The sequence below is a fragment of the Lygodium microphyllum genome, chromosome 24 (genome assembly GCF_053477565.2).
Source record: "Lygodium microphyllum isolate KBCC chromosome 24, Lygodium_microphyllum_v1.1.10, whole genome shotgun sequence".
NCBI classification, from domain to species: Eukaryota; Viridiplantae; Streptophyta; class Polypodiopsida; order Schizaeales; family Lygodiaceae; genus Lygodium; species Lygodium microphyllum.
In genome coordinates this window covers 118,745,672-118,817,760 of record NC_141158.1, presented here as the reverse complement: position 1 = coordinate 118,817,760, position 72,089 = coordinate 118,745,672, and the positions used below count along the sequence as shown (strand labels likewise).

The 72,089-nt window shown below is 41.7% G+C and overlaps 1 protein-coding gene across 1 annotated transcript; it reads right to left on the bottom strand.

Annotated features, from left to right (window-relative positions):
- Positions 1 to 30,563: 30,563 nt before the first annotated feature.
- LOC148015568 (uncharacterized) lies at positions 30,564 to 32,883 on the bottom strand. The gene is made up of 2 exons (XM_087665370.1): positions 32,318 to 32,883; positions 30,564 to 31,883 (listed from the first exon to the last, which is right to left on the bottom strand). Exons 1-2 carry the CDS (start codon positions 32,547 to 32,549, stop codon positions 30,862 to 30,864), a joined length of 1,254 nt encoding a protein of 417 aa, XP_087521496.1. The 5' UTR covers positions 32,550 to 32,883; the 3' UTR covers positions 30,564 to 30,861.
- Between the last annotated feature and the right edge of the window lie 39,206 nt (positions 32,884 to 72,089).

Sequence of the window (72,089 nt, the reverse complement as noted above, 5' to 3'; positions counted from 1 at the left end):
TTTTTAAAATACCATTTTTACACATTCTTTTACATATAGAATGGTCCCATATAAAGGGGTTACTTACACATTGAATAGAAAAAAGTTATGTTTTATTAAGCAAAAATTCATAGATAAGGATATTTATAAATATACCTTGAATGACATGATATGGAGGGTATACATATAGTGAATTACATAGGGAAAATGTTATATTTGTAGTGTCTTTCAGGTACCTCATGATACCCTTCATCGATGTCCTAATGTCGTTGGCTAGGTGTATCTGTATAGCATGCCACAACTCCCATTGCATATGCTATGTTTGGATGAGTGGCTATCATGGCATACATCAAACTACCCAGTACGAGTGCATAAGGAATATTAGCCATCTCAACCTTTTGCTCATCTAACTAGGAACAATCTTCCTAAGTGACCTTCACATGGGAAGTGCTCAAGGACCATTTGTAGATAGTCCTTTTGTGATAAGAAAAGGAGCCCCTTAAAGAGATTGTACATGATATGCATACCAAGAATATGTGACACCTATCCCATATCCTTCATCACAATGTTGTTCTTGAGCTAACATTTTAAGGTATCTAGCTCATTATGAGCTCTCCCAACAATCAATTATCATCCACGTAAAGTACCAAGATAATAAGGTTGCAATCATGAGCCTTCTTCCTATAGAGACAGGGATCCATGTCACTACATGTATATCCTTGTGAATGCATGAAAGCATCAAATTTTTGGTGCCATTCCCTAGGTACCTACATAAGGCCATAAAGGCTCTTTCTTAACTTGTATATTAGGTGTTCCTTTCCTTTTTTCTTAAAGCCCTTAGGTTGCTATATATAAATCTCATAATGTAGGTGAGGGAGTTTTCACTCAACCGCCAAGACCCACGGACCGCTTATTGTTTCAAACGTTCCAAGCCGAGCACTCTACGGGTGTAGTGAGCTTACCTCCGTGCCGTTCGAGTTACCTCCTCTCCCGCATACTCCGGTAGCTCCACGATCCAAGTGCAAGCTTCAAGCAAGCTCGATCCCCCCGCTCCAAGCTCCAAGCTCCATTACTGCGAGCAAGAGAAGAGAAGAGAAGAGAAGAGAAGAGAAGAGAAGAGAAGAGAAGAGAAGAAGAGAGGAGAAGATGGAGAGCTTCTCCTCCTCGGTCCCTCATCCTCACACACTCACTCCCTCACACTCTCACACTCCCTCTCTCAAGCACAAGCTCAAGCAAGCAAGAACAAGAAGAAGAAGAAGAAGAGGAGAGCTACTTTTGGCCACACACAAGAATGAGCTTCTCATTCACTTTTCAACTTTATATACAAAACCCTAAATCCCTTTTGGGCGGTCATTCCCTTTTCCCCTTTTTACATGGCCGGCTGTAGCCCATGCCCTTTTTTCCATTGTCCTTCTATCTTCCTAGCTTCCTTTCCACCGCCCATCTACATTTACAAATTGCACGGGTGAAAGCCCGGCACTCTTTTACAAGATTTCAGGGTGCGCCTTTTTATTTTAAAATGCGCCTTTCCCCTTTTGCCTTTGCCTTGGACTTTTAAGGTTGCCCTTGCTCTTTTGGCCTTTTCTCCTTTTCTTTCTTCAGTCGGGCTACCTTTTTTCCGCCTTTGCCCTGCGTCTTTTCCACTTCCTTTTGCTTTCTTCATGTTGGGGTTAACATTACCCCCCTCCTAGACGAGTGCCAGTCCCATGGCACTCACCGTCGTAGGTAGCAGGCTGTAGCATTCACCGAAGACGTGGGTAACAAGGACACCTGTGGTTTCCATGGAGGAGTGTTGGTGGTGGTTGGCAAAAGGTCCTGGGGGCCTTTTGGTGGCCAAGGTGGCTGGTGGAAGATTGTTGGAGTTGGTGGTAGGGTTATGCTGTGTTGGGGCTTGCATTGATGGCCGGCACAAGTGTTGGTTTGTTGGGGATTCTGCATATGACGATTCCTTGTGGGCTTGTCGGATGGTAAGGGACAAGCATTCAAAGTTGAGTGTTGATAAGGAGCGATTGGAATTTCGTTGGAGGTTTCTTTACCTGCAATTTGAAAACCTCTCGTGTGATCTCTCCCTAAGGGCTAGTGCTAGTCTTCTTATCGTGCACAAGACATATTTGATTAGTTTGGGAGATAGGTCGAACTCTAAGCAAGCTGAGAGTATTGTCCTGCACTTGAGGACCCAAACTGTGGATATACTTCGGTGCAAATATTATGTGAGTGCTCGTGCTTAGATATTACATAGTTAGAAGACCGTGGGCTAGTTTCTCATAACAATTCGTGGATGAAGCAAAGTTGTCCATGTGGAGAAGGAGTACACGTGAAGGCATATGAGACATCCTTTGCATTGTGACCGCACGATGTATCATAATGGAATACAAGGACACCGCACTTGCAGTAACTGGAAACGATTGGACTTGCTTGATGAGTACGGTGTACTTTTCATGGCCAATCGTGCGGTGCTTATCACCACTGATTGCAATGGTACGAAGGTAGAGTGCAAAAGAAAATTGTGCAAGTGGGTCAGGATGACAGGTCTAACCCTAGGCGAGACAAGCTCCCCAGGTATGTCCTGCCCTTGATGTGCCCTGAAAAATTGTGGGTGAGTGTAAGGGGCTAGGGGACTAGGGATGAAGCCGGTCGACCAAGGTCACCAGATGCACCTAATTTGAGGACCCCTAGGTGCTGTGCTGTGATCGTGGGTGCTTCTTATTTTTCCATTCACTTATTTTGCTTTTCTTTTTCTTTCTTTTCGTTTCTTTTTCTTTTTCTTTTTCTTTTTCTTTCTCTCTTCTTCTTCTTCTTCTTCTTTGCCTGAGTACAACCATTACAATATATTGAGGCTATCAGCCTTTCAATGGGTTGGAAAATGTCAAGCTTCGAAGGCTCCGAAAATGAATAGTACAATGATGATGGTGCCCTAGCCTCGTTGTTAGAGAAGCAGTTGGCGAAAGGGGGAGATACACTTGAGCTATTGCAACCCTCCTTGCGGCACATGCGATGTGGGTACAATTGAGGTAACGGCTGCCATGAGCCAACTATAGAGCTTGACCCAGAAAGGGGGCGTGGCCCAGGAATGTTTTGTGGGCCATGCAATGTGGGCGGTTGGCAAGGGTGCTTTCGGCAGCGTGGCTTGCCGCGACTTGTTGTGGGGTTGTGGGTGTTGCGGTGATTGGGCATTGAACATTTTTGAAACAAGGACTTGTATTATCCTGCATCCACTTGTCGCTTCATGAGAGCATATGCATTGTGTATGCCGCAACTATAATAAACCAGTGCAATGCAAGGAGACATCACTTATTTGAATTCTATGGTGTTGACTAGACATTTATCACCTGCGCTTGATTAGCTTTCTCTTTTGCTAAAGGCGTAGCATATATTAAACGCAGATATGATAAGTTCATACAAGTCATGAACATGTCAACACTTAACAAGTCGGGAACACTTAACCATTTAAAAACAAAAAGCCCCGGCCAGTTATCATTTGATAAGCCCTTTATGCATTATGGGCTACTCGATTTGTACAAGGCGGGGCGAGTCTGATGGCCGGGTGATTGGGGCTCTGCTGGTGTGCATGGAACATGTCGGCCGGGACATGAATGGTGTAATCCTGGCCCGCTACTGTCTGTAGAATATCTTTAAATAATTCATTAAATTCTTCTCTTTCCCGAGCTGCCCTTTCTGCCTTTGAGCATTTGGGGCCCGCGCGGGAGCTGGGAGTGCATACCACTAGTGCTGCCACCTGTTGCGTGTTTTGAGTCTCGACTTTTTTGACTCGAGGATTCTTCGGCCTTCGCCCTGGGAAATGTCGCTTAGGGCCTCGCTTCTTGGCATACCTCTTGATGGTGGGCACATAGCACTCCGGTAGAGGGGCGCGTGCCACATGCTCCCGCCTTCTGCGAAGAGCATCTTTGCATGCTAGATCTCCATGATCCTCCATGCGTTCCGCCACAAAAGGAAACCTACAAGACGCACTTCAAGGGTTAAACCTTGATACATGGTACAACTGTTTGCATGGAAGGGATTTTAGTGTGGTTTATGAAGCGCATATGACAAGAAGGGGAGGGGTGAGGCATGCGGTGATTGTTGTAGAGGAATGGTCCCCATGCTGATGTTCGCGTTGCCTCCAGTCATTAGCGGATATTAGTTTATGCTAAGTTGCGTGGACTGGTTGCTGTGGAGTGGGATAGGGTACATCCTCGAAAGGATAGACCAAAAAGGGAAGAAGGTGTATAGGAAGGGACTACACCCTGTCTACACCATTAGAGTTGTTGGTCAAGGCCTCCTATGGCGGAAATATGGGTTGCATGCCCTTCACTTGGAGGTGGGGCTGGTCACACGACTTTTAAAAGTGTGATGAGAGGAGGACCTGAGGAGCTTAGCCTGTCCAACCCGACTCTTCTCCCTGCGCTTGACTATCATTGCTTGTGTGTGTTGATATTGTTTATACATGGTGACACAAAAATCACTGTTTATTTATATACATATCTATGAATCCATGTCACATCACGAGGATAAGAACCAAGTGTAGAACTCGGGGTTGTACCGGAGCGTGGCACACACATCTAGTATTCGTGGCAGCTGACTTAATATTGATAGATATTTTGCCACGTCGAGTAGCATGGAACCTTGATCGAGTCTACTGGCAATATGTAACTCCTCCTCAGTGAGAACCTTATCAATCAAAGGGCCCTGAAGCCTAGTCCCAGCTAAGTCCGTACCCCGAATGTCAGTGAGTACTCAAAGGGAAGTTGGTGCCACATAGGTTGGGTCCCTTTGGGATCGCCATTTGGCCAATCGCTCCTCAGAGACTGTCATGATCTGAGCCCCTAGTTCGGCCATTACAATGCGACTTTCGCACCAATGCTGCTCAAATTGACTCTAGTCTGCTGACAGTCGCTTTAGTAGCTCTATGTCTACGAGATTTGGTCGACATAGCCCTTCATTGAACATGACGGTTAAGTGTAGTTCGTCAGCCTCCTCGTCAGGGATGAGTCGCATCTGTTCATGCAGGAGCCTGTCGTAGTGCCCGTTAAGATGTTCTTGTTCTTCCCATGATAGAGGAAAGGTCAAGTAATCTCCAAGCTGCTCCTTGGGGATTGTGCCCATGTCCGCAAGGACGTAGACATACGCGACCACTTTGAGCTTGGCCTCCAACTCAGTTAAGCATTCTGCGACACTTCTATGTTCAACGAGGGCTTGCTTGGTTGCTATCTCATGCAGAGTTCTAAGAGTTTCCTTAGGCTTTAGCATGGATGGGGGCTCAGGCCTAGATGAGCAAGATTGGTCAACGCTAGGATTTCTTATGCTCTTGGGGTTCTCACATTTCTCCTGAGGTTTTGCTGCTATTTCGTCATGGTTCTTCTCGGACGTGACTGGTATAGATTTGTCACCCTATTGTGATAGCGTTATATCCACTCTTGATTGATCAATGTGAGTTCTATTGTCAGTGGATAGAGTATTGCAAGCAACTGTTGATGGCAACTGTTGCTTTGGTTTGTCAGAGCACACAGATGTTTCTGAGGTTTCACCGCTATTAGGAGAGGCATCAGTGGGTTCATTGGTGGATGGACTCAATGCTTTATTCATCAGCTCTCCAGCACCCTTTGTCTCAATGTTCTTTGGGTCCACAACCACCTGCATCTGTTGCTGTTTTCTCTACTTTCTCATCTTTTTCTTGGTCAATGAAGGTGCCTCTCTCAATGACTCAGGACCCTGGGCTATATCGACCATTGATGTGCTTGGTCGGGCCTCAGCATTTCCCTTCTCTAGTGTGTCCTTATGGGACATAGCTGTGGTTTGCTGAATAGCCTTGCCCGGTTGTGAGGGCACAACTGCCGCTCTTTTCAGAGAGTCTAGCTTTTCAACCAACTCCCTTGCATTTAACTCCTCCGTCCTAGGCTTTAGGCACTTTGAAAGTGCTGGAGTTGTCGAGGGATTTAGTTGTGATACCTCCTCCATAGGTAAACTACTAAGGACATGTTCCACAAGGGGCATTGTCACAGCCAAGGGCTGTGACTACTGTGGTCCCTGATTGGAAGTAGTAGCAGTCAAGTCCCTAGGGTGATCAGAAGTGGTTGTGTCTTTTGTTGTCCTTTGAGCACTCATCTGTGTAGATCGAGCATGAGTTGATCTGGTCACATTAGGTTGCTCATGCATATCCTTGGGTCAAGGGCCACAGATGGAGCCATGTCCTACCTCTTGGACATTTTGAAGCTTAGACGGAGATAGAGATTGGAATTGAGCAGTTTCCCTTGACAACCGCTGTTGTGCTTCCTGTGTCCGTTTGGAAAAAGAGAATGTAGGAGATCTAGGACTCTTAGGTGGACTTGGCACTCGCTGAATGATTTGCTCGAGGCTATTAGACGATTGTGCCATTTGCTTTGTTGAGCGATCAGCCTTGCCTTGAGCAATGTTGTGCCTATGATGCTTGTTCTCCCCTTGGGAAATCAAAGGCTCATTGGGCACTAATGGCTTTTGTGCACGCTCAATGGTTACACATGACATCTGCTTATTAAGCATGCTAGGTTGAGGCTCTTTCTTTCGAACACTCATGTCTGGTTTCTTACCTCGAGACCTAGAGTTTCTCTTAGATTTCCTCCTGTGCTTCGTTGCTTTTGATGCACTCTAGCCTTCAGTCGACCAGGGAGGTTTAGCAAGGGGTTTTGGCACCCAAATCCATCGGTTGCCTGCATAATACCCTTGAGCCTGAAGCAACGCCTTGGATATCCATCGTGGCATTGTGCTGGCTCTCCATCGACGCCTCCGTCTATAAGGCTTGGGCTTCTTTTGGGGTCTTCTACGATATTTGTAAGTCCAAAGCCCGTCCTTGACATTGTCTCTTGACCTTTTTGTTTCAAGCATGGCCTCACTCACTGGTCCTCGTTGCTCGACCTGTGCTTGTATCAACTCTTCCAACAAGTCCTTGCCCTCGTTAGTAGGCTTGACTGTTACATCAGCACCTTCCTTGCCTTTTGCTCGAGGTTTGATGAGGTCACCCTTGCTAAAGGTTGTGACTATCCTCACACCCGGTAGTGTCAGGTGTATCCTCTGTGCTACATAGTTAGCCTCACACTTGGTCGCCCTTTTGAAGGGTCTTCCTAGGAGGGTTTCTTTCCTGCAGCTAGCACTTTTTGGAGGAACATGAAATAGGATAGGCAAGCTTTCTGTTTCAATTGTCGCAAGGATTTTGCACTTCCCTATGAGTGCTTGTGGGTGTCCCCCATAAGGGCTAAGTGTTGCACTAGTCGGTGTGAGCTCTGGTTGGCCTAGTAGGGTCCATGATTCATAGGTCAAGCTGTTAAAATCTGCTCCTTCATCAATCAGAGCATCAATAGTATGCTCTCTTTTCGCGATGAGTTTGACCCTAAGATAAGCAGGTGGTACTATGTCTTCATCTTCTGGGTCGCGGCTTGTAAATTTAAGCCTTCTGACAGATGCCCTTGAGTTCTCGACCGCACGACCAGATGTGGATTCTCCACTGCTGTCTTGGATTGTCAGTGCAGTGCTATTCAAGGTACATCTCTCGTCAAGAGTGTCATGTCTAGTCATCTTCGTGTTTGTAGCTTGCTGAAGTTGCATTTTGCTCTGACTAGACACGGTTTGAACACAATGTCTTTGTGTTCTCGTGGTGTGGCCTTTTTGCCCTTGATGGCTAGATTGGCCCATTGATGTTCTAGGGTCTCTGTTTCTCTCTGTTCGGGTATGGGCTTTTGGTTGCTCTATTGCAAGTGAGACTCCATGCTGGTGTAGAGCCATTACTTCACTAGGGTCCAATTTGAAAGACCTGTCACTGCGCGCGTTTTCTCTCCAACCTACTCGGGGGAGGTGCGGAGGGGGCCTGCGGGGGGTCTGGGGGGTAGCCCCCCGGCCCGCAGGGCCGTTACGGTAGATGCCATATGCAATTTGGAGGACTGTTTATAGCCAAATTTTGAACTACATGCTCTAAATTTTAGCCCAGTGAGGATCTGTGATGTGCCTTTAGCTCTATGCGGTCTTTGGGGTCAATCTTGGGGTTTAGAGGCGTCAGAATTTGTGTTTTGGATACCTGTCTGACTTTGACAGTTTTTTGGTCCGATTCTAAAATGTCCGATTTTTAAGAGTCCGATTATCAGAATCGGACGTCCGATTTTGGGATGGTCCGATCGAACCAATGGTCTGATTTTGGTCACGTCCAATTCTAGGAGTCGGATCAAGAAGTGGTCCGATTTTCAAAGTGGTCCAATTCTGGGAATCGGGTCGGATAGGGTGGTCCGATTCTGGCAGGTTCGATTCTGAGCTGGTCTGATTCTGGGACTCGGATGGCCTGGCCCAATTCTAAGTGGTTCAATTATGGATTGGTCCGAGTGTCCGAGTGCCCGAGTCGGACAGGTTGGTCCGAGCGTCCAATTCTCAAAATCAGACGGGTTGGTCTGAGTGTTCGAGTGTCCGAGTCGGATAGGTTGGTCCGAATCTGAGTGGTCCGAGTGCCATGTGGCACGTCCGATCGGGCTAGTCCGATTCTGGGAATCGGACCAGACTGGTCCGACTCACTCTCAGTCGGACGGTCCGATTCTGGGACTCGGACGGGTCCGACTCCCGAACTGGGGTGGTCCGATTTTGGGAATCGGACCACTGCGAGTTGGTCTGAGTGCGTCGGCGGAGGGTACGATTCCCGCGCGTTTGACCCCTCCTCACTGTCTGGTGCACACAATCACCACAGACTTTCTAGATCTGATCAAGGCACTTGTTGGAAAACACCAGACTCACCTGGAGCAGCACGAATTGCCGGTGCCTAGAGATCGAGGTAGCGCTTCCTCGTCCTGTGAACCAGAAGTTCTCTCTCTCTCTCTCACACAAGGCAAACCAAGGAACTGAGGTCTGTCCTAGCCTCCCATGCCTCTTAAAGTCCTTTCCCAGCACTGCAGAACCTCACAGCTAGTTCCGTGTCCCTGTCTCACCCAGAAACTTGAATCTGGTCCCCTGTTTCCCTGTTTTAGCCTGTTATACAGCAACAGATACCCTACTGTTTGTTTCTTTTTCTTTGTTTTTTCCTATCCTAAATGCATCCAAAATACAAAGTAAATACCTACACTACTCCATCTCATAACATAAATCTCAAGAAAGCAAAACACCTACTTGCCAAGGAGATCGAATACTCTCTTCAACCCCCTCGCTTCCTACCTATCTACCTCAAGTACCGGTTCGGGGAAAACCCTACTCCAATGCTCCATTCGAAGCGCGCAAGCGCTCATGGCTTGAATCCGTTGGTCCCAGCAATGGAACCAAAATGTGGGAGTTTTCACTCAACCGCCAAGACCCACGGACCGCTTATTGTTTCAAGCGTTCCAAGCCGAGCACTAATGGCTACCTCTCACATAACCGACGCACCATCCATATCTACGAGTGTAGTGAGCTTACCTCCGTGCCATTCGAGTTACCTCCTCTCCCGCACACTCCGGTAGCTCCACGATCCAAGTGCAAGCTTCAAGCAAGCTCGATCCCCCCGCTCCAAGCTCCAAACTCCATTACCGCGAGCAAGACAAGAGAAGAGAAGAGAAGAGAAGAAGAGAGGAGAAGATGGAGAGCTTCTCCTCCTCGGTCCCTCACCCTCACACACTCACTCCCTCACACTCTCACACTCCCTCTCTCAAGCACAAGCTCAAGCAAGCAAGAAGAAGAAGAAGAAGAAGAAGAGGAGAGCTACTTTTGGCCACACACAAGAATGAGCTTCTCATTCACTTTTCAACTTTATATACAAAACCCTAAATCCTTTTTGGGCGGTCATTCCCTTTTCCCCTTTTTACATGGCCGGCCATAGCCCATGCCCTTTTTCCCATTGTCCTTCTATCTTCCTAGCTTCCTTTCCACCGCCCATCTACATTTACAAATTGCACGGGTGAGAGCCCGACACTCTTTTACAAGATTTCAGGGTGCGCCTTTTTATTTTAAAATGCGCCTTTCCCCTTTTGCCTTTGCCTTGGACTTTTAAGGTTGCCCTTGCGCTTTTGGCCTTTTTTCCTTTTCTTTCTTCAATCGGGCTACCTTTTTTCCGCCTTTGCCCTGCGTCTTTTTCACTTCCTTTTGCTTTCTTCATGTTGGGGTTAATAGTAGGTCCCCATGTAAGAAATCCATCTTTACATCCATCTGATAAAGGTCTAGATTTAACTATGCAACCAAAGCCAATACTAGGCATAGTATAGTCATCTTGATTAGAACAGAGAAGACCTCATATAAGTCAATAGGATGCTCCTGCTTAAAACACCTTGTAACTAATTTGCCCTTACATGTTGGCTTGGGATGTCCAAGGGTACTCTTCAACTTGTATACCTGCTTGCATGGCAAAGCACACTTTTCACTAGGCAAAGAAACCAAATTCCATGTATGAATTTTCTATAATGAGTTATACTCTTGTATGGTCCTCTCCCAATAGTGACTATCACCTTTGTACATGGCCTCATCATAGATAAGAGCCTCACTAGTATCTATCACCATAATATAGTTTATGGAGGGTGCAAACTAATTAGGCTAATATCTATTTCTAGTAGACCATCATAAAATAGGTTAATATCTATTTCTAGTAGATCGTCATAAAACAAGCTATGGGGCATATATATCCTATCCAACATCATGATCAAACTAACATCTATTTCTTGTAGACAAGGCTATTTCTAGTAGACCATTGTAAAACAAGCTATGGGGCCTATACATCCTATCCAACATCATGATCATGGGCCATTGGAACATCAACTACATGCTATCTAGCTATCTATATAGTAATAAGAGACTACTTTTGAAATATCACTCTATATATCTCAACTACTTGCTCATGTTGCTTATGTATCTTCTTCACATGGAAAACAACATCATGGCTACGTATAACCTTCCTAACATGAAGATCCCATAGATGATAGTCTATCTCACTTGCAAACTCATAACCGAGAAAGATGTATTTCACTAATTTAGGATCCAGTTTATTGCATTTGACCATGGGAATATGGCAAAATACCTCACATCCAAAGACATGCAAATGAGCATATGATGGAGGTTTTCCAAACCATATCTCCTTTTTAACCTCACAACCAATAGTAGTGCATGTATATCTATTTATCAAGTGTACAACAATACTAACTACCTCAGTCTAAAAATACTATAGTAAGCTTACTTGTCTAAGCATATTATAGACTCTCTTTTATATTGTTATACTCATGCACTCTGCAACACCATTCTGGGGTGGGGGTGTAAGGGATAGTCAATTGACAATACCCCTCTCATCACAAAACTACTCAAATGCCTTAGAGACATATTCGCCTCTATTATCTAACCTTAGGTATTTTAGCTTATAGCTAGACTACTTATCAAGAATACATTTGATTCTTACTTTATGGGATATGCCTAGACCTCATGTGGATAATCATCAATAAAATTCACAAAGTACTTCACACCACCTAGTGATTGACAGGCATGGGACCACATACATCAGAATATGAACAAGAGGTTGAGGCTCACCCATGTGTGTAATGCTAGTTATGAGAACTACATGTCTGCTTACCATAAAGACAATGATCACATGAATCAAAACATTTTTAGTCAAGGGGTGAAATATACTACAAACAAGAAATAATTTTCATTCCTTCTGAGGACATGTACCCAAGGTGATGATTCCATAAATATACATGTGGTATGTCAGCCTACCAAAACATGGTCAATAGATCTAGATATAACCAAGGGATAGAGACTACCAGCCTTGGCATCTTGAGTAAAGACAAGATTCCCACAAGTAATCTTCCACTCAAAATCAACAAAAGATATATGATACCCTATATCATCCAACTATCTAGTAGAGAGTAGAATTTTGGTCAAAGCTGGAACGTGGTGTATATCATGCAAAACAAAAGTGCTGCTTAGACCAAATTGCAATATTTCCTAGTCTTACAAAACATGTCATGCTGCGATAGGAATGGAACCAATCCTTATGTGAGGTAATCTGAAAACAAGTCCCCCGAATCAAGCAACCAACATTGAGAAAAAGTGGACGAGGCATTAGCTAGCATCAAGAGAAGAAGATGCCAATATATAATCATCATCAAAATTGGGCTCCAAGACTTTTATCTCCTTAATTTTCATATTGGACTTACTAGGAATAATGCTACAATCATCAAACTTATCTTGAACTTTTCTCTTGCCTTTCTCCTCGCACTCATCATCATGCATCTTATGACACTATAGCCTGACATGACCTTGCTTTCCACAAGGGTGACATGTAAGATAGGCCTTACGACCATGGGACTTACTGCTATGAGACTGCTCACACAAGACTGATACTTCTCTGAGTCTCTATCATGGTGGTCATTATTGCTCTTACCATCATGTCTACCCCTAGTAGTCAATGCATAAGAAGTATGGACTACATCCACATTCTTTCTGTTTATCTCCTTTGTAAGGTAAGGTACCCTCAATATCTTGGAGTTTCAAACCATCCTTAGGTATATTATCATACATGGTAGTACGAAAAGTGTCCCATAACTTAGAAAGTGTCACAAGCAAGAATTAGGGAGGAAGATTATGCTTAAACTCAATGCCTTGCGAAGTCAATTGGCTGAAATTTGAGTGAAACTCAATTAAATGCATGAACAAACTAATCCATTCCTTCATGCAAAGGTCTATGAGCTATTTCAACCAATACATCTATGAAGTGGGACTTTGCTTATTATAAATATTACATATCTTCTCCCATAACTGCCAAGATTTTTCCTCAGGTACGAAAACATTAAAATAAACCTATTTTGACAATGACAATATAATAGTGGTTTCACATAGCTTATCCAACTCATCCCAAGTATCCTAATTAATGCCTTCGAGCTTTACACTCTTGGTTTTCATAGGCATAGCCTATTTCTTTTGAACCAATACCTACCATATCTACGTCTTCCAATAGGTGAAGTTTGTGCCATCAAGCTTTTCAAGATTAAAAATAGCACAACCATTTGAAGAACCAGCCATAATGTCAAAATACCAATGTAAAATCCAATAGAATGGTCTACTGTAAATGACTACAAATCAGCCCCTAAAACTCAACTAAAACAAATGCAAAACAAGAGGGAAGACCAGAGTATAGAGTTGTCCACCAACTACAAGCAATATACTGCGAAAGTAAAATGTTTTCTTTGTAAGACAATATTGAAAACTATAATTAGAGAAATGTTGAATTAAAGACAACAATGTATGTCAATCCAACTATGGGAAAATAGCCAAGAAAGCAAGCTTCCACTACCAAGGATATCTAGACCACCGGTACCAAAGATTGTCATCTTTCATCCTTGCTTATTTCTATAGTTTGAGATATTCATGAAATTTGTCTACTTCATTGATATCTTCTTAAGCTTTAGCTTCCATTATTTATCACTTATGCTATTGTGCATTCACTTGACAAAACTTGAGAGCAACATACAATTAGTTCTAGTTTCATTATAATTTGATAGGAATAATTTGACTTGAAATTGAGGTTTCATTATCTCACCTTGTACTATAGTTTGTAGCTCATTTCCTCCCCTCGCAAAAGAAATGTTGTAATGCTTTCAAGAGTTCTAGCGCTAATATTGTTGTGGTGTGTGTAGACTTCTTTCTTGTTTACACAAATTATGTATACACAAACAAATGCAATCAAATTTTTATTTTTGATGAATTTTTATAGTGTGTAGAAACAAATATCACATTTTTTGTATTTATGATAGCCTATATTATATTGGTATTTTCCTTTGAGAAACCACTTAAGGCTATGAAAATTTTAATTGAAATACATGGCCATGCTAAAATATATTGTGGCCATCGCTTTCTTGCATGTTATATCTTATAAATAAGTTTTTCTTTATTGCTTTTGCTAATAAATTTCTAATGCCCAAGAAATATACGTCCCCAAGGGTGGATTATTATTTTATGTCTTTATACATGTATATTGATGTATTATGACTCATGATGTAATAAAATACTTTGGATATATGCATCATGGATATTTTTATTTATATAGTCATATTAAAGTAGAAAAATATTTTTTCAAATGTTTCTTCACAACATATGGTAATGCGCAAGACCAAATTGTCAATGGTTTATATATTCATAGTTCAAAAATTTCAATAGTGAGAGATATATATTTTATACAAGGTAAATAACATTCAACTCTTTTTTCAATGTTCTATATCATTGAGCTTGAACATATATCCGAAAGTTGTATTGTATTGTCAAAAACCATAATAATACCAAAAGCAAAAATAAAATGTCAATGTTTTTTCTCTTGGTTCAAACATTACAATACTCAATTGTAAACAAATTCCATAAGGCAAAGTACATTCAACTAAACTCAAACTTATATCTTTGTTGTGTTTTGTTTTTGTGAGTCAAATATGCATAGCTATGTTTTGCAAGTGTTATCACAAACTAGGTTGTGCAAGCATATAAAAAAGGGGGAGAGAGAGAGAGAGAGAGAGAGAGAGAGAGTGAGAGAGAGAGAGAGAGAGAGAGAGAGAGAGAGAGAGAGAGAGAGAGAGAGAGAGAGAGAGAGAGAGAGAGAGAGAGAGAGAGAGAGAGGGAGAGGGAGAGGGAGAGGGAGAGAGAGAGAAGCAATGAAAGCTACAAAAGAAGGTGAGATGAAAGAGACCATCTTGGTTATTTTTGAATAATGGAAAAATGAAAGTCTCTTACAACTTATACCTAGCCAGTGTGGCTAATATTTTATTTTTCCCAAATTACTAATATCTCCCTAGTCCTTTACATTCCATCCCCATCCAAAGGTTTTTACCCTAAAAAATAAAATAGGGACTTATTACTAGTTGAAATGGTAGGCAAGACACAATACTACTTCATCATTACAAAGATACAATTTCTTTTAGACAATCTCAATAAGTCTAACTACAATAAAGGTTGAAGAGTGAGCAGCCTTTTATGTACAACATCTCGATGCCTTCAAAGTGAGTTCTTAACCACTAAATCCACTTCGAAAGATGTCTACAAGCAATAGATAGGTTGTCCTCTAATACAGTCTAATGTGTCCACCTATTATCTTCAGGGCATGTCTTAGTAGTCCATTGAAAAGGATGTCTAGAAAGCTCCGCGCGGCACTCCCATGGAATGTTACGGGGTTCGCGATCTAGGACTTTCCATGTCTGCCACATATAAGTGGAAGTATTCCGACCATTCCCACTTAGGACCGACCTGAATTAGGGTTTTCCCTATTGGTCATTTCCTAACGGCAACTAGCGTCGAACCCGAGCGAACTACTTTACGTAGAAACACCAAGTCCAAAGTGGATTCACGCTGCACTTGGTTCAAGGAGAATGGGAAACGAATATTGCGTGAATGTAGGCAAGTCTTTTAGGGTATAGGAGTTTCAGCTTTGGTAATACGAGCGACTAGGTAATGTTCTCAACGTGTTAAATCCTAGTTAGCTCTTTGGGATACATTGCATTGAATTAACCCTTCCTAAACGAGTACTTCGCGGTTTTAGGTGTTTAGGTTTAAACTAGTTTAACTTGTCTGGTCTTGAACATGATTCATTGTCTACGTATAAGTTGATTTACAAACCCTAACCTTTTGGGTTAAGATCAAAGTATAGGCATAATTCCAATTGATCATCCTATAATATGCAAACAAGATTTGTGCTACTAAGCTTTAGGATTTTATGTTTAAACATGCAGCCTTTTTCTACTTTCTTTTCCAAATGAATTTGTTGTATGCTGAACTTACACACCCTTTCGTTGATTTAAGTTTTTAGGCCACTTGCCTAGAGTTAAATCTTCTTCATGCAGCCCTAGCAATTTCCTACGGTTGCTAGCAACTTTCTTTAAGAATCATTTCGAAAAAGATGTTCAATAATGCGATATGCGGTTTATTTCTTCCACGCTTAATCGAAGGGTACTATCATAATTCCGTTTTGTAAAAATGGACATTAATTAATCTAATTTTATTTCTTTGCAATGCATAAAAACCACTTGCTAGAAATGCATAGAAATCTTATAATTGCTTTATTTTGTTCGTTTTATTGAAAAATACTAATGACCGAATTCTTCCATCACGAGCTATCTCTTTTAAATTAGTCAAAGTATTTAAAACGAAAAATACATCCTATCTCCAAAAATGATCCATACACGATTGAATTATAACGACGTAAATCAAAATTAGGAAGAAAAACCTGGACTTGTGGTGAAATGTCCACATGGATGTTAGGAGACGATCCTCCTGCGGTTGCGCCTTTTGCTTTCTTAGGAGCCATCGCGAATTCGGCCTTTCCACCTTGGATGTTGATTTATGATGTTAGTCGATCTTCTTCGAGAATGCAAACTCCCTTTGTGACCGCCTGCACCGTCTTTCGGAGTCGGATTTAGAAGGCTTTATAGGTTTCCTCCTTAAACTTCGAGGACGAAGGGGTGTAAAAGATTTGCTTTGTGAAGGCGAAGGGGAAAAAGATCTTGGGTTAACAAGAACCCGCTTGCGAGGCAATAGGGAAGGCCCACGAGAAGGGGTTTAGCACTCGGGCTATTGGGAGATTATAGGAAATCCAAGGGGGAAAAAAAGCTTTGACGAGGCTTTATAAAGGCCTCGGATAGGACTCCATGGAAAAAGGGGTACTAAATGGATTTTTGAGGGATTGAAAAGAAGGGGGCAAAGGGTGAAAAAAAAAAGACCTTAAAGAAGAACTTTTTTGGGGGGGGGGGGGGGAGGGAAGGGGGCTTAAAGAGGAGTTTTTTGTGTGGGGGGGAAAGGGTATGAAAGAGGCTTAAAAGAGCCACATGAAGGGGGGCTTCTTAGGAGGCTATAGAAGCTTCCCCAAGAAGCTTCTAAAGCTTTTGGGAGGCCCATGTGGGAGGAAGGGAATAGCAGATCAACGGCGGCGTGATGACGGGCAGGGGCGGATTGCAGTAGTAGCAGATGGCGACGTGATGGCGGGCAGGGGTGGACTGCAGCGGCAACTTCAATGGCGACTGGGCAGCGTCTCGTTTTTCAACGGCAGTAGCACTGCCTTGGCTCCTCCCTCTCAACGGTAGTCTCCGGCTTCCTACCTCTCGCTCTACGGCAGCGGCGACACCCCCAATAATCCCCCTGGCTATCTCCCATACCACTTATATAGGTGAGGGGTGGGATCCTCCCTTCCCCACGCGGCATCGAGCATGATTTCCACCCTCTTGCGAGCTCCAGCAAGGAGCTTGATGGCCCTTGCTATTCCCTTCTCCTCCAACACGACAGTTGGCTAGAGGAGAGAGGGATAACTAATTAAAAAAATTTGCCATTATCCTAAACTTTTGGCCTCCTAAGAGGAGATTCATATAAAGAATGCGTGTTTTAGATTCGGGAATGTTACATACATACCTTGTTGAACGAAATTTGAAATAACTTTTCATAGTCTAGTCTAAATGGTACGTGCTACACATCAAAACGAAGCTCTTTTGAAATACTTTCACACTATATATGTTACACTTTGATATCTTTAAGGTAGGGTAAAATATGCTCTAGAATAGAAGGCTTTCTGAGGGCTATCTATAGCAAAATAGGGCCAATTGAATGGTTTCTAGCCTCCAAGAAGATTTCTCAAGTAGTAAACCCTTCCATTTAATTAAATAATCAATGATGGACTAGGATCAAAGCTTCTTTTCTCACTACTTTGTGATATCCTCAAGGATGTAATGTATTATGCCCTGTTCACCTATGGATGGCAATTCTTCCACATAATCAACTCGGGTGCCAATAAAAGGCTTAAGATGGCCTACATGGAGGACATTATGAATGTTCATGGAGGAAGGATGTTCCAAAAGATAAGAAAAGCCTCACATACACTTGATGATCCTATATGGCCCATAAATCTATATGCAAGTTTATTACTTGAGTCATATTTCAAAGTAGAGTACCAAAACTTAGGCATTTTTAGTAATACTAAGTCACCTTCTTAAACCTCCATGGGGTGTCTTTTCTCCTCAACATACAACTTCATCTACTCTTGGGCCTTCTTAAGATTGAACTTGCACTACTAAAGAAGGGCCTATATTCAATCCAACTCCTCTTTCCCTTGAGGATTTATCTTTTCATTGAATAACACTATAAGAAGTGGCACCTTATAACTATACAAGGCCTCCAAATGAGAAACAACAATGCTAGAATGGGTAGAATTATTATAGGAAAACTTAGCTAAGTGGAGCCATGAATCCAATGCATGATGTATGTCATGATAGAAATGTCTAAGATAAATTTCTAGTCACTATTTTATGAACAATGACATGTGATAATCCGTACAATATGAAAATATGCTCCATGAACTAATTAGCAACTTGTGATGTCATAAATTTAGTATTGGTGGGAATAAAATGGGCTAGCTTTGTGAATCTATCCATCACCATATATATATATATATATATCCATCATTTTTTGGTTGTAGGTAAGTTAGTAATAAAATTCATAGTTATGTGCATCCATTTGCCACTCAAGGATTGAAAATGGCTGCAACAAACCACCTAGCTTATGAGTATTGTCCTTATTCTATTGGCATAGCACACATCTAAAGACATAATTTCTAACATTCTTTCATGAGCCATTCTAGTGAAAGCGCTTGGAAATCTTATCATAGTTCTTGAAAATACATGAGTATCCACCCATGGATGAAGATTTCATCTTGAGTCCATAATCTTGTATTTGAAATATGAGGTATAAGGTATACCAATCCTACCATTAAACCAAATGAGAATGTTTCTAAACTAAAAATGAGAGTTTTCCTCCATAATTTCTTACTATAATTTTTGAGATATATGGTTGAGTTCTTCATCCAATAGATAGGCTTCATGTAACTCTTCAATCTAGGTACCATGAAGCTTAGTAATGGTTGAAACTTTGTATGTCAACATTCTAGAGAGAAAATCAACAACTATATTATCTTTATCCTCCTATGTATGAGTAATGTCAAAATCATAGTTTTGTAGAATAGCCACCCACACGTGCTACTTAATAGCAAGATTTTACTAGAAGAGGAAATACTTAGGGACCTTGTGATTACTTTCAACCTTGAGTCGGCTACCATACAAATAATGGTGCCATTTTTTAATTGCATGGATGATAGTTAACATTTCTTGGTCATAAACATTCATTTCTATATTTTTTTTTGGTAATTTTGGAAATTTCTAATGCAATAACTCCATAGTCCTATAATAAGACTATACCTATACCCGTCCATTAGAATCACATTGAATGGTAAGCTCCTTAGAGAAGTCTTGGCAGACAAAAATAAGAGCAAAATCAAGCAAGTCCTTCAATTGATTGAAACTTTGATCAACAATGGCATCCCAAAAGAAAACTTCCTTCTTGAGTCTATCAATTAAATGAATTTCAGTAGTCACATGATGTTTAATGAATATAGAATAGAATGAAGATTGGCTAAGAAATCCACAACAAGAAGTAGTGTTTGTAGGGGTTGCCCAATCTCTCACACACTACACCTTCTTAGGATCAACCTTGATTCCCCTCACAAAAAATATATCCTAAGTATTCCACCTCCATCTATGCAAATGAGCATTTGGTCTCCTTACCAAAGAGCTTGTAGTGCCTCAATATATGAAATACCTTGTGCATGTGCTTCTCCAATGATTTGCCATAAATTAGGATATCATCCAAGAATACAATAACAAACTTGAAGAGGGATGGCTACAATATCTTGTTTATGAGGCTCTAAAAAGTGGCTAGGGTATTAGTCAACCCAAATGGCATAAGGAGAAAATGGTAGAGCCCTAGATTAATCCTAAATACTATTTTTATTTCATCACCCTTTCTCATGCAAATCTTCTAGTAGCATGATCTCAAATCTGCCTTTGTAAAATACTTTGCCTTTTGCCATGATATGATAGTGTAGTCCTGCCATACCTATTGTCACTAAATATGATATAACTTTTGCTAGGAAACTTTGATTGACAAACTTCTTAATTCAAATAAAAGCTTACTTTGCCTCTTTGAAGAAGCACTTAGTAGTACAATTTGGTTTAGTATAGAAAAATTCAAGCTTGCTGAAAGTTGATTGATATAATTATCATGTCTAACAAGACCTATGGGTGACCTATATGCTCGATTCCAACCTTGTCAAACCCTATGGGATCACTATATGGATTTGATTGTAGGCATACTGTAGAGAAGCAAAGGACGACTATAAGAGGCTCAAAATAATCAAGACCAGTTGTATTTTAGCCTATAAATACCCTATTTCTCACTATAATATCTGTAAAGGCCTATGTAACCTATAATGTACTAAAAAATGCCTTGTAAATCACTATAGAAGCTGAGAATAGACTTGATTCTTCAATGATAACTCTATCTTCAATTATCAACAACATTATACATGTGTGAGGGATATAATGGTATTTTTGGTTACCTACATGGGCTTTGAGACTTGAGGGTGTGTAAAGTTCCTCCTCAAGTTCAGTTGTGTACCCCTTTGAGAACTTCAATATGGGGGAGGGTCACCTCTCTTTTGTCATATACCTTGCTTGACATCCACTTTTTTCTCATGGATATTTGAACATGGCAAGAGCATTCTAGGCTAATCAAACATGATATGCATAGATTGGATCAAAGCTTCCAGCTTTCCATGAAATGTTGGGGGTAAAGGCGCCTCCGCCTAGCTGGTCGTGTATTACTACACTGACAGTCACCGCCACTGCACATTGCAGGTGGCGGGCGCCCATCATTGTCACTTTATTCTTTATTCTTTTAGTGACAGTTTGAATAAAGGAAGGCCCGATCACACATTGTGACTGTTGGAGTTCCCATTTCTTGTCTCTCTTTTTCTTGCCCTTGCTCTCCCGCCATAGCTCTCGCGTGAAAGCTTCGATCCTTCTCACCTTTCAACTGGTATCAGAGCTCGGCTTCCCGACTCTTGAGCTTGGCTCGTGGCATTCTTAGCTTCCCATCGACTCGCCACTTGCATTGGGTCTCCTTCCCGGCAGTCATATCCGACCCCTTCGAGCTCCCGTCACTCCCCGGCTTCCCGAGCACCTTCCCGGCCCCTTTGGGCACCCTCAAGGCATTCATGCAGAGGTATTGCTTCACTCTTTACAGGGTTTACCTTAGTTTTCAGCCCTCTTGAAACATGGCAGCCATTACACTCCTAGCTCTCATTTCATATGTGGGCTGCTCTCCCCTTGCTAGAGCTTGTTTGAGGCCTTCCTTGGCTTTAACTGGACCCTCTAAAGCTTGGCCACCATTTTTTTGCAGCCCCACGACCAGCATTTATAGTTGGCACAATCACACAGCCCTCCCATATGTGTCTTCAGCATTGATAGTCACAATAGCAGCTCTCCCTCTCCATTGGCACTTGGAAAGGCTCCATTTCGGGCATATGAACATGCTTTGATGCTTCATTTTGATTGTTGATGTGTTGGCATAGCATTTGGACTGATTTAATACTGTTTTGGGACTGTCATAACAGTCCACATGCAATTTATGACAATGTTACACTGACATTTGATGCTACAACTTGTTTGGCATTGTCATTTGATGCCTGGTTGGTCCCGTTTGATGCCCGAATGCTAGGGGAATGTATGCCTATTGTTTGGCAACCATTTGGAGCTGATTTTGGTGCTGAAACTCTCAATTTTGAACAGTAAATCATTGCTGTACACAATTGGGCTGAAGTCATTTTACTCATGTATGCTTATGCCTATGCTTTTCGGGCTATGTTTCGGGCATATATGGTGATGTATTGACACTTGGGGCTTGACATAGAGCTTGGTTTTGATTCGGGATCATTGGTTGAGCTTGAGCTCACTTTGCAAAGCTTTTGGATGCTCTGTCTTGGATGTACTTATGGCATGTATGCTGCTTATGTCTGACCGGTCTTGACATGCTTAGCCTATGCCAGTACTACATGCTAGTTACATTGTTTGGAGCCTATTGCTACTGGAGCTCGGTCTTGGCTTGACCTTGGATTCCCAGAGCTTACTTGAGCTATTTATTGGCTTGCTAGATTTGTATCTTGGGATGTACTTGATATCTTACATGCTTATGGATGCTCTACCGCCTACATGTCCAGGATGTACCATTGATCCTTGATCTTGGACACTTGTCACTGGTGCTTGTACATGCTTTGTTTGAGCTTTGTTGCTTGATATTTACAGCTTTTGTGCCAGTGGGAGCGTCTTTGGATGCTTGACAGCCATTGAGCAGGCAGTCTATGCTCTTTGAGATTTTGAGACTATTTGGGATCTTTTACCCTTTAGGATGATGCATGGTTCATATGTCTTGATTCCTCTGATGCTTATGAGCTGACTCTTTGCTTTGGGTCCCTCTCTTTGTGAGCTGACACATACTTGTGTCAAGTCTTGGTAGTGGTGGCAGGAACACTTTGCCCCGTTGACTGGGGGGGTGTGCCTACTCACTGGTAGATGTTTGTATGACATGTTTGGGTGTTGGATTCATGCTTATTGATTGTCATATGCCTATGTTATGCCCGCATGATGCCGGCTTTGGTCTTGGAAGTATCTGATTGACTTAGGATCCGATTTTGGCACTGTTAGCTCTCATTTACTGAAATCTGTAATTTATTACAGCAAGCATATATGTATGGACTGACATGGATTTTTCATGCTGAAATATTCTGAATTGATGTACTTTCACTAGTACTTGGTGGGCAATAGCTTTGGTTACACTTTTCTCGCCATTTTCTCTCAATTTTGGTGATTTTTTTGTCATTTTCTGTAGTAAATAGCAAGCAGTTTTGAATTGTCTACAGTCTTCCAGCCTGCATTATGGCGAGTTCGTCCACTAAAAATGCTATTTTCAACATCACTAAGCTTGATGGTACGAATTACTCTTATTGGAAGAGCCCGATTTGGCAGGTGTTGGTGCAGAAATCGTAGATCAAACCTTTGAGGTTGAGCGGGCATCCGCCTGCAACTATGCTAGATGAGGGATGGCTTGAGCTTGATGAGTTATGCAAGTCCACTATTGTATTATCTCTCACAGAACAGGTTCATTACAATGTCTTTGACGAAGAACAGAGTGCATGGCAGTTGTGGGATAAAATCAAGAATCTCTATGACAAGAAAAGTCCAGCGAGTCAGATGTATTGGCTGAAGCAGCTTATGGATCTATGCGCATGAAGGAGAATGCCACTATGTCTGCTCACTTGAGCCAGTTCCATGCTATACTCTAGAACTTGACTTCGCAGGACATCACTTTTACAGAGGATGTCACTTCTCTTTTCTTGCTTGGTACTCTTAATGAGTCATGGGATGTATTCAAAATGTCACTAAAAGAATAAAGAATAAAGTGACGATGACGGGCGCTCGCCACCTACAATGTGCAGTGGCGATGACTGTCAGTGTAGTAATACACGGGTGGCTAGGCGAAGGTGCCTTTACCCCTAATAACCTCCCACTTAAAGGTAAATCTGTCCTAGTGAGGAGTGAAAAGAAAAAGAAAAAGACAGTACAACATGTACACATGTACAACAGGATGAGAAAAGACGTCATCTCATCCCGCGCCCATGATCCTCCTGAGGAAGGCAAAGCGCTCTGTAGAGAGGCTTTTCGTGAGCAGATCTCCAAGATTCTGGTCAATCGAGATCTTGACAAGATCAACAGACTTATCCTCAACGACCCTGTGTATGAAGTGATACCTCACCTCAATATGTTTCGTCTTCGCATGGAAGACCGGATTCTTGGCTAACTAAATAGCACTCATAGAATCCGAATGTTGTGTAGGGATAGCATCAATACCAAGATCAGCAACCAAATGACCCAACCAAATGGCCTCCTTGCAAGCCTCAATGGCTGCAACATACTCAGCCTATGTAGTAGAAAGGGCTGTGCATTTCTGCACCCTGGACATCCAAGAAACATCACCTCCAGCATATGTGAATACATAGCCGAAAGTGGACTTCCTACTATATGCATGTCGTGCATAATCAGAGTCAGTGTACCCCACGACTCCTGTATCCTAGCTACCATAGCATATACACATATCTGTAGTGCCCTTTAGGTACCTCATGATACCCTTCACGGCATCCCAATGCTTCTTGCTAGGTGTAGCCATATAGCGTGCCACAACACCAACTACAAAGGCAATATCTAGATGAGTGGCTATCATGGCATACATAAGACTGCCCACAGCGGATGCATAGGGAATCTTGGCCATCTCGGCCCTCTGCTCATTTGTCTGCGGACAATCAGCCTGTGGTACCTTCACATAAGAAGGCAATGGATAGCCATTAGGCTTTACGTCCTGCATGCGGAAGCGCCCAAGGACTTTATGAATGTACTCCCTCTGTGACAAGTAGAGGAGTCCTTGATGCTTGTCACGTCTAATGCGCATACCAAGTATGTGAATGGCCTGTCCCAGATCTTTCATCTCAAAGCTCTTCTTGAGCTGAGCCTTAAGAGCATCTAGCTCATCATGAGCTTTCCTTGCTATCAGCATATCATCCACATAGAGGATCAAAATCAATAAAGAACCATAATGGCCTTTCTTCGTGTAAAGGCATGGATCCATAGCACTCCTGTTGTAGCCCTGTAGCTGCATAAAGGCATCAAACTTATGATACCACTCCCTAGGTGCCTGTTTCAAGCCATAAAGACTTTTCTTCAAATTTCACACTAGGTGCTCCCTGCCAGGTTTTGCAAAGCCCTTAGGCTAATCCATATAAATCTCATCATGCAAGTCCCCATGTAAGAAAGCCGTCTTGACATCCATCTGGTATAAATCCAAGTCAAGCTGAGCAACCAAAGCCAAGACTAAACACAGGGTGGTCATCTTAACCACACGAGAAAAGACCTCATCAAAGTCCACACCATGCTCCTACTTAAAACCCTTTGCTACCAATCTAGCCTTGTATGCCGGCTTGGGGTGTCTAGGGGTACTTTTCAGTTTGTACACCCACTTGCATGGCAAAGCCTTCTTGCCCTTAGGCAAGGAAACCAAATCCCAAGTGTCATTCTTATGCAAGGAGTCTATCTCAGACTACATAGCCCTCGCCCAGGAGTGACTGCCACCCCTACACATAGCCTCATCATAAGTGAAAGGCTCTCCTACATCTGTAACCAAGACATAATGCATCGAGGGCTGAAATCTATCATGTCGACGTCTGTCTCTAATAGACCGTCTCACGGCAGGCTCTGCTACCTGCCCAGCTGCCTGTCCAACACCCTAACCATGAGCATCTGTTGCAACTGTAGGCTATCCAACTGGCTGTGTGGGAGCTCTCAGCTCCTCCTGAAATATGACCATGCGGATCTCAACAACTCTCTCAGGCTGCCTATGCATCTTGTCTTCATGGAAGACTACATCATGACTGCGGATGACTTTCCACGCCTGCGGATCCCAGAGATGGTAACCCATCTCGCTTGCATCCCCATAACCAAGGAAAATGCATTTGACACTTTTAGGATCTAGCTTACTTCTCTTGTCCCTGGGCACATGGCAAAATGCCTCACGTCCAAAGACACGGAGATGAGCATAAGAGGGAGGTTTTCTAGTCCATACCTCCTCTGCAATGTAGAAATCCAAACCACTAGAAGGTGATCTGTTTATGACATGCACGGCTGTACTAACTGCCTCAACCCAAAAGCTCTGTGGTAGGCCTACGTGGCTAAGCATACTACGTACACGCTCCTGGATGGTTCTATTCATCCGCTCAGCCAAACCATTCGGGGGGGGGTGTAGGGGGCGGTCAACTGACGCTTAATACTCCTCTCATCACATAATTGCTCAAAAGCACGTGAGACATACTCACCCCCATTATCTGTCCTTAGGCATTTTAGCCTATACCTAGACTGGTTCTCAACCAATGCAAGCCATCTCTGAAACACAGCCAATACATCACATTTCAGCTTAATGGAATAAGCCTAAACTTTCCTTGAAAAATCATCTATGAAAGTAACAAAATACTTGGCACCACCCATAGACTGACAAGGCATGGGCCCATAGGCATCCGAATGTACCAATGCCAAGGGCTCACTCATGCATGGCCTAGAAGACTTCTTATGCGTAGACCTAGTTTGCCTGCCATAAAGACAATGCTCACATGAATCAAAACATGCATAATCAAGGGGCGGTAAGTACTGCAAACCAGAAAGCATTTTCATTCCCTTCAAAGACATATGGCCCAAATGGGCATGCCAAAGAGATACATGTGGGATAGAACCCATAAACAAAACATGATCAAGGAAAGAAGCTGATACAATCAAGGGATAGAGGCTGCCAGTCTTGGCACCTCTCGCAATCAAAAGTCTGCCACGAGTGATCTTCCATACAAAGTCTCCAAAAGATACATGATAATATGCATCATCAAGATGTCTAGCTGACACGAGACTGCGTGTCAAAGTAGGTACATGACGTACACCTGCATAACAAAACTGCTGCCAGAAGGAAATTGCAGCCTAACATCACCAATGCCCACAATATCAAGAGAGCTGTCATCACCCAAGCACATAGAACCCGAAACAGTACAATATGAATGAAACCACTCTTGGCAAGGTGTCACATGAAAGGACGCATCTGAGTCCAAGAGCCAACACTATGCATACATAGAGTGTATCTCTGTCATCTACGAAGCACTAGAAGAAGCTGCAAGGATATAATCATCATCATCAACATCCTCAGGCAACATAACATTGATCTCTTCAATTTTAACACTGGACTTTGTAGGCACTATGCTATGATCAGAAGACTTATCCTGCACTTTGTCTTTCTCCTTATCTTTGCACCTTTCATTGCACAGCTCATGGCATTGTGGCCTAATATGGCCCTTTTTCCCACAATGGTGACAAGTAACATCTGCATTCCTGCCACGGGATTTGCTACGTGACTTCCCACGAGACTTGGACCGAGATTTCTGAGAATCCCGTCCACGGTCACTGCCACTGCCATTGCCATGCTTTCCATATCCATCATTCCTGCCTCTAACTGTCATAGCATGTGACATACGTGAGGCGTCCAAATTCTTACGATTAACCTCTTCCTGCAAAAGAGGACTCTCAACATCAGATAATTTCAAGGTAGCAATAGAGGCACATAATGCAGTCTAATAGAAAACAAGAGAGCATATACATAAACCAAAAGTCCCATTCTCTCAAGGAATCAACCTTTGCCAAGCAAGTACAACCATATCCCACACTAGAAGTGAATCTAAAATGCAAACTGAGTAAGAAAAGCTCAAGACATATACATCAAAGCATGTGGGAAGCCCAAGCAAATCACAAATACGTCTAAGAGCATAAATATCCAATGAAGCTTCAATACCCATAAGTGAATAAGCATGGAAGCTCAAAGCTATTGACCAAAGCCCAAGTACATCAAATGTAGCTCAAATCCAAGTGACAAAGTATTTCATAACTACATCTAGGCTCATACATGAATAATAGAAATCATCATAGACATGTAGCATATTCAAAATACCATGTAAACACAATAGGCATATGTACCAAAATAGCATCAGAAGCATCAAACATGCATTATGGAATTCGCTATTTATTGTCCAAACCAAAACTATTCTATATTTTGTAGAAAACTAAAAACTATGTGGAATCAACTCTATGAGTGCTCAGATTTATATTTCTCATCACGCTCTTCATTTCTAGATGTAGAATGCTTGAATCGCATATTTTGTGTAAAAGTTATAGCAAAAATATGAAAGAGTTGTCAAGCTACCATATCTATCCATTACTTATGTGGCATGCTCTATATCTACTCAAAATGCATAGAATGGCTACTTCTCAACTCAATAAGCACTCAACAAGGCTTTGCTAAGCCTTGGGAAGCTCTTTGACAAGCTAGGAGCAAGCTAAAAACAAGCTAGGAGAAGGGAAGACTCAATGCAATCTAAAGAGGAAGATATAATGGTACCATAAAACCTTGAGCTGAAGCTTTGAATCCGAACTAAAGCAAAGGATGAAGCTCCTTGAATACATGCTCTGATACCAATTGAAAGGTAAAGCCTGAGTGGAAGCAAGAGCTATGGTAGAGAGAGAGAGAGAGAGAGAGCACACATATGAATATAAATGTGTGTATCTTTAACATAGTTATAATATTAATTATTGCTATATACATATATATACCATACATTATATCATGTATGTGTTGCTACATACATACATACATACATAGATACATACATAATATATACTATGTATGTATGTATGTATGTATGTATCTAATTTGATTATACATATACAATATTGATATTTTTAATTATCTTTATATGTATAGTTTTTATTTATGTGTATAAGGATATATAAATATACTTATATATACATAATATATATAATTTATGAATAATTATTTTTAGAATATTACAAGAAAAAAAGAGAAAAAACACGTACATGCACAGAGAGAGAGAGAGAGAGCAAAAAAGAAGAAGAGAGAGAACCCAAATACAATACCTTTGTATGAACGCTCTTGCCACATAAAGCATAACTTAGGATGTAAAGTGTCTTAATTGTTACTAAAAGCGGTGCAAAGCACCAGCCTAAAATTGGTGAGAAGCACTAGCCATTTGCATCGAGAGAATCTAGTGCAAAGCACGTAATCATTAAGTATGAACATGTTTTGAAAATTTGATATTTATTAAGATTTTATTATACTATATATTATACATGATTTTTGTGTGTGTGTGTGTGTGTGTGTGTGTGTGTGTGTGTGTGTGTGTGTGTGTGTGTGTGTGTGTGTGTGTGTGTGTGTGTGTGTGTGTGTGTGTGTGTGTGTGTGTGTGTGTGTGTGTGTGTGTGTGTGTGTGTGTGTGTGTGTGTGTGTGTGTGTGTGTGTTAATATCTAATAATAATAATAATAATAGTCTACTAAAAGTTGAAGGAAAGGAAACTTATTGAAGAGAAGTGTATTGGTGGCATTAGATAAGGTGATAGGGCATGTTAAGCTATGTGGAAGTAGACAAAAGCCTTCTCGCACCAGGGGGAGTGGATGTCGTGGAATGAAATAACCCCAATGCAAAGAGAGGAACTAAGGGGACTAGGGTCTATCAAAACCCTCACAATCCCTATTAACACTAGTAAAGAAGGCTGATTTAGAAGAACTTTTGGAGCATCAACTTATTTAGATTACCTATAACATATTAGCGACGTGTGGATGACCAATCAAACAAAGCCACCACCAAAAACCTTGTCAAGTAGCTTTTATGACACAAGACGAAGAGACCCTTCACAACCCCATATGGCAACGAGAAACCTCAACACATTATTGAAGCTATTTTCCCCCATTGTTGTTGGCATGAGATAGCTTTAATGTGGTAGTAGGTGTCAAGTCATGTGGAAGGAGATAAGGTGGCAAGATGCATCACAGTAGCAAAAGTGCCAAAGGTGTTGGTGGCTAGGGTCACAATGTAGTAGTAGAGTTGCATTGTTGCCATTGATGTGTGCATCGATTGGGTACCAAGGAATGTTGTGGTATGGCCCACGATATGTTACAATTGAGAGAAAGACAAAAAGTATGAATACATATGTTCTAGTAATAATGAGCATTTGATGTTCCTTTTTTACCATTTTAAGTTAAAATTCCCATAATTTTTCCACACACTACAAAATTTTAAGAAATAATATCCTTTTAAAAGGCTTGCAACTATGTTTTTTGTGGTAATATTATATGTTTATGAAGTATTATAAACCCTTTTGTGGAACTCACATGCTATTGTTAATCTACGATGAGGATTTGGTTGTGGGTATAACATGGCTATCAATACAACTTAGTTTGTTGATTGGTTATATTAGCAATAGCTCCAAACATCTCCAACTCTCTCTTTCTTTTTTTCTCCAACCATATATGTACTTACCAATGAGATTATGTATTACATATCTACTATGTAGCATCATCTAGGGTTGATTTAAGTAGAGCGAGGCTAATGGAGAGGAGAGGGATAAGGATGTTGTACTAAAGTCCCCATTATTTCTATAGGACATATATTATAAAGTGTTTGATTTGAGAGGGCTAAGGTGAATGCAAAGGTTGAGGAAGTTGTAGTGAAGTTTCTAGCATTTTGATAGAATACATTATGTGGACTTTCGCACTAGGATATCTTTGACTATGAAAATCCAATTACATTGATGTTACTACCTTCTACAATGTTAGAGACATGGTCTTTTGTCCCATTTTGCTAGAATTGGGGTGTGATTACATCGTAAATCTTAATATGAATATCCTAGGACTTCATACGATCTTATGTTCATGTTTGTGTCATCCTTAAATATTTTTAGATGGCATTCAACTTGTTTAAATATTATCCTATAACTCGTGATCGATTTCATAAGTCGTTCACAATGTCATTTAAAGTTTAACAAGTTTTCATACACTGATGGTAATTTATGAGTAGCAATCAAGCTTTTACATGGCCTCATACACATGGCTGCACGATTTTGGAAGTAGTGTGTAATTTTTTGCTTGCAAGTTTTTTCTAGCATTATGTTTTGGTGATAACAACACATTAGCAAAGCAATGAAGCTTTTACGTGGCCTCATACACGTGCGTGCATGATTTTGAAAGTAGTGCATAATTTTTTGCTTGCAAGTTTTTTCTAGCATTATGTTTTGGTGATAACAACACATTAGCAATCTTTACTTCAAATGAGATGTGGAAGTAGTGGTAGCTCAAATAACAATGTATTTTTGTCTAGACTCATTGATTTATTACGTCACCAAGATTTGAAAGATTTGTCCTATACATATGAGTATGATTTGTATCAGAATCCGACCTAAGTCTTCATGTCATGAATAGATACAATTAATGACCCGTGACACGTTTCGCAAGGATCTTACAATGGCTATATATAAACTTTCTCGTTGCCGAAGTCTCACCTTATGTTGATGTCTATGCACAAGGTGGTGCATACATTTTATACATTGATTAAGAAGAGAGAGAGAGAGAGAGAGAGAGACAGATGCGTGCTTTTCAGGCGGCCATGGGAACATCCTCAAAGTTCCACAAGTGCATCTGGTAATGCTCGTGATGATCACCCAGGGGGTCCTTCTCATCGCTGAAGCCGAGCAAGCTGGTAAAATCAGGCGACTGTTCATGCGGCATGATCATCATGCTCTGAGTTTCCTCTTCCAAATCGGCAAAGTTAGGGGCAAACATGCAAGAGGAGCTGATCATTCGGTGCAGCTGCTGGTCTTGGTTATCGTCCATGTCTGCAGACATATTGGGAAGGTATGTGACCAGGGCCTTCATCAACTCATCGGAGCACGACGTGGCAGCAGCTGCGACGATGTCCTTATTCGAGCTACTGGTAGCTGCAGCCATATTGTCGATATAATTCAAGTCGGTGCCGGGATAGAGGCTCAGGCAGCTTGCGCCGCCGACAGGCTGAGCTGGAGCGACGTCTGGCATACGGGCTGGCGACACGTGGGCGCTGGTGAAAGCCACGCTGGCAGCCTCGTTGACCATCGCACCTCCGGTGCTGACGTGGGCAGCGCGGGGGGAGGCCACTTCGGGGGGAGGTGGCGCAGTCGAGAGCTGAGAGAAGGGCGGGGAGGCCGGTGGGGTAGGTGAGAGGGAGCTGGAGGAGAGAATATGCTGGCGGGGGTGGGAGTATTCGGCTGCAGGGGCGGGTAGCGGCGGCGGTGTGAAGAGGCCCTTGCAGGGGTGCCGGGGGGGCCAGGTGGAGGCGGCGGAGGGGCTATTGTAATAGAGGGCCTGGTGCTCGCCGTGCTCTGCGAAGTTGAGCTTGGCCTTGCTGCCTTTGATCCTGCGGGCGGCCGCGTCGTAGGCACGTGCGGCCTGCTCCGGCGTGTCGTAGGTGCCCAGCCATACCCGGCCTCCCTTGGCCGGGTCGCGAATCTCAGCCGCATATTTGCCCCACGGCCGACGGCGGATGCCCCTGTACACGTGTTTTCGCTTCCTCCGGCTCGCCTTCTGCGCCCCCGAGCCTCCACGTCCGCCGCTATCACTCCGGCTTACTGCTGCTGCTCCGCCTGGAGGTTGTATTCACACACGTTAGCATGAAATAACGAACACCTCCCTCGCTCTCTCTTTCCCTCTCTCTCTACTTGCGACAGAGATATCAGACTATAGTTCCATAACCTAGCTGTTCCGACAGTCGGCCTCTCTCTCTCTCCAGAGATATCAGACTGCAGTTTCATAACGTAGCTGTGATAGTCGGCATATCTCTCTCTCTCTCGCGGTGGAGTACTGCAGCTGGATACGACGTGGCTGCCCCGACTATCTCTCTGTCGACGTATATTGGACTGTAGCTTCATCACGTACCTGTGCCGATAAGCCGGCATCTCCTCCTCTCTCTCTCTCTCTCTCTCTCTCTCTCTCTCTCTCTCTGTCTCTCTCTCTCTCTCTCTCTCTCTCTCTCTCTCTCTCTCTCTCTCTCTCTCATATCATATCATATCATACCCACCTTGAAGGAGCAAGCTCTCGGCCAGCCTCTGCAGGTACTGAGCATCGTCGCAATCCACAATGTGCCACGAAGCGCCCCCTTCGTTGTATGAGTCGTGCAAGCCTGCAGGATCGTATAGCTCCAGCACGTCCTCCAACATACTTGCAGCGCTAGTTGTAGAGCCGCTGCTAGTACAGCTAGCAGTGTCGGTGTGAGAATTGGAGTTGCACCTGGTGGCCATGGCTACCATCATAACTGTGTGAAGGTACTGATCGCTAGGGGTCAGAGAAAAACTATATCCTCTGAGCAGGCAAAATATTACTGATCGCAAAAATATAGCTGGTGGTCACGGAATAGCTACTGACCAGGCAGATTCTAGTGATCAGGGAAATTCCACTGATCAGAAAATATCACAACACTCTTGAGTCTTGTGTGTGTGTGAGAGAGGGGGGGAGGGGATGTATGGGTGTTGGGTGTAGGGGGTACTGTGCCTGATTGATGGATGAAAGGGGAACAATGTGGACAAACAGTGTTGGAGGTTCCCAAAACCAAAGACATGCACAATAAAAGGCTTTGAAAGGGGGGGGGGGGGGGGGGGGGGAGGACTCTAGGCCTTAACCAAGACTGTAGGAGAGAGAGGCGACCGCATCGAACATGCAAACATATCTATTCACAAAATAACTATAAAGCCACAGGCGATCTTGCTAACATATGAGCAAGCTTCCCAACCAACCACTTGCTATGAAGCTGCCCTCCCCGTGCCCCTTGGCTCGGCTCTCTCTCCCCTTTTCACTTTCCATCTGTCTATATGTCCACTTCACCCCTTCTTCTTTCTCATTCGTATTACTTTAAACCTTTCCTTTTGGCCTAACGGTTTTATATCAATTCGTATTGGGTTGGCTAATGATTCTCCAAGCCCCTAGGCCAGCTCATAGATGGCCATCTTGTGGCTCCTCCCGGATGCCATTTTCTCCATGGCACTACAACACACCTAAGAAAGAGAAAACCCTTCTTGCAGCCTTTAGCTCCCGAATATGCTTTTCTTCACAATGCAACACACCTACCAACAAGTCTCCTGACTTTTTCTTCACGCTAGAATCACTTAGTATCACTATACACTCACAATTCCCTCCAATTTTATAAGCAAAAAGGCAATGATTCCTTGATGTGTAAAGACTACCCCTTCTCCCATGCTGCTTCAAGCTTTGCTTGCTACTTATGAATCACCAAAATAGGTCCAATGTGCTTGTTTGTTGTACATGCCCAAAGCCATTTAAGTCACGCAGTGAATCCAATGTATGTAAACGTGTCAATTTGAGTCTTCTTCTCTAAACTGTAAAGGCAACTTTTACATGACAAAGTTTGATCTCTTCTTATGTCATCATCATACTCTTTTCTCTCCAAATTTAACAAGTGGCAGGACATACAAACACTCTTCCTATATGTGGCTACTTTTTTCCATGTTCACCCCTTCTTAGTATCTAAACCCACAAGTACATCACGATACAGGTTACTCCTTGTTAAGTGCAACCTCATCATGTATAAAAATAACCCCTTCCGTCCTTCAATCCCATGTGAAATTAATTTCCTTCTGAACCTTTGCAAGTACATGTACTTTAATACACTTTTTCTTTGTCTTCACACCTACACACAAGGTAAGCATGTGACAAGTTTCTTGAACATTATCATAAACAAAACTTGAAAATATATTTAGCATGCTACCATTGGTCTTTTCTTGTCTCGAGCATTGGGATCTATTTGTGACCTTATGGTGAATTCTATTGAAGTTATGTAGGTGCACATCTACATACGCTTCCCAATGCCTTGTTAGTCAAAACCCCATTGCCCAAGTGTAATTCGCGTGCTATGACCCTCCAAAGCCCTATGCAAAGGCCATATGTGTTTTCAAGTTTTCACCTTAGTGACAAGGACATCCATGTTCAACACGTCTCCAATGTATTGATACAATGCATTATCACCGTCATTGACTTTTGCGTTAATGAGTAACCCAAATATACGCGCATTATGGTTATACATAGCTATCAAACTCAAGCCAAGCTCTATCAATAACCATAAGCATCCATCTTTTGAGAATAATATATGTGAAAATACATTGTGCTCTTGGAATATACATAGGTCAAGCTCTTATCCTATATAAAAAATTGTGTTTCACTCATCATGTGCTTTGCTTCCTTTCTTCCCTACAACTCAAGTGTCATTCTACTTTATTATTTGAATCTAGTTAAATGCTTGCAAATTATATAAGTTGTCTTCCTTTCCCTATGAAAGAACCAACGTGTTGTTACCACAAGTTGTAAAGCACAAATACTCAAAATTTGCATGTGCAAAAATTTATTCCTTGCCTTACCAACTTAGAAATGTATTGATCTTTCCAAGAAATGCCACCTTGTTGCTATTCAAATCCAACTTTACACGTAAGTTATCCAACACTTAGAGCACTATTAAAATGTGTTAGTCATTATCAAGGCACGCATGCGACTATCAACATTATCCTCATTGACAAGGCTCTAAAAATCAACATCGAGATACAATGTGTAAAATTTGGGCTTTATTATTTTAAAATTCTCGCTAGATTTAGTTTCTGAAAAGAGATTTTGCACTACATGCCTCACATTGCAAATTATAGATACGATCTAAACTTATGATTGACATGCTTTTAAATAAATCCTTCCATAATTTGTAAACAGATACTTTAGCACATATTAATATTAGAACTTTTCCGATTTTAAAACAAAGTTTAAAAGCTTGAAGACTTAGAGTCTCTCTGAATTAGATGAAATATCTAAGCATTGTTAATGCATTGCATCATGAAAAATGTTTGAAAGATGTACATCCATTGGTAAGAGGAAAATGGTCCTACTAGTTAATGGTGTAAAGCAAGCTACTTTCGAATATTTCATCTATAGTCTAATCAATAAAACCTTGCATGTTCTTTAGATGACAATGCAAATATGAATGTTCCTCCCAGAACCATTACAAGTCTTAAAGCCCGTACCTCAAGTCATACATCCTTCTTAACTTGTAAGGAAAATGCTAGCAAAAACTTGTATGAACATATTCATGACAGGGATATGGAAAATTTTATTTATCACATTCAAAGATGCTCGAGGGCTCAAAATGGAAGTTACTATTTAGTGATGTGTAGTAGAATCTTCATTATGGAGGTTAAGATATACTATCAAATTATTTTTTACTACTTAAACTAAGTGTAGTTGAACTACTATGTTGTTGTCTATCATTGAGACCTTTTAGAGAAAACCTTTATAGTTTTTTCATGATCATGTTAAATGATTCAATCGTTTAAAAAATGCTCAATAATTTGAAGAAAATTATTATTGCCTCATGAAAAAATTTAACAAGCCATGTTAGCAATATAAAATCAAAATCTAATGTGCAACTCAAGATTTTTAATTTGGCTAGACTCGATATATGCAACAAGCTAAGAGTATGTATAAAGATCAGATGCTTGTACATGGATTTAGCATACTACAAGGGAGTAGTATGTGTATGAATCCACCTTTCATTTGTACAAAGTGCATGTCACTAAAAGAATATGTGTATACACACACACACACTCACTCACTCACTCACTCAAACTCACACATACATACATGCATGCATGCATATATATATATATATATATATATATATATATATATATATATATATATATATATATATATATATATATATATATATATATATATATATATATATATAGAGAGAGAGAGAGAGTGTGTGTGTGTGTGTGTGTACGTGCATGCATGCATGCATTTTAAAGCCTCACAATAAAAAGCCTGCTAAAGTCAAGTTGGAAGCTAAATCAAGGTGCAAAAGAGGATTGATCAAGACTTATAGAATTTTTAAAAAATTATGTAAATGTATAAAGAGATCATTGTATTATTTTAAATATTGTTGATCCATAAGTGCTTATGCAGCATTTTCAACCCATTATTTACAAGTGAAGTATATTTTTGTGTTGTAAATACTTAATGAGAACCAAAATGATTCACATGTATATTGTCGATAATTCCAAAAAATACAAGGGTTGGAGAAAATCTCTATTTGCATGTCTAGAAGGAGCTAATCTATGCACAAAAGAATAGGGCATGAGCCTAATGGTAAAATACTAGGGTACCCAACCAAAAAGTGAATATAGAGCTCATTTTTGTGATTGTTGAGTTTCTCGTATTCTATCTTCTTATCTATCATCTTGTGGCAAATTTTTCTTGAGAGTGAAAGATAGAGAGACTAGAGTGAGAGTATGAATTGAGTGAGAGAACAAGGGAGGGTGAAGCTTATCTCCATCCCTTGGTTCTATGCTAAAAGGATAAAGATTCGAGTGAGAGATAGTGCCTCATGGAGGGAGGCAAGGAGATAGTGAGTGAGTGAATGCATGAGAGTGAGAGTGACTGAGTGAGTGAGGGACTAGTTTGGGAGAAGCTCTTATCCATCCCCTTCTTCCTCTCTTGGCATTGGAGCTACATGGTGTGAATGTGAAGGAGTAGAGACAACAATTTGTAATGTAATGCATGAATCATGAGACAATTTAATGAGCCTTCCATAATTTTGGGCTACAACATGGTGAAGGTAATTAGGTGACTAGCCTTCCATACCTTTGGACTACAATATGAAAAAGGTAGTTATGTAAGTCAACTACACCCTTTGAATCTCTAGCTTTCTTTGTTCACATGAGAGAGAGAGAGAGAGAGAGAGAGAGAGAGGGGGGGGAGAGGGAGAGGGAGAGAGAGAGAGAGAGAGAGAGAGAGAGAGAGAGAGAGAGAGAGAGAGAGAGAGAGAGAGAGAGAGAGAGAGAGAGAGAGAGAGAGAGAGAGAGAGAGAGAGAGAGAGAGAGAGAGAGAGAGAGGGAGAGGGAGAGGGAGAGAGGGAGAGGGAGAGGGAGAGGGAGAGGGAGAGAGAGAGAGCTGATGGTTTGAAGCAAAAGTACAAACCAACTACTGAGAGGTGGTTGAGCTATAGGGTTATCAAGCTCATAAATCAATAACTGTCTCCATTCATGTCCCACTGTTGAGCTCTCTCGAACTCTAGCATTTTTGTTTCAATATAGGACTTGGGGGGGGGGGGCGGGGGGGGTCACTCATAAATCTATAAGTCTATCACATGGATGAAACAAGAGGGATTTACAAAAGCCCTTGTTTAGAAATTTTTAACAAAAAATGTGTATCATTTAATGGGGATGCTCACAATTTGAATTTAAAAATTTGTGTTTTTTATTCATGATAAATTTACAAGTAAAGGGTTTTCCATGAATTAGGCCTTGAATGCATGTGACAATATAGGTTTACATGTAATGAATCTCTTGAGTGCCAAGACAAGGATAAAATTGTTTACCCAATGCACTCATGTTCTTGCCATGTGGCAGAATAAGAGGCTTATGTGTTTGAGAGGTATGAAATGGTGATGAATCAATCCCTTGCTCTTGCATCTTGCTCACTCCAAAATACGCGTGGCCATTTAGTAAATCAAATTGGTGATGAATTGATTTACAGAATCAAAGTAGATTAATCTTAATTAGATTAGATTAGAGTCACTAAGAAGCCATTGAATAAGAGAAAAACCCATTGAAAATCTATCAATTAAGCTTAATGATTCAAGAGTAAAGTCTAGATGCAATCATGGACTATATGCTTTGCGATTTGACATAGTTAAGTTGCTTAATTGTAGTAGGATACTTTGCCTTAGCCTTGATTAATTCAAAACTTTCATTGAAAACTAGATAAGATCTTAGTACATCTCCTTCTACTAAGACTAGCTCAAGATGTGTGGATAGGCAAGTGGGCAAGTGGACTAGTAGGTTAAGATCAAGTAGGTGGATAGGGAGGTGGGCTTGTGGGCACATGGATCACTCCGACATGTAGATTCAAGATTATGTGGTAGTCTAAGTGAGTGCATTGATAAGTAGAGATATCTTCAATAGACATTCTTGTGTTTTCTTCTCCAATTGGCTGCCCAATAGTTGCCTTGATAGCAGCCATCATCTTGGAGATAGTTTAGCATATCCTTCATCCTCTCAGCTCCTAACGATTGTGTTTTACTCCCTCTACTGCTACCCTTCATCTTCCAATGTCTACTTTGGCCTAGGGGACTATGTTTTGCTTGCTCCAAAGAGTAGTCCTTCTAATGTCTACTCTAACATTCCACTACCCAAGGGATTACATTTTTCTTCCTCCATAAAGCAGCTCTTTCCCTCATCATCAAGCCATCTGCTTGAAGGACTGTGTTTTTCTCCCTTCATTGTACAAATTCCCTTCAAATGCTACCACCTAATTAGCTAGGACAATGTAGTCATCTCAAAGCATTGCACCATTGCATCAGTTTGATTCATTCAGCATGATTCATTGATTCATAATTCATCATTCATCATCTTCTTCACTCTTCTTCTTCTCAGTTCTTGAGTTTTTATTCTCTCGTTGTTTGCTATATAATTTATGTTTCTCCCCACAAAGCCTACTATCTCTCTGATGATACAGTATGAGAGTGTGTACTATGCCATCACTTTTCTTAACACAAATGTGCTACTAGAACTTACTCATGTGGTACTAGATTGTAACGTTCCATCCACGTGGGAACCAACACCCCTCTCCCCTTATTAATAAGAATAACCAATAATAATAATAATAATAATAATACCACCCCCTTGTCATCGCCGACAGGTAGCAAGGGGGGAGAGAAGGGAAAGACAACGTGATGACGCCAGCAGGGGAGGGAAAGGAGGATGGCATCGACTCCAATGCCCAAGGGGGAGGAAAAGAGGCAGTCGACGTGGAAAAATGAGATAGCATCGATGATGATGACAACAGGAGGAAGAAGAAGATTATGCAATTGATGACGAGAGAGGGGGAAGGCGACGATGAGTGGAGAGGAAGTCGACGGAGATGACAATATGGGGGAGGGGCGCACGTGTGCCACCTCAATCCCCCTCCCATTACCTCATTCCCCCAACAATACACCACCCTCTTTCCTATATAACCCCCCCCCCCCCCCCCCAATCGTCAAGAGGAGAGAGACATTGAAGGGCTCAGTGCTATGAAGGTAGAGAGATAATACATCATCCTCTTTCCTATATAACTCCCCCCACATCGTAAGAAAAGGCAAGAGGCCCTGATGCCCAAGTAGCTAGTGGGCGAGGTAGAGAGTGCAATCATTGATAATAAGGAGGGCCTTGGTACCCATGCACAACTAGAGAGAGAGAGAGAGAGAGAAAGAGAGAGAAAGAAGGGTGACAGAGAGGGTGAGAGAGAGAGAGAGAAATAAGGGTGATAGAGAGGGTGAGAGACAGAGAGAAGGAATAATTCAAAGGGGTCTCCTTCTCTTCCCCTCTTTAGAGGGTGTCCACACACTTTGTCTCTCCCCCCCATACAACTTATTCCCTTTTTCTATAGGTTAAACCCCCTTTGCGATAGAGTAGATACATTCTAGCACGCCATTTCTCCAACGAGAGAAAGGGAGAAAGAGGTTTACAAGCCGAAGTGTGGTGCCAAAATGGAGGATGACACACACCAATGGAAATCCCGCATCCGGAAGTGGAGCCATCAGTTAAGGAGTTACCATCAATACAAATGCAACATTGGGTATGGTTAAGCCATTTCCAAATACCTAGCTATGAATTGCCATCTTCCCTATTTGTGAGTCATTGGCTATATCACTTCGGTATGTGCAAGAATTCATACAAAGGATTAGCTTGAACTTATTCCTATTATTATAATTTGACATTCCAATTTTTCCTTTTAACCCAACTTAGTTGCATACGGCCTATTTGCTGATAGCGCAATTACAAGGAGGAACTAGTCAAGGGTTATGAATGGTATAGTCACTAAAAGAACGACATTAGAAGATTGTGCATACAAGTGCTAGGTTAAAGCATAGTCAAGGCTTACAACTACCATAATTGCCAAAAGAATATGACATTAAGAATCGGGAATAAAAGGTTCTAGTTTAAAGTTTGGATACTTCAAAAGTACTTAGCCTAAGAGCCCAAATATTAAGAAAAAATAGATTTTAGCTCAATGCAAGGCTTGTCAGAGTCTAGTTACTTGAAAATCATCTCACACTTATCTTATCAAGTATTTACACGTTAGGCCTATAACATGCTTGATATATGAGAACAATTTCCTATTTGCTTCATGGCTTAGCTAAGAGCTAGTACAAGAAACTAATCATAAGGATTAAAACTAGAATGTTTTGAGATCCGTCTGATAACTACGACTTTCACCAATCCAATTTAGGATTGGATTATTCGATCAACGTAAGTGACCTATAGAACTTATGTCATGTACAGTGTTTGAAACCTTAATATATGCCTTAGCTGAAAGAAGGGTCTATTAAGTAAAATTTAAATAGAATCTCTCTTGATCCCAAGGGGGATAGAAAATACATGATGGAAAGGTTATCGCAATTATTCCTACGATATTTGGGAAAGAATGCATTTTTTTTGTTGATTGATCAAACAATGTCCTAAATGCTTTTGCATTAAACTGATTGTTGGGATGTGATTTGGATTATTATTCTAAGTGCTTGTGTTTAATGGTAAATGCATGGCAGCAGTCAGTGATGACAAGTTGCCATGGGGACATAAAGGAATGTTTTCTTGAAAGATGATATTAGGCTAATTGCATGGATTGCGCTTGATTCTTAATTAGATTAATTAAGGAAGGATATTTTGCATGGATGGATCATCTCCAAGTTCTTGAGAGGGCACTGTTCGATTCACGAGCCAAAGGTCGAGTGGTGAAAAGGCCAACCATGGAAGTTGTGTTTCACTCCTAGGTTGCTTGGGGTCAGTGGAGCTCTGGACACCCCTTGCCTAGTCCAGAACGGAGTTGTAGACTGCCATGAGCCCAATATCTAGGGCGTTGGTGGAAGATACTATTCTAGATAATGGATGGAAATTATGATGCCATGTGATTTGAACGGGGTACTTTTGTTGGACAGAAGGGATACATAATTTCTCTTGTATGGGCAGGAGACAAAGATTATATTTCACGTCGATCCTAGTGGGTTCGACCGCAAACATTCCATTGCAAGGTGGACTCGAGAAACCCTAGGTGATAAACCCCAAAACATTCCATAGGAGTTAGGGGTGACTTGTCTCTCAATGGACCGCTAAAAACATGTCTAGAGAGCCGATAGGCGGGCAGGTTACAGTTGGTATCAGAGTAAAACTTTGTAATGTTGCATAGACATATCTTAAATAGAATAACCTAAGTGGTATGGCTTGATTGTCAGGCACCTTCTACACCCAAGAATGCTGATATGCAAGAGAAGAAATTCCTTCTCAAGAAAATTAAGGCACTCGAGTTTGATGGAGAAGGGATAGATGTCGCAGCAGAGGCGGAGATATGGATTAAGTCGGTGGATGATTATTTCTCTTTTTTCGGGCATTGTTGTTGCCAATCAAGCAATGATAGCCAGACTTAAGTTAGTTGACCAAGCTTGGATATGGTGGAAGCAATGGTGCAAAGATCAAGGTATTTCTAAAGCCGTTGCCACTTGGGCTTAGGTGAAAGATGCTATACGCGGACGATACCTTCCGCCAACTTATCAGACCTTGAGGATAAATGAATTCTTCAAGCTAAAGTAGTTGGAATTAACCCTGGAAGCTTATTACTCGAATTTTATAACCCTACTAAAATATGTGTCACCTATGGATATTGTGTAGCAAGTATCCAAGTTTTGCCATGGCCTGAACACTCCTTTGAACCATCGTCTTGAAGCAATCCATCCAACAAACTTGCAAGATGCATTACTTCAAGCAAAGACAATCGTCCAAGAACTTAAACTAGGCAATTGTGACAAAGATGATTCCTGAGATCAATACAAGAGATGCCACATGTGTGGAGAGATAGGGCACATCCGTAAGAGATGCCCCTACCGTCGATGCTTCCACTGCAATGAGCTAGGGCACATCCAAGTAGACTGCCCTGACTTCAGCCCAGAAGATATTGAGCCTCCAAGTAAACAAAGCTACACAAGTGCAGTCTTTGGATATAGAGAGGAATTAGATGAAGAAGGAGACCTAGAATCCACTACACCTCTTCAAGATGATTAGAAATCCCAAAAATTTTATCAACATGTAGTACAACTTGTATTGGGCTAAACCTTACTCTTGTAACTACAATTAACCCAAATAATATAAGTTGCATCTATTTTAAGCCTAGAACTTGCAAATGATTAGAGATACTCTAGCAAGGAATGGCAATCATAACTTGCAATGATTTTTCCTTAAGTGTTCTTCTTAACTAATATAGATTGGGTCTTGCCAGAATGTTGAAGTCTAGGAGTATTCTTTAATATTACAAGCAAGGCCGATTGACCATGGACCTCAGTCCCGATTTAAAAAGAGGACATTTTGGAAACAAAGTTTCTACGATAAAGGACCACTTCAGTCTGTTGAAAGGATCCTAGGACAATTTGGTCTAAAGAAGAGAATCCTACCAAAGCCAACCAAGAATCTTGTGACCCCAAGTGATAAAGCTCTGCGTTGTTTCTATTGCAAGGAGTTAGGTCATTTCAAAAGGGAATGTCCAAAGCACCCTAAACACCAATGCTCCAAGTGCCACAACATTGGACATAACCACGTCAGTTGTCCAAACAAGACTCAATTTAAGGAAACTTGAGCTTATAGGAAATGAAGTTGTACAAGCTTTAGTGATCTAGTACCTACAGGAAATTATCCGATACTTAGGAACAACCTAGAAGATACACGTGAGATGTAACTACAATAAACTCTTCTCTTGTAATCCAAACTCGGATAGATCTAATACAAGAATTTGTTTCAAAAGACCGCACACTTATGAGTGATCAGAGTAGCACAGCGAATGCATGGTGGGTCCTAACCCATAGGAACTAGGCCCCATTAATGCTTATCTTCCCCAATTCTTCTGAGATGAGGACATCTCGAGTTCTCTAAAGGGGAGAGGATGTAACATTCCGCCCCGCGTGGGAACCACCACCCTCTCCCCTTATTAATAAGAATAACTGAATTTCTTTTTAAATATTACCACCCCTTGTCATCGCCAAACAGGTAGCGAGGGGGGAGAGAAGGGAAAGATAGTATGATGACACCAATAGGGGAGGGAAAGGAAGATGATGTTGACTCCAAAGCCAAGGGGGTAGGAAAAGAGGCAGTCGACATGGGAGAAGGAGATAGCATCGATGATGATGACGGCGGGAGGAAGAAGGAGATGATGCAGCTGATGAGACGAGGGAGGGGGAAGGCAATGATGAGTGGAGAGGAAGTCGACAGAGATGACAATATGGGGGACGTGCACACGTGCGCCACCTCACTCCCCCTCCCACTACCTCATTCCCCCCAACAATACACCACCCTCTTTCCTATATAACCCCCCATTGTCAAGAGGAGAGAGACCTTGAAGGGCTCAATGCTACGAAGGTAGAGAGATAATACACCACTCTATTTCCTATATAACTCCCCCCATCGTAAGAAAAGGCAGGAGGCCCTGATGCCCAGGCAGCTAGCGGGCAAGGTAGAGAGTTTAGGCAGCAATAATAATGAGGGCCTTTACGCCCAGGCATGCTGAAATCTAGAGAGAGAGAGAGAGAGAGAAAAAAGAGGGGTAGAGAGAGAGAGAGAGAGAAAGAGAGAGAAAGAAGGGTGATAGAGAGGGTGCGAGAGAGAGAGAAGGAAAAATTCCAAGGGGTCTCCTTCTCGTCCCCTCCTTAGAGGGTGACCACACACTCCATCTCTTCCCCCCTGCAACTTATTCCCTTTTTCCGCGGGTTAAACCCCCTTTGCGATAGAGGAGAGACACCCTGGCATGCCATCTCTCCAACAAGAGAAAGGGAGAAAGAGGTTTACAAGTAGAAGTATGGCGCCAAAATAGAGGATGACATGCACCGATGGAAATCTACATCGGCCAGGGTGTTACTGTCAATACAAATGCAATGTTGGGTATGGTTAAGCCATTTTCGAATACCCATGCACGAATTGCCATCTTCCCGATTCTTGAGTCATAGGCTATATCACTTCGGTATGTGCAAGAATTCATGCAAAGGATTGGCTTGAACTTATTCCTATTATTATAACTTGACATTTTGATTGTTCCTTTTAACCCAACTTAGTTGCATATGGCCTATTTGCTGATAGCGCAATTACAAGGAGGAACTAGTCAAGGGTTATGAATGGTATAGTCACTAAAAAGAACGACATTAGAAGATTGTTCATACAAGTGCTAGGAGATCCGTCTGATAATTATGACTTTCACCAATCCAATTCAGGATTGGATTATTCGATCAACGTAAGTGACCTATAAAACTTATGTCATGTATAGTGTTTGAAACATTAACATATTCCTTAGCTGAAAGAAGGGTGTGTTAAGTAAAATTTACATAGAACCGGTCCTGATCCCAAGGGGGAGAGCAAATACACAATGGAAAGGTTATCGCGATTATTTGTACGATGTTTGCAAAAGAATACCATTGTTTTTGTTGATTGATCAAACAAGGTCCTAAATGATTTTGCATTAAACTGATTGTTGGGATGTGATTTCGATTATTATTTCAAGTGCTTGTGTATAATGGTAAATGCATGGCAGGGGTCAATGATGACAAGTTGCCATGGGAAAATAAAGGAATGTTTTCTTGAAAGATGATATTAGGCCCATTGCCTGGATTGTGCTTGATTCTTAATTGGATTAATTAAGTAAGGATATTTTGCACGGGTGGATCATCTCCAAGGTCACGCTACGTTTCAACCTGAGAGGGCATTGCTTGATTCACAGGCCAAAGGTCGAGTGGTGAAAAGGCCAACCATGGAAGTTGTGTCTCACTCCTAGGTCGCTTGGGGTCAAGTGGAGCTTTGGACATCCCTTGCCTAGTCCAGAATAGAGTTGTAGACTGTCATGAGCCCAACATCTAGGGCATTGGAAGATTCTATTCTAGATAATGGATGGAAATTATGGTGCCATGTGATTTGAACCAGGTACTTCTGTTGGACAGAAGGGATACATAATTTCTCCTATATGGGCAGGAGACAAAGATCAACGTGAAGATAAGTTAAGGAAATTGTCTAAACTTATTTGTCAAAGGATTGCTTGCTCTGTATTTGTGTCTATGTTGTAATTTATGCAAACGAACCCTATTTCTCAAAAGGCTTAATTAAGGAAGTTTATTTTAAGTGTCGCACATAAATGTGATAGGATCTAATTAGAAAACTAAAGATATTAAGGGAAACGGGTGGGCGGAACTCCTGACAGGTCTGTCCTATAGAAGGGTGGTCCGAGAGAACTGGGAGGCTTCTCACAAGGTTTTACTGATGTTTGACCTTTAGGTATTGTTAAGTTAGAACTTGATTCATGCCGTTTTAGGGGACCGAAATGGAGCTATGCCCTACAGACATAGAGGTTGAGCGACGCATCCCTCTCATTTTCTAATCTCTTTGAACCAAGTGCGGCATGGATATGCTTCGGGTTGGGTATCTCTGCGTAAAGTAGGGTATCCAAAACTTGATACAACAGGGTGGTTCGAGAGAACTGAGAGGCTTCTCACAAGGTTTTACCAACGTTCAACCTTTAGGTATTGTTAAGTTAGAACTTGATTCATGTCATTTTAGGGGACCGGAATGGGACTATGCCCCACGGATGTAGAGGTTGAGTGGTGCATCCCTCTCATTTCCTAATCTCTTTGAACCAAGTGCGGCATGGATATGCTTTGGCTTGGGTATCTCTGCGTAAAGTAGGGTATCCAAAACCCGATGCTAGAATGTTGTCAAGAGACCTTGACCCCTAGGAACCCAGATTTCATGTTGATCCTAGTGGGTTCAGTCACAAACATTCTATTGCAAGGCGGACTTAGGAAACCCTAGGTGAAAAACCCCAAAACATTCCATAGGAGTGCCAGGCGGCGTCGCTTAGACTCGTCTCTCGATGGATTGCTAAAAACGTGTCTGGACAGCGGGCATGTTACATAGATTGTGACTCTAAAGCCACTAGAGACCGAGATGGAATACTTTTTGTTTTTGACTTTATTTCAATAATAGCCACTTCATCCTCTAATGAGGCTTCTTGAAATGTTACACAAGGCTGAACATCATGACTGCTTTCTCCTTAACAGGTAGATACTCTTTGGCGGCCTGATGGATCATCATCATCCATTTGAGGGAAGAACTTAACAGGATAATAGGAGCCACCAATGAAGAATGCTTTTGGCTATATCAACAACTTTTTATATCTCTATTGCATGTTTTGAGATCCATTAATCGGTCCAAAGTGAATTACCATTGTCTCATCCACAATATATGCATTTTAATCCTTTGAATGGCTCCATGATGCCACAACTAATCTTGTGAAAGGCTTGGTCATGACTACTCTATCCCAATGTGTTTGCTAGTCTTTAAAATACCTTGGTCACACAGCTCACAAGCAAAGCTCCATTGCAAGCCATTAATCCCTTCATATGCTACCTCCATATGTCTTGTAAAGCAATTGCATTGGACCAAGATCACAGAGTTTCTTGGAGCACAATGGCTGTGATACCATGTAAGAAAATAGGGAGACAGAGATGAGGCAACAGAGAGCTATATGATCCCACATTAACCTTTATTCATATATCTCACATGTATATATCAAATGACTAGAGAATATCTAGGTCTACTCAATTGACTAACTCTACTAGAGTTAAGTATACCCGACTTATTTACTACGACTCATATGCTAGAGACAACTAGACACTAGTTGTCATGTCGATGTACATAGGTTGAGCTTGAAGTCTCAACAACTGGTTCACATTAGGGCCAAAAAAACTTCCAAAAATACATTTTTGTTAATCACGAGATTAAGAAACAGGCCAAAGAGAGTTTGCCACGTGTACAAGAATATGGTATTCTTGTCTCCTCTTTTTTAGAGATAGTGGAGTCCATTTCGTGATTCTCTCTTCTTTTTTAGCCAAAATCCCTAAAACACAATATTAGTGAGTTTGGGAATCTCCCAATTCCCATTTTTTGAATACTAAAAAGGTGGCACCCGAATAACATGCCCATAAGTTTCTCAAAACCATACAATGTGACCTATCATTGGAAAGCGCTTGAAAAATGGAATCTATTGAGCTATACAGCGCTTGATTTGGAGTTATAGTGTTCAAGTTATGACAAATCCAAAGATTTGACCACATGTCCCAAACTTATGGAAAATTCCCATATTCCCCAATATGGTGTTCTAAAGTCTGACATGTTTTGGAGTCCCAAAGACGTTATTTACAAATCTGACAAAATACGTGACAGAGATGTGATGAAATTAATAATGAGTTTTTTGAAAGTCGGGAAATATTTCAATATTCTTTTTGGCGCCCAATACATACTCATTTGTGTTCTTGGCACTACTTTTTAGTTCATTCACCCCTCTTTGAGCTTTTTTCTCTGCATTTTCATTCTTTTCATGGCTTCCTCTAGGCGCCCTTCTCATTTAATACAGTCTTGCACAGTCTATAGCCAGGGAGAAAACAGAAATTGGGAGCCCAAAACCTTTACTGTAAACGATTGGGTTACCATGTTGCCATCTTGTAAGGGCTCCCATAAGGTGAAAAGAAGAAAACAAGATGATATAAAACATCACTGGAAGGGGCGTATCATTGCCTTTAAAATTATGCCCGAAGGGTGGTTTGTCAAGGTGCAACATGTTTACATGGCCAAGGATATGCACTTGCCTCCAAACGAACGTGTTCCCCAACAAACACATTGTAAGTTATTAGTTGAATAATGTATGTAATTCTTTTCCATTTAGGCAAGTACTAACAACCGATTCATCATTGCAGATATCTTTCCGTCAACAAGTATTGAATGGCAACCTGTGGAAAGCCTAAGTGGGACTTTCCATGCCATTCATAAGGTATTGGCAGACATTATTTATGCCGATCAAACTGTGTCTTTTTTTAGTGAATGCAAGGTTTTTATATATTATGCACAATATGTGGTTCCCTCTAAAGCGGATAGGTATGGGAATATCGAAGTTTTGCCATTGCCAAGCCTTTCATCTCTAAACTGGGAGATTCCTGACAAGGTAATGGTGCAGAGTTTCAAATTCAAAATATCTCAGGATATTCAAAAGTCCATGACAATTGGAAGACGTTTATCATCGTTTATACCCCTCCATATCTTTGTGGCTTACTTCAAAACAGCAAATTTACAAAGAATAAAGGTATCCTGGCTAAGTAGAAACTTTTCGGAAGAGGATTTGGACAACACTATAGGGATGCTTTGGAAATCTAGAGAATGCGACCATAAGGGTGATATCTTGAGGTGCAGTGCATGCCCTCAATCCTTGGCTTTGGCTTACACTCGCCAAACTCTTGCTTTGGGCTTTGATTACACGAGATACAAACTAAGATTGGGTATTTGGGTTCCCTTGGATTCTGATACAAATTGCACACCATATAAACTTGTGGTGCACATTTTGCCGCATGAAGAAGTAAAGAAGGTGAATGTTACTTCCAATTGGAATCTGAAAGATGTGAGGGATACCTTGGAATTGCTAGACAATACATCCCCTAGATATAAGTTCAAAGTGAATGGCGTAACAATTGGTAAAAGAGCCGAGTGCTCTTTCTCTTGTACGAGTTTTTTGTCTCCCACAATTGTGAGTTTTGAGCTTTGAGAATGAAAACTTTGTAGGAATTTATCTTAATTGACTGTCCTTAAGATATTTCTTAGTGGGAACTCATAAGCTATCATGAAGCAAGTTGCCTTTTGAATGTATAGAAATAAATGTACATTACATTCGATTTATAAGTGAAAAAGTTCATTACATCATGAGGTACAAAAATGTCATATAAATGTACAAAGCCAAAATAATAAGGCTTGTGTATGCTTATGTTTGCTCTTTTCATTCTTTATCTATTGCCTTCTCCTTTGTTGGCTTTGTGGCTTCTTTATCGATTTCTTCAAAGATGTTTTTTCTCACAGGGCCTTTCTTTGATTGTTGAAAGAATTTCACCTTTACATGTACTCTCTTTTCTTGGGGTTTAAGAGGGGATGGATAAAATTTCAGAGAAAAAAGCATTGGCATTCCTTTTCTTTTAGACTCTGCAGTAGTGGTCTTTGTGGCTAACTTACCATTACCATTGCCATTGCCTTTGCCTTTGCCCTTGCCCTTGCCCTTGCCCTTGCCCTTGCCCTTGCCCTTGCCCTTGCCCTTGCCCTTGCCCTTGCCATTGCCATTGCCATTGCCATTGCCCTTACCATTGCCTTTACCTTTTCCCTTGCCCTTTCCCTTGCTTGTGCCCTTGGCCATTGAAGTTTTGGGAGGAAGAGGGGAGTCAGGATCACATGGTGTGATTGCCTTGTCCAAAATCAGCTCAATGCATCTCTCCCTTATCCACCAAACATACGAATCAGGATAGTCTCTACATTGTAAGAATAAATGTTATAAGTTAGTGAAAAGACATAATGATAACGGTTACACAAAAATCAAATGAAATTAACTTACATTCACTCCTATTTGTAACAACTTTGAATCCACTGTTCTGCAAATATTTGATATAACTCTCCATCCACAAGAATGCACATCACTTTGCAATGGAACTTCTTGTAGAAGAAACGTATAAGGCTTTTGAGGATCAGCAAGATCCTCATATGTAGTATCCAAAAATGTAGAAACAAGTCTACCAGCACTACAAAAGGAAGCTTTGTAAGTTCAAAATATTTTTTGTAAATATAATCAAAGCAAGTAATTTTCTTTCAACATGCATTCGTGCTTGGCCATGAACACCGCTGAGAGAGTTCATAAAGATAATTTCTCTAGTAAGACAGTTAATATAGATAAGACTCCAATGCCCTCTGCAAATTCAAATTAGAGGTGAGCAGAAGGGTGAAAGCAAATGAATAAAAATTTTCATCTACTACAGAAAAGAAAAATACCTTTCTACATAAGGAAAAAAGATGTGGTAATTTGTCACACTATCAAAAGTACGAAAGAATGGTGCAATATTAGACCCGGATCTTGCAAATAGTTCCACTGAGAGAAGTGGATCAACAACATATATGGCTCTACGGATATCGAGAGTGAGACAGGAGACGAATGCCCTGCAGTCAATAGCAAAAGCTATTTGAATTTATCAAAATCAATACAAATTACATGTAAAATATACTTGAACCTATAAGCATTACCTTATGCAACAAAAAACAACGGAGTCAGATAGTTGGACATCCCTTTTCTCCAACATAGGCTTGTCCTCGGGAGATATACTAAGGTAATCCTCCTTAGGTTCCGCAGAAACATTCACAACTATTTGCCCATACACTTTACCCATCCTCTCGTTGTTGATTGAAGCAAGTGATGCGGCTTTCCTCTTGTAAACTTTGTCTTCAGTTTCCAATACCTCCTGAATTTTTTCACTCAACATAGACTCCTGCTGAGTGGCACCCCTTGTAGAGTAAAGGTGAGTTACATCCTCAACCTTTAGCTTTTTCCCTTTCCTGGACAATTTCGGGGGAATGTTAAGGATTTCAAAGGCTTTTTGATCGTTGGAAGGCAAGGGCCTCAACACTTTATCAAACCTATACCTGATTCTGCTGATCATGCTGAAATCTTTATTCATAAGGGCAATTCTATGAGCATGCGCAGCAGCAATGTAAGCATCGTTCATGAAATCAATAAGAAAATCTTCTGCAACCTCTTGTAGAGCAAGAATTGCTGAGAGTTGCCACTTCTTATTTAGACTAGAGACAGTTGCCACTCTAGACAATCTGTTAGAGATTTCTTTAATAACTCTTATGAAAGCAGCCTTTGGAATCACGTGCTCTGTAGCTCTCTGGGCTTTTCTAATCTCACTGAAACACCTCTGCATGTAGAAGAACCGGGACTTCCTCTTTTTCTTTTGTGGCTTGGGAGGCTCACTGGCTCCAGTAGAAGTAGGCTCAAGTGCAATTGGAGGGGATGAATCCTTCACAGGGGAAGTCTCACCCTTTGCTTCTTCAACTTCAGGAGAAGAAACATTCTCTGTACTGAAATGCTTTAACTCCATGGAAGATGCTAGGCCAACACCTGGTGTAAGGGGGATCTCTGTGGCAAAATGCTTTGGGGCCTCTGATGGCCCAACCTCAGCAATATTTGAAGAGGGTTCCTCCTTAGATTCATCAAATTGTAACTTCCTTCTACCCCCACTATCCTTCCTATCCACATAAACTTTTCTTGCAGTTTGCTTTGTCCTTGCCATGCAGAGGAGAAAATAAAAGAGACAGAAAGACAAAAATGATATAGGAATTTTCTCAAAAATCTGACAAGAACGCAGCAGGCACGATATGGCACGAGAAGGAACAAACGAACAAGACGTATGGTCACATTCGCGCCGTATAAGAGACGAGGACAGCAAGATAAGAAAGCCTGATATGACGCGAGATGGCAATTAGGTAGACCACCGAAGGACACCCTCACTCCGTATCGATTAAGCATGCACAAAAATGCAGTGAGTAGCAAGGAAAATGGCCACAAAACGGCGCGAAATGAGGAAATCGAGAAAGAGGCAAAAGCACCCTCGCTTTGAATCGGGTGACGAGAACCGATATGACATGAGAGGACAATTACGCTATAGACGCAGCACTGGGATCGCTCCGTATGTGGCAAGCAAGGCATGAGAGCTCGAGAGAATGTAAAGTGTACACGTAAGCAAAATGGTCCCTTATATACCCTTGTCAACCATGCCACGTGTCAAACACGTGTCTTGCATTGATTGTGCCATGTGTCCGCCTAACGTCCATATACCACGTGTCGACTAACGATCGGTCCACGTGTTTGTCAACCACGTTTTGCCCAACGGCTAGTGCCACGTGTCGGTACCCAACGGCTAGTGCCATGTGGCATTATTGCACGCCTACATAAGGGGGTTTCCGTGATCTGTACGGCGTTTTCGGATTTCTTTACAGACTTCTCATTTTTCTCCCGATACGGCGCGAGAGCGAGTGTTCTTGTTTTGTGTGTTTGCCTGCTCGCATCGTTTCGGGCTTAGCTATTCTTGTATTGCTTTGGTGTGGCATTCTTTCCAGACTCCTAACCTGATACTGTGCGAGGGCGCGTGATCGCTAATTTGGGTTTTGCCTTCTCGCGTCGTTTTGGTTGCGGTCCTTTGCTTTGAGTTGTTCTGGTTTGCATTCCTGATACAGCGCGAGTACAAACATCCATGTCTAGCGTGTGAGTCTCATCGCGCCGTATCGAGCAAAAGTTGGAAACATGTCTAAACCTACAGATTTTTTGGGCTCCAAGGTTCTGCCACAGAAACTGGGAAAAGAAGAAGGCTTTCAAGAGGCTCAAGGGCTTCAACATGTGATGAGCCTGTGCATTTTGTTTCTTCCCCATGCTCTGCCACCAGTGTTAGAATGCCAAGCACATCTCCAGGGAAGGGAAAGTCAGCAATGAGAGTTCTTGGAGTATCAGAGCTTACTGATGTCACTCCATCAGAGAGGCTTCTTGACTTTATCCTTCAGAATGGCATGGATCTCTCTTTCTATGGAGTTGTTAAGAATGTCTTTAATCCTGATTGGGACCTTGACAGTGTTTTGCAATATTGTAAAAAATATTTTTTGGAGGACTTTTTGGAGTTTGAAAATCTAGCAGGTCCTTCTATTGAAGTTGGTACAAAGGAATATGTCCATGTTCCCATTGGGTCAATAGGAAATGAAAAGTCAGTGTTTACTAAGAGGTGTGGTGCCCACTCTCTAGACAGGTTTTATACAAGAGACATATTGTGCTCCACTCATTCCAAGAACTGCAAGATTATGTCAAAGTCTGCTGCTTTAATTGTTTTCATCCTTGTCAAATATTCTCTGAAAGCTAATGAGCAACAATTAGAAGGAGCAAAGTCTGCTAGCTTTTGTATGTTAGATGACCTGGCAGATGAAAAGGAAACAGAGGAGATTGTAGATGCAGATTTTGAGGCCTCTATTGCTGAGAAGTTGGATGTTGCTCACTTCAAAGCTGAGACCATCATTGAGGAGAGCCAAAGAAATGCAAACCCTACAACTGATGAGAGTTCTCACCATACTGTTCCTTCTCTACCATCTATACCTTTCAAGGATAAGGAGTACATTTTACTGTCAGATATTCAAAAACTTTTCAATCTTAGGGGAGATTATTGTCTAGCCATTATTGCAGAGGCTTCTGATGCTACAAATGGGATAGTTGACACAGAGAATGAATCAAAGGAAGAGATACTCAAACTTGATAAAGAGACTGTAGACGATAAGTTTATTGATGTTGGTGAGGCCCTCTCTCTTTGTTTTGAAAAGGCAAAAGAAGCTGAGAAAGAGTTGAGTATTACTGATGAGGAGTTCGATCGCATGCAAAGCCAACTTGGGATTTCCAATTTTGGAAGAGAGGAGTCTGAATACGTTAAAGAATTGATTAACACCAATGAGACATCATCATCAATAAATTTATGGAATCTAGTTAAATTGGAGTAGGATGAAAACCAAGTGGTAAGATAATTTTGAATTTGCTTTTACACATTGGTAGGTATGAGTTTCACGCTCATTCAGTATGGGTTTTATTTGCAGTTGGAGATTGTTGATTCAGATAACTTCTTGGGACGTGGCAAAGGATTGAGAGCTGGTGGTAGTACATTGAAAGACATTGCACTCAGCCACTACTTGGCTAGGATTGAACCTAATTCATTTTTAGTACTTCATAGTAGTTTCTCAAAGGATGCAGCATGGCCCATACTTTGTATTAAAGCTCTTACAAGGCTTCTAGGTTTCTCAGGATTACAATATAATGCCCACAAAGTAATGTTTTTGGAAAAGACTACAGCAATTAGGATTTTTGGCTATGGTCCAGGTTACTCTGCTTCTAGAGCAGGATACTTTTTGGCGTTCACATCCTACGCCTTGGCTGCAAACCAGACTCATGTAAAATCTATAGCTGGCTACAAGAGAAGAAAATTTCTACGTTATAGAGGAAAGATTCATGAGGAGGAAGAGAATGTGAGAGTTTTGGAAAGCTAGCTTTGTATATATTCTTTCTTATATATAAAAGTGTGACTGCTCATGTGTCATTGCCATCTTTTATCTGCATTCTTTGAAGTTGTCATCGAAAAAACCAATTGAATAGCTCCTCCAAAGCATTTCTTTTTATAACTCCTCCCCCATGCCTTGTGCTTCGAAAATAACTTGTGCGTGCTTGATAGTGGGATTTTTCTATGCCTTGGCTATTATAAGTTGCTAAGGGGCCATGCTCCTCCACAAAGTAAGGCCCATGAATATGAAGAATATGCTGCAATACAAAGTAACACTTATTTTATACCAATTGAAAAACCTGTCAAAATAAACCCATATTAAATAATTGTTACTTTACCAGATAAAAAGTGATATCTTTTTCTCCCCATGCCTCTTTTATCGCCTGAACAAGATTTGTGATTGATCTTTTGAACTCTTCCGCATATGTATATGTTGTCTTTTGTTGCCTGAGGAGTTTCAAAAAAACATCAAGGTGTATCCAAATCTCAATTCTAAGAAATGCAAGCCTCGGTGTGCTTGCAACATTTGTTGTGATCTCACATAGCTCTCTCCAACACTTCCAAGCCACATTCACCTGCTTTCCTAAATGGTTTCCTAAGAATCGTCTAGCTTTTGAGCCTCCCATAGAGACATTGGCCAAGATATCTCTTGTTTTTCCTGAAAGTATTGGATCCTTTCTCAAGTGAACTTGGCCTCCATGAAATCCCATTTTCGATAGTAATGCCTCGCATTTATCAATACACTCATCTGATAAAGATAATGACTTAATGGAATATGCGTAGTCAAGATGCAACCTGAGAAGCTTATTGATTATTCTAATCTCTGCATGCAAAGTACAAATATGAACATTCTTAAGAGAGATTGAAAGAATGGGATCCTAGATATCTTCTATGTTTTTAAATTTACTCAAATCTATAGAGTCTCTATTTGGGTCTCTTCTTATTGGTCGCAAACTACTCCAATCTTTGGATCCAATACTTTCCATGCAATAAATGCAAGGATATTTTGCATTTGCACCATTACATATTCCAAGCATACATTTGATAGTTTTTAAATAAGCACTCATATGCCATTCCACATTAAAATTACCAACCCCATCAACTACCAACATTTCGCCTTCACTTTGAGACTTAATGATATTTGGAATACCTATATGGTTGAACAATCATTTCAACGTTTGATGATTTTCAATTGGTACCTGGGCTGCACCAATCCACCAAATCTCCATCTCGGATTGGATCTTATGCAATGGAGCTTGGCCCTCACCATTGCTATGGTCCAATGCCATGTTCATGAGGCAAATGCTAATTCTTTCCATCTTCTGTCCCTTTTGAATCTGTGCTTCATCCAACTTCAAGGCAAACTTTAGAACACCATAACTTTCTTCTACTGTGATTCTATACATGTGAACAATTGCAATTTGCACCTTTTTTAGATCAACCCATATATTGTTAAATGCATTGTAATCAAAAATTGCCTTTTTTTTTGTTTTTCATAGGACATAGACCTTTCGATGTGAATGTAATCTCCAAAAACATGTGGAATCTTGTGATTTATGGGTGGCAATTCTTGCAATCGAAACTGCAAGGGCTCATGGCAATCCAAATATAGTTACCCTATTGCATCTAAGATTTTTAAACCATAATCCAGAGATAGCACGATAACCTTTCCAACTTATACCCACAGTATCACACGTCTCTACAATTTCATTTGCTTTCACCGTGCCTTTTAAGTCCTTCACTAACTCTTTGAGAGTTGGACCTCTCAAATCCACATTTTCGGGTGACTTAAGAATCCTTAAAATATATTTCTTATTCATGGTTTCCTTCAAAAGTCTGATTCTTTCCTCATTCTCTCGGATACTGATGCCTAATGTTAGAGACATATTTCTTTGTAAGATTTAGTCTCCTTTTCTTTGCTCATTCACACAAGTTGGTTATATTTTTTAATGGTCTCTTCCTCTCTCTAAATCCTACTGGAGTTTCTCTCAAGCGTGTTAGCTTATCCTGCAATGACTTGTTAACATTTTTCAAAACATCAATCTGACTTGTCAACTCTAAAATATTTGTTTGTGTAGTTTCTAGTGCTTTTTTCATTTTGTGCATTTGAGCTATGTATGTGTAAGATGCAGAGTATAACTTCGTACAGTAGCCAAGCATCCTATTGTAACCTTCTCCAACATATCTTATATAGTCATGGACATTGAAAAAAGGAGGTGGTTTACCTGTAGAAGGATCCCTAGGATAAATATTTCCGTCCACCCACAAATCTATATGCTTCATTCCTTGTGTTCGCAACCTGTTGGCTTCGATCTCATCTATCAATACTCAATGATGTATACTTCTCCAAGATGTGTAAATCGGATCTAGCTGAATAGTTAGCTTGTATTTATGTGTGCTTGCGCCTGTGTTATTTGAAGAGATGTTGCTAGACATTTTAGCAAATGAACCGAGTAAGAATCTCACAGTGATAGGAAGCAAGTGCAACAAAAAGAATGGCAAAAGAGAATAGTGTGTAGAAAGAAAACACGGGAGCAAACAAATGCGAATTTCGTGCAAAAATCTCAAAAATACAAAATCTCTCAAGTTCCAAGACAAAAACGGCCGAAAAGGCGACCCCTGACCTGGATTAAAAGATGAGGGCAATTAATGGCCGACCTCTTCAATGAACCAAATATTCTCTCATTAATCACATCTGGACAACCAAATTTAGAGGTTTTATTCTTCCTAAGCCTCAACTAATTAGCAACTTAATCACTTTCTTACAAGTGCCATTTTTGAAGCATTTTTGGCCCTAATGAATCAGCTCTATGGCATAGTACTCACAAGCCAAGTACATCATTGTTGCCACAAACTATCTCACCAAGTGGGTGAAAACTCGAGCAACTCGCAAAAATGATGCTAGGGCCACGTCTAAGTTTCTTTTGGAGTAGGTAATCTCACAGTTCTATTGTCCCATAGAGTTGGTTAGTGACTAAGGCACACACTTCATCAATGAAGTGATTGCTCACTTGTTATCCACCTTCTTGATAATCCAAAAAAAATCCTCACCGTATTATGCTCAAGCCAACGGTCAAGCTGAATCCACAAGCAAGATCCTGGTAAATATCCTAACAAAGGTAGTCTCTGCTTCATGCAGTGTGACTAGGAAAACAAGCTCATGGCAACTTTATGGGCATATAGGACAGCCTACAGAACATCCATACGATAGACCCCATTCAAATTGACCTACAGAACTAAAATGATTCTACCAGTAGAATACCTTGTTTCAAGCTTGAGAATAGTAGTCCAAGAGAGATGGGAGGGCAAGGAGGCATGAACAAAGTGTTTTATAGAGCTAGAGCACCTCTCCGAGGCTCTTCTCATTGCAATCTATGTCGTAATCTGTGAGAAGGCACAATACACGAGTTGGTTTGACAAGCACGTCAAACAATGGACTTCGAGCAAGGAGACCTAGTCTTCATGTACTCTATTAAGGGACATAAGCAAAAGATGAAATTCAAGGGATTAGAACCTTTTAAGGTTCGTAACATGAGTAGAATATGCAATATAGAACTCGAAACCTTAGAGGGGGAGAGCATAGACTTTTTCAATGAAAGTTGCATAAAATAGTATTACCCTCTGTCACATCCACTCCATGAACCTCCAATGATGGAACCACCAATGAATGTGAGAATTGCAGCTATCGCAGAAATAGAGGATGAGGATGAGGAAGCAGTAGCACCAGCCTACATGTGTAGTGACCGCTCAAAAGGCATACACCTTTGACACACTAATTGATGAGGGAGCTAACTATAGTAGTCTAATATATGATCATTGGACCACTACGGGTCAACCCCAATTGCAACCTACCAATGCAAAACTTAGCCCATTTGGGGGGCAGCTCTATCCACTCTAGGGGAATTGCAAACTAATGGTTTTTATTGAGACTAACCAATCATCAAGAAGACCCCACCTACTAACTCTAATGTGACCACCACTACACAATCTGACAATAAAATGTCAATCAAAATTAAAACCTAATCAACTTCTCAAACCATGCTCACCAAAATTGACGAGAATCCCAAAGTAGAAACCCCACGTACCAACCTGTCCAGTCCAATTAAACCAAAGCCACCAATAGGCCTTAAGCCATTGCATCAATGACAATCCATTCTTGAATTATCTTCCAACATGGACATGGACATAGGGGGATGACTTGGTAATGTGCATCCAACGATTGGACTCAACATTCACATTGTTTGCTACTAGAAGTTATGAACTCTTTGACCTACTTGATGATCACATAGTAAAAGAGATACATTCCTTACCGTGTTCTTGGGAAGATACCCCGCCTTGAAGTATCTACTACTTTAATGATCTCAACAATGCACAACACAAAAGAATACGATGAGCTAGTAAAAGAACTTCAGAGCCAACATGACAAGATGAATGAAGAAAGAAAGGCCACATTTACGGAGCTAGAGGAAGAAAGGAATGCCTTTGCAACCTATCAACTTAGAAAAAAAAAAGGAAGATGACTATAATAACTAGTGAAGATGATGGCATTAAAAGAGGCCTTAAAGGAAAGGCAAAGTGAATAAAGTCTAGAAGACATGTATGATGAACAAAAGGGAGGGCCACATTGCCCTACAGGCACAATGCGCTTTCGCATCTTAGGATAAGCAATGCCTTGAGGAAGAAGTCAATAGCTTGAAACTGTAAAAATTACACACAGCAGCAAACAGAATCTAAGAAATAGATAAAAAGTACACAACAGATAAGAGGAGAATTAAAATTTTCTTTAGCTCCAAACAACTGATACAAAGATGGCTATGTCCACCCGTGTGCGTCCACTGTGAAGTTTAGATAGCGATCTAGATAGAAGATAGGTAAAGAGCTTAAGGCTAGCTAGAACAACTCTGACTGGGTGAAAGATAGATGATTGATGGGGCTGTGAAGGGGTTTAGCTTTTATAGCTTGTGAAGGGGGTCATGATGGATGACCTTCCATATGCACCTGTGTCTATTGACCTTCCATGTGCCCATGTGTCTATTGACCTTCCATATGCACATGTGTTTGTTGACCTTCCATGTGCCCATGTGTCTACTGACCTTCCATATGCACATGTGTCTGTTGACCTTCCATGTTCACCTCCACTAGTTGGCTAGGGAATATTCCTTCCCTTTACTGCTGTGGCTGGGGCCCCTAATAACTCCCTTACCCTGCAACTCGATGCAATGTGCCTCGAGTTGCTACTAGCTTAACTACTCTATCTAACCCAAAGATTAGACTCACAACGGTCACATTCTTGCCATCCGGTCACATAGACCTCATCTGACACGCAAGTCAGGACTCAACCAATATCCAAGCTCACATATGGCTTCTCCTCATAATGGGGGCCTTACAACTTTGAGCACCATGGATCATTGGTGGCACTTTATGAGGGTGGGGCATTGAGCATATCTAACACCCCCCCTCAATGTCCACCTGAACTATCTCTGGGTAGGTGAACTATCTCCTCAATGTCCACCCGCAGGTGAACTATCTCCTCGGCCCAATGCCAAGTCTCTGAAGATTAACTTGAAGCAGATCCTTTATAAGTGCTTTGGTAAAGATATCCGCTCCATTCTCCTATGTTGGACAGTAGACCAATTCCACTATCCCATCCTTGATCAAATCATGCACATAATGATACTGGATCTCTATATGTTTGGTATGCGCATGAAACACTAGATTTTTGGCAATGGCAATGCAACTCTGATTGTCACGTCTCAGCATAGTTGGTTCTTCATCCTGCAATCCCAAACACTGGATTTTTGGCAATGGCAATGCAACTCTGATTGTCACATCTCAACATAGTTGGTTCTTCATCCTGCACTCCCATATGCCATAGGGCCCTTCTCAACCATACTGCTTTGCATGTAGCAAAACAAGTTGCCTTGTACTCTGCTTCCATAGAAGATAATGCCACTATTGACTACTTCTTACTAATCCAAGAGAAAATTCATGAACCCAAAGAGAAACAATAAGCAGAAACTGACTTCTTGAAATCATTGTCTCTTGCCCAATCTGAGTCACAGTTCCCCACAAGAGAAGTTTCGGAACAGTATGTGATACCATAGTCAAGAGTTTCCTTCAAGTATCTGAGCACCCATATCTTAGCTTTCCAATGACTCTCATGAGGTTTTTTGAGAACCTACTCAAAACACCAACATCAAAAGTGATATCCGGTCTAGTGTTACACAAATAGATCAACAACCTCTTGTATCTCGTGATGTCTGCTAGTGCTAATGTATCCTCAACATATAACTTTGCATTCACCTCCATAGGTGTAGCTATCTCCTTGCACTTGGTCATACCAAATGCCTTCAAGATCTCCCATGCATACTTCTTATGAAAGATGAAGATCTTTCTTGGCTTTTACTAAACTTCAATCCCCAAACAATAGTGTAGCAAGCCCAAGTCTGTCATTTCAAACTCAGAACTCAACGCCTTTCAAGGCTGGTTGATCATATTTTCATAGTCACCTATAATAAGAAAGTCATCCACATATAGGACGATCACTACAGACTTTTTACCATCCTTGTAAACATACAAGTTAGCATCTCAGACACATCTTTTGAAGTTTAAGTTTAAAAAGAACTTATCTATCTATTGGTACCATGCTTCGGGGGCCTGTTTCAGCCCATACAATGTCTTCTTTAGCTTATATATTTTGTTCTTAGAATGGGGGGCCTCAAACTCTTGTGACTAAGCCACGTACACCTCCTCCTTGAGGTCACCATTTAAGAATGCTAACTTAACATCCATTTGTTAAATTGGCCACTGCTTGTGGGCGGCCATTGTAAGTATTGTGCAAATAGTGGTCATTCTATTAGTTGGAAAAAATGACTCTTGAAAATCAAACCCTTCAACCTATGAAAATCCCTGTGCAACCAATCTAGCTTTGTATTTTTCTAAGGTACCATCAACCTTGTACTTTACCTTCCACATCCATTTGGTGCCAATAAGCTTCCGCTTTGATGGGCCGATCCACTAGATTCCAGGTATCATTCTTCATTATGCTATCATACTCGACTTGCATAGCTGCCTTCCATGTTGGATTTGCAAGTGCTTCTTCTAAGTTAGTTGGCTCCTTTACTTCTCTCATAATCCCAGCCATTAAGGCCATATTGACTATGTGAGAAAAAGCCCCCATTTACTCCTCTATTTTTTGAGACCTCCTTGGTCGTTTGCCTTCTCCTCACCAGATGTATGCATAGGATTATTGTGGTCATAGAGCTTCTTCACCCAACACGGCAATGGCTTTTCTGGTGGGGTGATGTCAAGTTGGTGAACTTTTTCCTCATCATCTGAAGATGATGCTTCCTCCTCCTTAAGGATAGGGATAACTCTCGAGACAAGTTCATAGTGGACTACTTCTTCACTTGATGATAAAGTGGAAGAACTTGCCTTCTCCTCCTCCACTGTATGTGGCTGCTCCTTGAACAACACATCACGACTCGCGATGATCTTCTTTGCCTCTTGGTCATATAATTTGTAAGCCTTCTGCTCATCTTTATAACCCAAGAAGATACATTTTCTGCTTTTTGGTTTTAACTTGTTTCTCTTCTCATCTGGAACATATGGATAACATTCACATCCAAAAATTATGAAATGTGAGACAAATGGTTTCTTACCAGTGTAAGCCTCATGAGGTGTTTTTCCCTTGAGAGTCTTTATGTAGCTCTGATTCAAAATGTAGACTACAGTATTGACAGCTTCAACCCAAAAATGGTTAGGCAATCCCTTGCCCTTTAGCATGCACCTTGCCATCTCCACAATGGTGCGATTCCTATGTTCCACAACACTGTTCTGCGCTGAGGTGTGGAGGTGTCATCAATTGACGCTTGATCCCTTTGCTCTTGCAAAAGTCTTCAAACTCCACCACCACCATCTGTAAAAATTTCTTCACACTTTTCCATGTTTCATTCTCAATAAGTTTTAGCAATTCTTTAGACTTACCAAAAGCTTGAGCCTTATCTCATGAAGAAAGTACACCCACATCTTTCTATTGTAGTCGTTGACAATAAACATAAAATAAGAAGATCCCCCAAGGCCTATGTAGGCATCTTACCACACAAGTCAACATGCACCAACTCTAGAGGAGCATGTGCTCTATTCTTGCTTTCCTGTGGAAATGCCTTTCTCTGTTGCTTGCCCACCATCATACAAGCTTCACATGGTTCCTTGTTTCAATCAACTGTAGGTAGGTGAGCAACCATACCTTGCTTGTGCATCTCCTTCAACACTGCAAATCCGATGTGTCCAAACCTTTCATGCCAAAGCTTACTTGTGCCCACTCTAGCAATGGTTGTAAGAGCACTTAGCTCGTACATGTTCTTCCTTCTTTCTCCTTTGCCAACAACTTTGCCAACACTGTTGAGAATTTCTACACCTATCTTCTTAAACCTCACTTCATGACCAAGATCAGTTATGGCAACAACTAATAAAAGATGTCTCCTAATTTTGAAAACATACAAGACATTTGAAAGCTTTTTGACTTCACCATTTGCAGCAACAAAACAAATAGTACCTATGCCTGAAGCAAGGCATTTTGCATCATTTTTAACTGTCACAGTGATGGATTTTTGTAGAGGCTGCATAGAATTGTATAGACCTTTCTTGTTGGTCATGTGACAGGAGGCCCCACTATCCAACACCCATGACTCAATGGTAGATTCTTCTTGTGCCGAGGAGCACACTTCCTCAATGGTCACCATGAATAACTTCAACTCTGCTTAAGCCATATTGGCTATCTCTTTCCCTTTACTTTTAAGGGTACCATTCTTTTCATCTACCTTCTTGACACGACAATATGTGATTGCATGTCCTTTCTTCTTGCAGTAGAAGCACTCTCCTTGAAACTTCTTCTTACCATCCTTCTTCTTTTTGTCACCATCATTTTTTGTAGAGGAACCACCTTTGCCTTTTGCATTGGTAGAGAATGCAGCATCTCCATTGTTGCTTCCTTCTTGCGCTTTCAACCGCCTCAACTCCTCCTCCACCAATAATGCACAAAACTCCTCAAAAGTCAAAGCTTAAGGAGGTCTCACCTAAGTATTAAGGGCAGTTACTAGTCCATCAAACTTTTCTGGACAAATCCAAAGACACCTCCGAGCTAGCTCCGAGTTAGTCCTTTGTATCCCAGTGCCAGCCATCTGGTCGCATAGATTCTTAATCTAAGTGATGAATGCTTTAGTCGTCTCTCCTTCAGCAAACTTCTCCATTGTTAGTTGATTCTCCAAGTTTTTAATCCTTGTTTGGTTTTGCATTTTATACTGGCTCCTCAGTACATTCCAAGGCTCTAATGCTTTGGTTGTATGATGCATCAAAGTCAGAAAATTATTAAAACAGCTTGTAACTAAGGCACACAATGCATTTGCATTCCTTCGTTTTCAAGCTCATAGAAGATCTGCATTCGGAGTAATCATCACACTAGAATTTGATGGGTCGGGGGTAGGCTGTGGTTCTATGTCAGTCCCCAGCATAGTCTCCAAAAGCTCACAAGAATCAAGGATAGTTGTAATTTTGAACTTTCATAAGGTATAGTTTATACCATCTAACTTGCCTTCGCTAAAGGTTGGTGGACGAATCCTCAGTGTTTGAATGGCCAGTAGAGCAGTACCACCTCTTGCACCGCTTCCTGATACACCAGAACTGCTTTCGAAAGATGACTTCGTTCCTCTTTACTGTTGAAGCATTTGCCTCTTGTGCACTCTTTAAGCCCTAGAGCCCCTTGGGCTCTGATACCATGTAAAATTACACGGCGCAGGGAGTGAACAGAATCTGAGAAAGAGATAGAGAGTACACAATAGATAAGAGGAGAATTAAAATTTTATTTAGCTTCAATCAACTAATACAAAGATGACTTTGTTCACCCCCGCACTTCCACTGTGAAGCATAGATGGCGATCTAGAAAAAAGATAGGTGAAGAGCCTAAGGCTAGCTAGAACATCTCTGACTGGATTAAAGATAGATTATTGATGGTGTCTGTGAAGGGGTTTGGCTTTTATAGCCTATGAAGGGGGTCATGATAGATGACCTTCCATATGCACTTGTTTCTGTTGACCTTCCATGTGCCCATGTGTCTGTTTATCTTCCATATGCACATGTGTCTATTGACCTTCCATGTGCCCATGTGTCTGTTGACCTTCCATATACACATGTGTATGTTGACCTTTCATGTGCACCTCCACTAGTTGGCTAGGGAATATTCCCTTTACTGTTGGCTAGGGCCCCTGATAACTCCCTTTCCTCGCAACTCGATGCAATATGCCTCAAGTTTCTACTAGCTTAACTACTCTGTCTAACCCAAAGATTAGACCCACATTGGACACCTTTTTGCCATTCAATCACATAGACCTCATTTGACATACAAGTCAAGACTCAACCAATATCCAGGCTCACACATGGTTTCTCCTCATAATGGGGGCCTTACAACTTTGAGCACCATGGATCATTGTTTACTGCAAGTGAAGGAAGCAAAAAACGAGGCATCAAGAGAAAAAGAACAAGGCGAAAAAAGGAAAATGTGCCCTACAAGAAAGTGGGCCCACCAGGAGTACAAGACGCAACCATGGAAGGGGCAAGAAGCCAAAAGCAAGAAGATGCACCTTTAAATATAAAGGCATAGCCAAAACCTCTGTAAAAGAGTGTCAGGCTCCCTCCTGTGCAATTTGTAATGATGAACGGGCGATAGGACTAAGCTAGAAAGAAAGGAGGACAATAGGAAAAAGGGCCGAGGCCATGGCTGGCCATGTAAGAAAAAGGGGATGAGAAGATGACCGCCCAAAAAAAAAAGGAGAACAATAGGGAAAAGGGCCGCCATGGCTGGCCATGTAAGAAAAAGGGGATGAGGGGATGACCGCCCAAAAGGGATTTAGGGTTTTGTATATAAAGTTCAAAAAGTGAATGAAAGCTCATTCTTTGGTGTGTGGCAAAGTGGACTCTTCTTCTTCTCTTCTTCTCTTCTCTTGCTTGCTTGTGAGTGCTTGAGAGAGGGAGTGTGAGTGAGTGAGGGAGTGTGTGTGTGTGTGAGGGTGAGGGATCTTGGAGCACAAGCCCTCCTCCTTCTCCTCTCTTCTCTTCTCCTCTTCTCTTCTCTCGTCGCACGTGTGGCTATGGAGGATGGATCTTGGAGGAAAAGGCTTGAGGATGCTTCAGCTTGCATCACAAATCATGGAGCTATCGGAGTGCTTGAGAGAGGAAGCAACTCAATCGGGCATCAAGGTAAGCTCATTACACTCATAGAGAGGGATAGTGTGTTGACTATGTGAGAGATAGCCATTAGTGCTCGCTTGAAATGCTTGAACAATAAGCGGTCCATGGGTCTTTGTGGTCACTTCTACATTTTGGTTCCATTGCCAGGACCAATGACTTCAAGCTTGAGTGTTTGTGCACTTCAAATCGAGCATCGAAGTAAGGGTTTCAGCCCCGAATTGGAGCTTGAGATAGATATGAGGTTTTGGGTCTTTAATCCATGCTACAAGTAAGTATTTTTGGTTTTTTGATGGTTAGTTGGGTAGGAGAAATCAGTTCATTACTTTGCTTTCAATTCTTATTGCATTTAGAGTAGGTTAAAGTTAGGAGATCGGTTGGAAAAGTGTAGGGTTTGCTGCTATAAAACAGGCCAAACAGGGCACACATTTGGGAAAAACGGGGAGGAGTGCTGAAGGGGGTTAAGGTCGACAAGTGAGGGGGCAGGAGTGGCAAGAACCTTCGAAAACAAGGGTTTAATAGCCGTGAGACCAATGGGGAGCTCATTTGAAACCTTGGTTGTTTGAGAGAGAGAGTGAGTGAGTGAGTGAGTGAGCTCCATTGCATGGATCCGCTTCAATCATGTTGGTGACAAGTTTGTTGCCCACTACAGGTATACCCACACCTTCTCCTTCATGCATAGGTAGGATCTAGAGGTGCTCGGCTAGTGTGAAGGCTACAATTGCTCGGCGTGATGAATTTTTTGTCGACTACAAAAAAAAGCATCGCGTTCGGCCCATCCGAATTACACTGACTCTCGGCCATGTTTCAGAATCGGCCCTCGGCCTTCTTATAATCGGCCTTCGGTCTTCTTATATTCTGCCCTCATCCCACTCGAGTTGGACATGTGGAAACTTGGCCCTCGGCCCACTCAACTCAACATGTGGAAACTCGACCTTGCGCCCACTCGACTCGCACACTCACCACTCGGCATCGGAATCAATCACTCGGCCCAACTTGTGCTTGGCCCGTCTGAATTAGTCACGCGGCCCCTACAATTTGGACCTATTGGACTAAGTCTGATTTTCACAAAAAATTTTAAAAATTGGACCAGACTACCTAGACACCAGCCATACGAACATCCAAAGACCATACAGATGCTTGAGACGCCTTTCTGTAACAAGGAACAAAGGGATTAGCGAGACACTGGCATAAAGGCGACACTAGTCGACCATCTATGATCCAACTCGGCAACAACATCAAGTGGAGTGTGAGAGCACTAACAAATCATGGCTAAGAAAAGGGAATAGTAGAGAACCCTATAAACTAGCAGGGACGGCCAAAAACCGAGAGCATACAAGCCTATCAGGCTAAACCCATGAGGAGCTTGAGTCATCTAGGCACTTGTTTTCTCACTCACTCTGATTTCCAGCCCTCAAAGCAGACTTGGAAAGAGCAAAAAGCCTGGTTGTGCACAGTGTAGTAAAAAGAACACACATGCACACACACACAAAGTGAGGGTAAGTTGAGGACTAGTTGTAATTAACAAGGAACTCACCCAAAATTAAGAACTTGAAGGAACCCACCACTAAGAGAAGATCCAAAGACATAGAAGGGTGATTGAATCCCCAAAGATAGGCCCAAGCAAAGTCCACAACCAAAAAGTCAAACGCATCAAGGACTGGTACTATCGTGGAAGTGGATCTACCTGGCCTTATCAACTTTATCAACAACTTGACAGAGCAGGAAGCTTTGGACATGGAAGAAGGCAGCTCATGCCGTAGAAGCAACGAAGAGCTGGACCTAAACAATTTTTTGGAGGTTGTCCAACAGTTAGTGCACAAGTACGATAACCCGACTAGAACATCATGGTAGATCTATAAAGAATGTCATACCTGACCTCGAGGAAGAGAGAAAGCTAGCTCGCAAGGCTCTACAAGGCCTAGCTACATACAACCCGGACTAGCAAACTAGGAGCTTGTGCAAGAGTTTGAAAATGCAAGAGATCCAGAGAGTGCTAGCCCTAGCAAGCAGAAATCGATCGAATAGTAAGAGAGCGCTAAAGGGAGAACTCACACTGAGCGAGCTTCTGATAAAGTGACTATTAGATAAAATGGCAACAGAGTAAAGCACTGCAGCATTAGCAACATCACTCCTAGTAGGGTTAGGGGTTAACGAAGGCTCTAAGAGCCAATCAAAAATCCCTGTGGTGGCAAAGCATCTCAACAAATACCAAGCAAATGAAGATCCGTACAGCTTTGTGGAACAGTTTGAGCAAGTCTCCAAAGCCAACGGCCTTACCGATCCTACTTAATGCTCCCAAGCTTTCAAACTGTGCTTAGGTGACAAGGGTTGGACTTGGTACATGAGTTTGGATGCTACAGAGCGTGCCGATTTCAATAGCTTGAAAATATCTTCATCAAGAGATTTTCTGAACCTAGGTACTCTGACAACCTGCTAGTGTGACTCATGAATGTCAAGCAGAGAGAGAGAAAGAGGATATTTGAGATTATATAACCCAGGTGAGGAGCCTCTTCAAGAGAATCCCAATGGGTGAGAGACCAAACAAAAGAGTGGTATCCACGATATTCATGAATACAAAGTGAAGAGCTCTACAAAGCCTTGGTCGACAACTCGAGCTTGTAGCAAGATGCATTGGTAAGGGTCTTTGAGGAAGCTATTAGAGTGGATGACCAACTCAAGAAAAGAAGCTCCAAGTGCTCGAATCGAGAAGAGTCTAGTATCAGGAGTTCTGAGCGAGCCTCAATGCTGAGTGAGAGTAGGCCCAAGCATGCGCAGGACAAAGGGAAGGGCACTGACTCTAGACACGAGCTAGCAGAGATTAGGATGGACATAACCAAACTACAGGAGATGATGAGACGACCAACGCACCCACATGTCCAATGCGTGCAAAACCGTGGCGGGAACCACTTGCCAGCTGAGCGCCAAGACCCTAGGTCACAACCTTATGCGAATTGTTGTAGGTTTGGCCATGACGCCATGCATTGTAGACTACTTCGGAGACTCCTTTACCCGCAACCTTACAGTCAAGTCTACCTTGAGAACAAGGCTAGCAACCTTGACACAACCTCAGTTGGAAAGAAGAGCTGGAGATGAAGGAAGAAAAGACCAGTTGCTAAGGTCACCCTCAAAACTAAAAGTGCCACAACACTTTCGGTTGGAAGGAAATTTGTTGACGCAGAGGAAGAAACGTCAGCCCCACAGACGACTGAAAAGGGAAGTGCTAAGGTCAGGGAGTACCCAACCCAAAGCACCAACTCAAAGCCATCAAGAAGGTGAAGGAGTGGGTGAAGGAGGCCCAAGAGCACCTAAAGAACACTAATCCCATACTAGAAGATGAAATTGATGATCTCTTAAGAATAAGCATGCCAATCTCGCTCCCACGACCAAAATCAAGGGAGGCAATGACACTACAAGCAGGGCTGCCTAGACAAAGTCTAAATGCTCCGGCCCAGCAAACCAATCAAGGCCATTGCCGAGAATCGCGGATTTAGGAGAGGGGCAAGTAAGTAGCAACCTTCTCAATACACTGGTGACCACCCCTGTAACTCTAAGCTTAGGCGACTTGCTTAGGCAGCATCCAACGCTATGGCTAGAGCTGAAATAGTGGGTTGAAGAACCAAATGAGCCAATTACCACAAACATGCCTGAGCACGATGCAAAAACTCAAATACCGATTCTAATGCTACACTCCGTGCCTAAATCCTTACACGTCAATGCTTTTTGGGAAGGCACGAAAATGCATACAGTCCTACCAGTCCTAGCTCTGGGGGATGTCACAAGAAAGGAGATCGTAGACACGGGGGCATGAGTGAGTGTGCTAAACCATGCAGTAGTCCAAACTTGGGGTAACCCGCCGGTTGAGATGGCTAGGTTCAATGTCACATTGGCTAATGGGATGAAGGTGAAACCATTCAGACTGTTGAAGAATTGGCCAGTGAAGATTGCAGGAATCCAATTCTCTATTGACTTTATAGTCATAAAGGGAGTGGACTACGACATCATGCTAGGCCGACCCTAGATGCACAATGCGAGAGTCATGGAGGACTAGGGCAACGATCTTATCTTCTTGGGCAATCGAATAGAGGTCGTAAGAGTGGAGATGACCACATGGAAGATGACCCCTATTGACTTGGATACCATCTCAACCATGCTGAAGGGTGACGAATAGCAGACTAGGGGATCCTATGCGGCCCTTACCAAGTATATCCCATGCCCTAAGGACGAGTGAGATTGGATGCACATGGAAGACCCAACCCTGTTGCATTCCAAGTTCCAAACAATAGATGAGAGCTTCTGGAGATCCTAGGGTACTTGACCAACAAGTTGGCTGGTAATCCAGCAATGAATCTTAAGCCACTCCAAGACCTCCTAGATGAGCCTGAATGGCGATGGTCCAAAGTGCACAGTTTGAACTTGAAGTACAATTGGGCTTTAATCCTCAACCAGCAAGAAGAGAAATGTTAGAATCTGGAGAACGATGAGAACTGGATAAGGATAGCTTGGATGACGAATATGAGGATTGTTGTTCCTTCAGTGATGAGAGTGAAAGGGAAATTGATACCATAGAATACGACATTGAGGGACGTATAATCAAACAAATAAAAGTAGAGTCCAGACCACACAAGTAGAGTACCCTTAGAGTAGAGAAAGAAATTAGACAAAAGGACTGCGATCGAACTTAGTTGGAGCACACAAGTGCAATCGACTATGAGTAGGCAGATCTAGCCCAACCAAGCGATGCACCATTGTTGCGAACGGACTCACCTTTTGAGCTACAACCGCCAGAAGAGAGCCCCTCTTCTAGCGAAGACAGCAAGTTTGATTTTGAATTGGAAGTCAGCTTAGATAGTGATCTTAAAATTCCTCGACCTCCCAAGACTAGACACACCAAGGGGGACCTACCCATCCACCTAAGATGCCGACCGTTAAGGGAGGAATGAGGGAAGCTACCTAAAGAAACACAGACAAAAGAACAACAAAAACCACAAGACCTGCCAAAATGATTCACAAAGTTCAAAAAGGGAGATAGAGTGGTGATCTTGCTAGGAGCCAAACGACAGGGGTAAACAAGCGAACCAATCGAGGGACTCGCCAAGGTCAAAGAGGTCAATTTAGCAAAGGGGAGACCCCATGACATGTCTTCATAGCCGATGACTTGGTAGAGCAAGATGAAGCAAGTCTCGCTACTCTCTTGCGGGAGTATATAGATGTCTTTGCTTGGTCCCTAGAAGAGCTCAAAGGGATAGACCCAAGTGTGGTGATCCACAACGTACCCATGACACCTGATACAATGTCGGTCAAGCAGTGAACCATATCCCATGAATCCAAAGCATGCCCATGCTATCAAGGAAGAAATCGACAAGCTAATGAGAGCACGATTCATTTACAAAATTGAACACATGGACTAGGTTTCCCCCATAATCATTGTATTAAAGAAGAATGGAAAGATTTGATTGTGTGTCAATTACAAGAAGGTAAACGCAACTACAAAGAGAGATAACTACCCATTGTTGTACACCAAGAATATGCTCGAGAGAGTGGTTGGCAAAGAGGCCTACAGTTTCCTAGACAGCTTCTCTCGATACAATCAAGTGCAAGTACATCCTAACAATAGGCATAAAATTGCATTTGCCATAGAATGGGGCATCTTTGCCTACATAGTTATGCCTTTTGGGTTGGCTAACGCGCCAGCACCTTCCAATGCCTGATGTGTACAATATTCAAAGACATGATGAGGAAGGAGTTAGAGGTCTTCGTAGACAACTTGTGTGTTCACTCTACTTGGCAATAACACTTAAACAGCAGACTTCGAGCGGTCTTTGAACGATGTCGACTATATTGTCTCTCCTTGAACCCCTTGAAGTGCCAGTTTTGGGTGAAGCATGGATGTATCTTAGGACACATGGTATCTAAGAATGGCATTGCCACAAATTTCTCAAAGATCAAGATCACCCCCAACTGATTTCAAGGGCGTTCAACTATGCATTGATTACTAGACCTCTATACAAGTTGTTGATCATATTCAAATGGACCCAGGAATGCCAACGCACGTATGAGGAGCTAAAAAAGGATCTGACCACAGCACTAATTCTACAAGCCCTGGATTGGACACTCACATTTCATATGCACATCAATGCTTTGAAATTTGCCATAGGAGCTATGTTGTGCCAACCTAGTGAACACAACTTGGATTACCCAGTGAGCTTTGCTAGCAGTAGACAACTCACTAAGACTGAAATGAATTACTCAAACTATGCGCTACAGGACGCATTGCTAGATGGCTTCTTCTGATTTTGGAGCTTGACTTCTCCATGGTGGTGTGTAAAGGGAAGCAGCATTACATGGCTGACCATTTATCTCGTATCCCCACGGGCGAAGCGATTGGACAAGGAATTGTGGATGAACTACCAGACGAGCATCTATTCCGCTTATCCAACGAAAAAGATTTGTTAAGAGCTGACATGATGCCATATTGGGTAGATGACATAGTTCAAGTGCTTAAGCGCAGACTACCAGAACAACCACCAGAAAAAGCCCAACTCGGGCGGCTCAT

Excerpts from the sequence above, each read along its gene's own strand:
- LOC148015568 (XM_087665370.1), bottom strand. The coding sequence starts at position 32,549 with ATGATGGTAGCCATGGCCACCAGGTGCAACTCCAATTCTCACACCGAC. Across the intron at positions 31,884-32,317 it reads CGAGAGCTTGCTCCTTCAAG|GCGGAGCAGCAGCAGTAAGC; the intron begins GTGGGTATGATA and ends TACAACCTCCAG.